Raw genomic sequence first — 72,089 nt, 5'->3', positions numbered from 1 at the left:
AGTCTGCGCGGAGCCCTCCATGGGTGAAGATGGATTATTTTTTTGTGCGCTCGGGTTTTTTCTTTTTCGTCGGGTTTTTTTTTTTGCGCTCGGGTTTTTTATTTTATTTTTAGTTCGACGGCTATGATGGTTTTTTATTTGGCCTTTTTTGGGGCTGAAAAATGAAGATTTTAGAAAAAATAAGACGTCGAATGGTAAGTTTAATTTTACTTTACAGGTTAGCAATTTTATTCCCCCCTCACTATTTTTTAGGGTGAGGGGGGTAGGTAGGGGCATTTTTTATTTGGGTGGGGGGTGGGTGACTAGGGGCTTGGGCACCCCTAGTCACCTTGATGGGGGGGGGGGGGAATTTACTTAGTGCCCCCACCCGCCGCCCAGGGGTGGGGGCGGGGGGAGGACAGTAGGTCCCCCCCCATTATCGTTATGGCCCCCACCCGCCGCCCAGGGGTGGGGGCCGGGGGGGGGGAGGACAGTAGATCCCCCCCCCTTATTACTATTATGGCCCCCACCCGCCGCCCAGGGGTGGGGGCCGGGGGGGAGGACAGTAGGTCCCCCCCCTTGTTACTGTTATGGCCCCCACCCGCCGCCCAGGGGTGGGGGCCGGGGGGGGGAGGACAGTAGGTTCCGTCCCCCCCCCTTATTACTATTATGGCCCCCACCCGCCGCCCAGGGGTGGGGGCCGGGGGGCAGTAGGTCCCCCCCCTATTACTATTATGGCCCCCACCCGCCGCCCAGGGGTGGGGGCCGGGGGGTGGAGGACAGTAGGTCCCCCCCCCCTTATTACTATTATGGCCCCCACCCGCCGCCCAGGGGTGGGGGCCGGGGGGTGGAGGACAGTAGGTCCCCCCCCCTTATTACTATTATGGCCCCCACCCGCCGCCCAGGGGTGGGGGCCTGAGGGGAGGACAGTAGGTCCCCCCCCCCCTTATTACTATTATGGCCCCCACCCGCCGCCCAGGGGTGGGGGCCTGAGGGGAGGACAGTAGGTCCCCTCTCATTCCCATTATGGCCCCCACCCGCCGTCCAGGGGTGGGGGCCGGCGGGGGAGGACAGTAGGTCCCCCGTCCCCCCCTTATTACCCTTTTTTTTTTTTTCTTTTTTACAGTGAGCAGCCACAGGCTGCTCACTGTTTAGTGGACATGCCCCTACTCGCGATATAGCGAGTAGGGGCATTGGGGAGATTTGAATCTCCCTTGTGCTATTATGGGGGTCATATTGACCCCCATAGAGTGAGGGGAGGACCTGGGGGGCTAATGAAGTGGTGGGGAGCACTGCTCCCTGCCGCTTCTGTCTTTACATAATGCAAGGAGGGAGCTGCACGCCGGTAGCTCCCTCCTTGTAATAAACCGAACAAACAAACGAACACTGATACACAGTGTTAGTTTGTTCGTCTGATTTTTTCTATTCATTCATTCGTCTGTCTGATGAATGAATGAATAGGTGAAATTCCCGTTCGCATGTCCAGATGTTTCACTGGGCATGTGCGGGAATCTCACAGTCTGTGTAGTGTGGGTAGATGACGTGTCCCACAGGGACTTCACCTACCCACACAAAGATGGCGGCGCCCTGAATATAGATCGGGGCAGAAAATAAAGAATAAAAAATAGGTAATGTGGGGGGCATAGGGGCATTTGGGGATGACTAGGGGGTCGATTGGATGTAGTTGAGGCGGGAGGGGGGTTAAAAAAAAAACGGAATTCGGCATGACAGTGCCGCTTTAAATTTCATCTGCCATTTGAGTGCCCAGTCCTCCAGTCTATCTAAATCCATCTGCAGCAAAGTAATATCTTGCTCACATTGTATTATTTTACAAAGTTTTGTGTCATCTGCAAACACTGAAACATGACTTTCAATGCTGTCTTCAAGATCATTTATAAACATGTTAAATAAAAGGGGTCCCAGAACAGACCCCTGAGGGACACCACTTGCCACCTCTGTCCAGCTTGAATATTTACCATTAACGACAACTCTTTGTACTCTGTTTTTAAGCCAATGTTCTACCCAAGAACAAGCATTTTCATCTAGACCGATTTCCTTGAGTTTGAACACGATTTCCTTGAGTTTACAACACTCAGTGACACAATAAAGGCTACAGATAATAAACAAAAGTATTTACCACAATTCACAAGCCTAATCGGGCAGAAACACGGCTCAAACAAACAAACAAACAAACCACCCAACGTGGTGTAAAAAGTGACTGTCTGATTGTAATTGTGTGTGTGTGTGTGTGTGTGTGTGACTGTCTGCCTGTAACTGGGAAGGGAGAATGAATATTTGTTTTTAAATCATTATTAATTTAATAAATCTCCTATAAAACCAGTACACCCCTATACACACTGACATACATGGATACAGATGTATGACGGGGGAGGATGAGAAGGGGGGGTGCTATGAAGACTTTTCTCACAGGGCACCTAATAGCCTAAGGCTGGCCCTGTCCAGACGCACCCTCCATCTTTCCAGCCTTGTGTCTAAAAGCTTTTTCTGGGAAGCTCCAGCCCAATTTGAGTAGAATGCTCTCCCCAGCCGCTTCAACCTCCTATAATCTCCGATCCAATACCAGCACTTTATTTAGTATACCGCATTATTAAAAGAAAGTAGCTCAATCCTCATTTTTATACAGAGTACCACAGTTCTGGAACAACCTCCTGGACTCAAATCGTCCGCCACACTAAAATCCTTTAAGAGATCCCTGCCAACATATCTCGGTACAGAATGCACCTGTAATCATGGTTAATTATATTTCTTATTTATCCCGTGTTAAATGTACATATATGTGTATTTTAATATTGTATTGTATTTTTAATATTATACAGTACCCTGTTGTAACAATGCAATGTTTGTGAACCCAAGACATACTTAAAAACGAGAGAAATCTCAATGTATCCTTCCTGGTAAAATATTTGATAAATAAATAAATAATGTTCTTACTTCCATATTGCTGGCAAAGCATAAGGGGAGATGAAGTTCACCACATCCAGAGTGTGGAAGGTTGCCTTCCCTTCCTGTTCTAAAGTTTCCTTATAACACAGTCCAATTACTAGACATGTGCAATTCGTTTAGTTCCGAATGTAAATTCGGCCGAATTTCCGGCAATTCGGACATTCGGATACTTCAGAATAGCTGAATTGCCGAAGTTACGAATTTCCGAAGTGTCAAAGCACAGAATTGCCGAAATATGAACAAAAAGAAAAGAAGCATTTGATTGGACCATTTCACCGGCTCAGGGCGCCTGATCTGGCTAGGTAAGTGAGTGGGGAGGGAAAAGTTTTATTTTGTTTTTTAGATTGGAGGTAGAGCAATGATTCCCCTTGCATATGTGCAGCCTGCAAGTAAGAAGCTTATTACATCTGTGTCCAGCAGGCCGTGCAACAGACATCATTTTTGCACAAAATTCTAATTAGGCAACCTGGAACATAGTGCGGGGCTGCCCAAGTCAAGTGTGCTGGGGGCATAACTAACCCCCGAAAGAAATGTGCAGATTTCTCTGTTAGTACAGCGTTTCAAGCAGAAACCAAATCACTGAATTGGTCATGATGCTTGGAGTAACTCTTTAAGTGAAGGAGTTGTGAGGTTTATTGTGAGTAAGGTATTGAGCCAGAAGGTCTGTCCAAGAATATGCAGCAGTACGAGGGGGTTTCAAAGTTTTTTTCAGCAAATGTCAGAATAACGATGCCAAGGTGTATAGCCAGGAATCGCTCAAGGAATTTAACAAACAGGTTACTTATGAGAAACATAACAAATAAACCGTGCTTTCCTAGGCGCTCAAATTTGTAATTTGGTGAAGAACCTGGTTCCGCTAAGCAGCTCGACACACGTGAAGGTACCTCCAACCTTAACACAATAACATGCAGAATAGTGGGGTAATGAAAGTAGAAAAGGTCACAACAAACAAGACCCAGTGGAGCGCTAATGTAATGTGTATAAACTCACCCTTTTAAAAAGGGATATGAAATTCAAGGGAATCTGGAGAGAGAATATAATGGAGACAATAGTGTAGTATGTATGGACTTGAGGTACATAAAGAGAGGAATCTATATGTAACACACTCACATGGTACAGAGCCTGAAAACGATAGGCTCAAATCACAAGCGCAGGGGTGTTTTAAAGCAAACACCAAGCCTCTTCAATGGTTTAGTAGCAATCCTCAAAGAAAGGGAGAGATAAGGGGACAATGGACCAAAGTCCTAGTGTGTTATCCTCAACCCAGAGTGGTATCAAAACAAGTATAAATGCTTGCTCACCTTTTTGAGAGCCAATTCAAACTGGGCTCTCAGTGTGATAGGTAGTGTGCCTTTAAGAGGGCACTGCTCTTCTTTGTAGCAGGAAAGTAGATGCAGGTCGTAGGCTCAAATATATAAAAGAAACTTTTTATTTTAAACACTTACATAAAATATAAATAAAAAGGTTCCCATAAAATTATGGTGTAAAAATGAGTCCTCTTCCGAGACGCGTTTCGCCTTATGCAAAGGCTTTTTCAATCGGTATCCTGCTAGTGTCTTCCTGCTGTTTAAATATCCAGAGAGTCCTTCCTATTGGTTCTTACCGACTTCCGGATGACCAAATATGGTAAGGGGTGTTCCGATCAGCTGTTCGTGAGTTCTCGTAATTCCGGAAGTGACGTATCGCCCTTGCCGCGACGTCACTTCCGTTTCAACCGTAGCCGCCATTTTGGTTAGTGGCAAGCTTCAGGCTCATTCACATAGCATTAGTGTTGTGGAATACAACGTAAAAGGAAAGGGAAAAAGGGATCAGTATAACATCTTGATTACATGGGTGTATTAATAAGGCAATAAGCCCAATAAGAGTATGTTTAGAAGGAGATAGACTTCATATTCAGCAACTGCCTATGTTCGGCTGTGTAAATAGATAGTCATTTTGATCTTATATCTAGGTTCTTAAATATATAAGAAAATTTACAATGATACTGCTTTAAAGGGATACGGCAATCTCTATTAGGCTGTGTAAATAAATTGTCTTTTCAATCTTTAGACTGTTGATTACATAGGTGAATTTTCGATAACAATGCTGTCTTAAAGGGATATACACCTAATTGATGTTTAGTAGAATAGAAACGTCAATTACAGACGTGTGTCACCCATATAAAGTATCCTATTCTGATAAATATATACATACATTACTCAAATGTATATATAAATCTTAAGTGGTGTTATTGTCTTAAAGAGATACAGTGTCAATTCAATTATTAAAAAAAGGAAAAAAAAAAAGGGAAAAATTGTGTTGATAAATAAAATTACAACTTATATATTTCGTCATAGTGAGGACCATATGAAGACTGAGATGAAGAGGAAGAAAAAAGGAAAAAATATTTTATTAAAAATGACAAAGTTCAAAATCAAGATTAAGACCTCTAGGGTGTAGAGTGTCCAGTTCGAATATCCACTTCATCTCAGCCTTCCCCATTTTCCTCACCAAGTCATCACCTCTCCAATCTCTGACTACCTTTTGGATGCCCTTAAATTGTATCCCTTTTGGATCGCTATTATGCATATTTTTAAAATGAAGTGGTACGCTGTGTTTCATAAATCCATTTTTCACATTTCTGACGTGTTCCTGTATTCTCACCTGCAGAGGGCGTATTGTCCGCCCAATGTATAGGAGGCCACATGGGCACGTCAGCATGTAAATTACCCTTTTGGTGTGGCAGGTGATAATGTCCTTTATTTTATAGTTCTTATTAGGATCATTCGGATTTGCAAATTCCTTAATTGTTCTTTTAGGGTTATTGGTGTGCCTACAGGCCCCACAGACACCGCAACCATAGAACCCTTTAGATTCATTAAAGGGGTTTAACACTTCTTTAGCTCTGGTCGAATTATTATTGGAAAGACTATTTCTTAAATTAGATACTCCCCTATAGATGATTTTGGGTTTCTCCGGTAGGAGAGTGTTTAATAGCTCATCATTTTTAAGGATAGGCCAATGTTTATGGATTACTTTTTTAACTTGTTTGCTCTGTATGTTAAAATCGCAAATGAAGGCCAATTCACTGTTTGCAGAGGTGGTAGGTTTCACTTTATATTTCAAAAGGGATTCTCTTTCTCTAAGACTTATCTCATCATAAGCACTGTCAAGTAACTGTCTATCATATCCCTTATCTATGAAGTCCGACTTCATTTGTGATTTTAACATACAGAGCAAACAAGTTAAAAAAGTAATCCATAAACATTGGCCTATCCTTAAAAATGATGAGCTATTAAACACTCTCCTACCGGAGAAACCCAAAATCATCTATAGGGGAGTATCTAATTTAAGAAATAGTCTTTCCAATAATAATTCGACCAGAGCTAAAGAAGTGTTAAACCCCTTTAATGAATCTAAAGGGTTCTATGGTTGCGGTGTCTGTGGGGCCTGTAGGCACACCAATAACCCTAAAAGAACAATTAAGGAATTTGCAAATCCGAATGATCCTAATAAGAACTATAAAATAAAGGACATTATCACCTGCCACACCAAAAGGGTAATTTACATGCTGACGTGCCCATGTGGCCTCCTATACATTGGGCGGACAATACGCCCTCTGCAGGTGAGAATACAGGAACACGTCAGAAATGTGAAAAATGGATTTATGAAACACAGCGTACCACTTCATTTTAAAAATATGCATAATAGCGATCCAAAAGGGATACAATTTAAGGGCATCCAAAAGGTAGTCACAGATTGGAGAGGTGATGACTTGGTGAGGAAAATGGGGAAGGCTGAGATGAAGTGGATATTCGAACTGGACACTCTACACCCTAGAGGTCTTAATCTTGATTTTGAACTTTGTCATTTTTTATAAAATATTTTTTCCTTTTTTCTTCCTCTTCATCTCAGTCTTCATATGGTCCTCACTATGACGAAATATATAAGTTGTAATTTTATTTATCAACACAATTTTTCCCTTTTTTTTTTTCCTTTTTTTAATAATTGAATTGACACTGTATCTCTTTAAGACAATAACACCACTTAAGATTTATATATACATTTGAGTAATGTATGTATATATTTATCAGAATAGGATACTTTATATGGGTGACACACGTCTGTAATTGACGTTTCTATTCTACTAAACATCAATTAGGTGTATATCCCTTTAAGACAGCATTGTTATCGAAAATTCACCTATGTAATCAACAGTCTAAAGATTGAAAAGACAATTTATTTACACAGCCTAATAGAGATTGCCGTATCCCTTTAAAGCAGTATCATTGTAAATTTTCTTATATATTTAAGAACCTAGATATAAGATCAAAATGACTATCTATTTACACAGCCGAACATAGGCAGTTGCTGAATATGAAGTCTATCTCCTTCTAAACATACTCTTATTGGGCTTATTGCCTTATTAATACACCCATGTAATCAAGATGTTATACTGATCCCTTTTTCCCTTTCCTTTTACGTTGTATTCCACAACACTAATGCTATGTGAATGAGCCTGAAGCTTGCCACTAACCAAAATGGCGGCTACGGTTGAAACGGAAGTGACGTCGCGGCAAGGGCGATACGTCACTTCCGGAATTCCGAGAACTCACGAACAGCTGATCGGAACACCCCTTACCATATTTGGTCATCCGGAAGTCGGTAAGAACCAATAGGAAGGACTCTCTGGATATTTAAACAGCAGGAAGACACTAGCAGGATACCGATTGAAAAAGCCTTTGCATAAGGCGAAACGCGTCTCGGAAGAGGACTCATTTTTACACCATAATTTTATGGGAACCTTTTTATTTATATTTTATGTAAGTGTTTAAAATAAAAAGTTTCTTTTATATATTTGAGCCTACGACCTGCATCTACTTTCCTGCTACAAAGAAGAGCAGTGCCCTCTTAAAGGCACACTACCTATCACACTGAGAGCCCAGTTTGAATTGGCTCTCAAAAAGGTGAGCAAGCATTTATACTTGTTTTGATACCACTCTGGGTTGAGGATAACACACTAGGACTTTGGTCCATTGTCCCCTTATCTCTCCCTTTCTTTGAGGATTGCTACTAAACCATTGAAGAGGCTTGGTGTTTGCTTTAAAACACCCCTGCGCTTGTGATTTGAGCCTATCGTTTTCAGGCTCTGTACCATGTGAGTGTGTTACATATAGATTCCTCTCTTTATGTACCTCAAGTCCATACATACTACACTATTGTCTCCATTATATTCTCTCTCCAGATTCCCTTGAATTTCATATCCCTTTTTAAAAGGGTGAGTTTATACATTACATTAGCGCTCCACTGGGTCTTGTTTGTTGTGACCTTTTCTACTTTCATTACCCCACTATTCTACTTATGAGAAACATTGATCATTTGGAGACCTGGGTTTACATACGCAACAGCAGTGGATGCTGGAGATGATTAACCCTTTATGGAGACATTCTGACCATTTGAGCCAGTATTCCACTCCAGAGTTTAGTGGAAGCATAGCGCTACAGGTGAGAAATCCGGGCCGGGATTATCTTACAGTCTGTGTTTAACTCACTTGCAGCTGATTATTAGAGTTAACAATTGTAACACCCATCAGCTGTGACCTTTAAAGGAGAATTTAATTTTGCAACGAAAAGAGAACTGGAATTTGAATTTATACTGTCTGTAAGTGAGCTGTAGCCTGAATCTTTATTTTGGTGGTAAGCGGCCCAGCTGCCCAACCTTAGTCTGAAAGCTTATTGTTTAGTACTTGCGCGGTGCAGCAACGATTTTATTTTTGTTTCAATTGATCAATGTCTGGACGATACTGTGGCCCAACACGCAGAATTAAGTAAAACACGTATAAAACACAAATATAGGTATTACCGGGCCTTAGAATGGCCGGATTTAATGTAAAAAGAAGAGTCAGTAACAAGCTCAGGAACACAGACAGATCCAAAAACTAATAGACAAAGCCAAGAGTTCAAGGATACGAGAACTAGCGATAGTCAAGAACAAGCCAATATACCAAAAGAATAACTATAAGAACGAGCTCTCAGATAACCATAAAATACTTTTGATTGATTGATTGGAATAGGCCCTTTGACCCCAGGAACGTGCGCGCATATCTATGATGTGCTGATGCACACATGTATGCATCAATCATGACTTGGTCAGAGGCAGAGTTATATAGTTTTGCGGAACTGCAGCAACTGGTGTCCTTATGGTTGATGGAGTGGCCAGACACTGCCTGGATAAAGGTAAGTCCCTCTCCCTCCTTTCCATGTGACCGCACCGATTGGGTGCAGTCACACGGCAGTGCTGAAAGGGCGCCGTTACAATCCCAGGACATTCTATTAAAGGGAAATACTTTTTGCATTGTATACCGTATTATATATATATATATATATATATATATGATCACAAATAGCATAAGCCTGCATTAATGCTAATATACCCCATGTTTATAACACATCACATTAAAGCCAAACAAATAGCAAACATGCCAAAATTACATGATGTCAGAATAAACACACCTAGTTCTTGAAGGTTGGAATTTGTCAAAAGACGTGGAAGACTCGGCGCATGTAGAAAAAAAAATCAACTCTAATTGGACCACATTACAAATCTGCCAAAGAGTGGGCCCCTTACTGTACTGCACGACGCCTCTCTTTTTCAATGCCAGCACTGGGAGTATGTGATGCTATATCACATCCTCCCTGCACACATTACAAAGGCCACTCAATCGTTCACATGGAGTTGTCATTTTGCTACAGCCACACTCCCACTAGATCTCCGGGAAGCTACCCTCCTGTAGCAGAAAATTAGCTAAATAGAAGGAAGGCTAAAATCAGTATGGGTGGTATATATTTTGTGTGTACACCAGAGAATAGAATACCAATGCTGAAGAGGTGTTAGGCTCATGTTGCTGGGATGCTTTTCAAGCACTGGAACCCAGTATTGAGGCCAATGCGGATTAAGGGAAAGGTGGACGGACAGCTAGAGCTAAATACAGGGCAATTAGAGTGGAAAACTTGCTTTAGTCTACAAGACACCTGAGACGGGGGCTGAGGTTGACCTCAAGCAGGATGCTGGCTCTGAATACACAGCCAGTTATGCTTTGGATTGGTTTAAAACCAGCACCTGAATATTTTAGAATGGTCAAATCCAACCCATATTTCAATTGGATTAATAATCTGTGGGAAAACTTGAAAATTGATGTTCACCAGTGGTCCTCATCGCAACCTGACTGATTGAAACGGGCAAAACATGCAGGATCCAGATGTGCAAAACTAGAAGAGACTTGCCCCACATGTCGCACAGCACAACCAACTGCAGCCAAAAGTGGCTTAACCAAGTATTGAGTTTTACTTTTGCAACTATCGAATGCTGTGTTAATTTTTTTCTTCTTCTTTTTTGCTTCTTAATTTGAAAAAAGAAAAAATGCTTATGCTCCATTAGCTTATTATATACTTTCATAAGACACCTCTATGACAGTAAGGTCCTGAGCTCTGGAGCATATAAATGGCATGCTCATCCCAAACACTCAATCTAAGGATATTCGGACGGCTATAATGAAATTGTGTAAACACCTACTGTCAAAGGCGCAGCAAGGTCATGAGGCGCCTAGGGGCAAGTCCTTAATTTGTCACCAAACCAGTTCCATGCCATGACAGACTGCATGCACTTTGCCAAGGAGTTTTTTTTTTATTAACAATAATAATAATTAAAAAAAAACATTTCTAGGAACCCATCAGTTTAAAAACGGCTCTGCTACTGCAAACTTATCTTGCTTCATTCATTTTCTCTTCCTCTCTCTGAATCTGTTCTTCTTTTCTTTCTTTAAGATCTTTGTCTCTTAACATACATACAGACATTATGCATTTTTTGCTCCACTTGTCAAAACACCCCCTTTTCCCCACAATAGTCACCTGCCCATTGTGTATATACTTTTGTGATGCAGGACGAACCAAAACCATCACAATTCACCTTTTACAGGTGAATACAGGGTTATTCACTAAGGTGAGAATTGTCAGAAATTCTAAATTAATTTTAAATTTAAAGTTTCAATATCCGAAGAAGACAAGAGAGACAGGGCTGGGTATTGTGTGTGCTGATTGTAATGTTGCGTATGTGAGGGTAGGCGGCCTGTGGTGTGTGTGTAGGTAGGTTGCTTGTAATATTTTGTCTGTCTGGATGCGTGTACGTGGGAATGCTCCCGATGGTATTGCGTATTTGTGGGGTTGTTGGTTTTTATGTTGGATGTTTGTAGGAACACTACATGTGCAGTTGCGTATGTGGAGGTAAGCTGTCTGTAGTGTTGCGTGTGTGGGCATGCTGCTTGTGTTATTGTGTGTTTGGCAAGATGCTGTTTGTGGTGTTGCATGTCCGTGGGGATGCTGCTTGTGGTATTGTGTGGAAGGAGGCTTTTGTATTCTTTCTCTGCATGCTTCTTGTGAGGTTGTGTGTGTACGGGGACATTGCTTGTGATGTTTTGCGTGTCTGTTTATGATGTAGTGTGTTTGGATGGGCAGGGGTTGTAGTCTGTGTGTGTATAGGAGGTTGTAGTGTTTTTGTGGAGGAGAATAAGGACTGGTGTGTGGGTGTTTGTGAACTAGCTGGGGCTGTAGTGTATGTGTATGTTTGTGTGGGTATTAGGGCTGTAGTGTGAGTGAGGGCATAATAAGAGCTGTAGTAATGGAGAAATGGGCTGTACATGGCACCAGGGGCAGTAGCTGCAGTGAATGTAAAGGCAAAATAGGGATTATAGCATAGGAAAAGGGAGCGTTGGTGTAGGGGATGAGCAGCATTCTATTGGGTGATCCACGCACTTGGTTGGCGCAACCAGACACAGAGGAAAATTGTTGTCACTGACAGGCTACGAGTTAATAGGAGCAGCAGCAAGAGGTAACTTTCTTCTGAAGAAAAAGATAAGTTATCTTTAAATTGTTTTTTTTTTTCTTTCCATTTATGGGGGGCCCGGGCATTGAGAGGGTTAAAAGGAACACACTAATTATTAAAACAGAAAGTCAGTTTTTAATGTTGCCGTTTTCCTTTAAGGTTAAAATCAGGCAGGGTTATTCACCAATGTGCGAGTTGCTGCAAAGTAAAACTTTATATCAAATTTTAGGCCAATAAAGTCGAACTTAAAGCAGCTTTCTAGGATAAACGGAATTCCACTTTTGCTATTTTGACCCAAAAGTTGACATTCTTGTTTATGTACACTTTGGCCAGAGCAAACTAAAATCCAAATGACGAAATTTAGGCTAAAAATCACTGGCTTGAACAAAAATTATCCAACTGTACATTAATGTTTTATTACGGCCTAAATATTACGTATTGAATTTCGATTCGCTAACGTACGATGTCTAGTGAATAATTCGGCTTAAATCATTTTTTTTTATATTTTGCCACAAATTACAAGTAATTACTGACTATTCATAATAGGTGTTTAAAGAGTTAACGCACACTTTGAGTCTGATTATTATATGTGTTCTTGTGCGGCTTTTTAACCCATTAAAGGCTGCTAGCAGGGGGTTTCTCAGCTCGGCCACTGAATGCCAAGTTTGAATGAAATTTCTCCGCCCCACCATTTTGTCCATGAGCTCAAACAGGGACAACATGGCTACATATATATATATATAATTAAAATAAAATTACATATATTTGTCTATAAAAGCAGCTCTCCCTGTTCCTGAGGGGAGGCTTGGCCTGGCACTCCAGACAGCCATTGACTTATTACTGGGAGCCCCAAACTTTAGGCTTTTTTTGTTTTTTTTTTTAGAACTGCAGCTCATGTACAGAATGGCTGTAAGTAGCCGGAGCGAATTCTGGGAGTCGTAGTCCTGACGCCGTGTCAGGGCAACGGCCGAGACCGTCAAAGAGACTACACGCCCCGGCATGCTCTGCGGGTCATTTTAAGCCCTCCTGAGGGAAGCCGACCCTAGTTGAGTTAGCCCCGTTGCCGTTCAGCTCGAGCTCCGCCATTAAAGCCGGCCAAGTGCTAGGACCGGGAGGCATTTTTAGAGCCGATACTCGGTGCTGACAGAGTAATCGGACACATCTCCTCAAACTATCCAAGGGAAGCTCGAGGAGGAGGAGGGCAGAGGCGAGCGGCAGGGGTGGCCGGGAAATGTAGTCCGCCGCGCGCCCGTCCCTCATTGCGCGCCGCGCAGCGTGCTGGGAGGCCGAACTACAGCTCCCGCGATCCTCCGCGCGCCGCCAGCCGCTGAGAGGACGGGGGGGAGACTGGGGCGTAGTGGTAGGAGCTGCTGAAGAAGAAGGCGATTAAGATGGCGGCCAGAGCCGCGCAGGGGCTATCTCCCAGCACCAGGCTGCTCTGAGGGCAGAGCGCTCGCCCACCGCACACACTGTCCGCCCGAGGTGGATGTCCAGTAGCCGCTGCCCTCCGTCTTGCCCCAGTTACCCCGCACTCCACGCCCGGCCCGCCTCGCCCCTCTCCGGCCCTCGCTGCCCTCCCCGGCCCGGCACAATGGGGGTGCAGGGCTTCCAGGAGTTCCTGGAGAAGCGATGCCCGGGGGCCGTGGTGCCCGTCGACCTGTTGAAGTTGGCCCGGACCGTAGCCCGCCAGCAGCACCGAGCGGGCCTGTCACCCGGGGGCTACCCTCCGGCCCCACCGCCGCCTCCCCCACAGCCCCCCTCCCCGGCGGCCCCCCCTCCCTGCCGGGTGCTGGTGGACGCGGACTCGGCCTTGCAGCGGCTGTACGGGGGCTACCAGACGGACTGGGTGTGCGGGGGCCAGTGGAACGCCATGTTGGGCTACCTGGCGGCGCTGTCACAGGCATGTCTGTACCAGGGCGGCCTGGAACTGGTGGCCATGTTCAACGGTACCCTGGCCAAGGAGAGGCTGCCGGAGTGGGCCCGGCGGGCTCAGGGGGAGAGGCAGACGGCCCAGCTCATTGTCAGCCACGTCGGGAACAAGGGCACCCCGCCCCCCAGGGCCTGGTTCCTGCCTCCGGCCTGCCTGGCTCACTGCATCCGCCTGGCAATGATCCGGTTCCGTGTGAAGGTAACCAGGACTGTGCAGTGTGGCCCCCCAAACCATCACCACTTCCCTCTCTAGGCAGTTGCCATGCAAAACCTTGTGTGCCAGGGCTGGTTTAAACCATGGGCACTCCAGCTATGGCTGGGTGGCAGAGAGCATCATGGGAAACGTAGTCTGCCACAGCTGGTGTGCCACAGGTTGGCCATCACTTCTGGGTAACTTTCTGATAAAGAATAGACACTATAGAACGTTGAAGTAAATCCGATTATCCCCCCTCTGCCACACCCCCTTTTGTGCACATGCAGACCCCAATGTGTGCTTCTGTTGTATGCATGCCTTGCATGATCCTCATTAGGACTCAGTGATAGATTTAAAAAAAAAAAAAAAAAAAAAAAGGGCACATGGGTCACTGCAGGCAAGTTATGAGGTTAAAGCGGAATTATCTTATTTTTTCTAATCCAGATACCCAACACATTGTAACAATAGTGCAATAGATAACCTAAATGAGCATTCATTCAGTCATGGGGTTTTTATCTGTTGTATCCCTTGTTTTCTGTCTTTAGCAAAGCAACATTGAAAAATTGCTCTCCTGCTATTAAATGCATCGCCATTGACCCTGTTTCTTTCTCTGAAGTGGTGGCTGTAAGGGGGTGGAGGGTTGTTAGGCAAATCATCCTTGGTGTAATAAGGGAATGAGTTAGGCAAATTATCCTTGGTTTGTTGACCAATTCTGCTAGTCAAATAATTCACTAGGTTTCTTATGGAAGCAAATCTGTTTCAAATCAATCAGTTTGGAGAATGCATTTAATATATACAGAAAACATAGTAAGAAGAGGTCTTGAAAATGACACTTTGTATAAAGCAGTGTTTTAGCAGTTCTTAAGCACCATTTTGTTTTATGGTCCGATCTATCTTGGCGATTTGGTGGTAGACCAGTGACTGGCAGGTGTGATTATTTTTTTAAAAAGATATTTTATAGAGGGGAAAATCAACACAGGCCCTTGCAGCTCTCATAATCCTTCATAATTACCACACTAGTCTGCTTCTTCATGCTATATCTCTTGATACCTTAGCAACAGAGAGGTGTGCATGCTTTATGTACCATAGTTGAGTTGTAGCGTAGGCGTACCAAACAGAACATGAAGATTTCAAACTGTTGGTAGTAAAATAGCACTCCTCATGGTGCCTGTGTAGTCCTTTGGAAGTGAACTGTGCACTGCTGATTATGTTTGAGGTTATTACTCATAGTTTAGTGGGCCTGCTCTTGTTCAAAAGGCAAACCTGTTGTGACCAACGTGCAGTGTGTATCCAGTTGCACTATTGCCCTAATTTACAAAATAACTGCATAGTAGTAGTACGTTTCTACAAGATGACTTCTACGTTGCAGCACACATCTTCCTTTAGGCCACAATAAACTAACTCCTCATGAATATTTTACAAGAAGCTTATTGTATTACTGTAATGCTTCTTCCGATACAAATCATGCTGAATCTTTAGTAAATTGTTCCCCCAATTGTGATTTTTACAACTTAAGTTTTAGTTTGCTTAATGCATTCTTTATAAAGGGGGTAAACATTTATGTGTGTGTGTGTGTGTATATATATATATATATGTGTGTGTGTATATATATATTCACACACACACTCTTGCACTCGAGGACTTCAATTATATATAGCCTGGTGCAATGTTTAACAGATAATCCACAGTACATAAAATGGCACTCTTGGGACTTCATCTCTTGTGAAAAAGCCCCATAGTCCCTAGAGTGCTGTTTTATGTGGCGTGTGTGTATATATATATTCTACACATAGTCCTGCACGATAATAAAAAAACTTGCCAACGTTTTTCTGTAGAAGTGGAAATAAAAAGCTGTGCCAGGAAAGCCTTATGCTACTGTATTAGTTCGACTAGTCTGCAGGCCATATTTTCATACTGAAAGGTAAAAGTTGTAAATCACACTTTATCAGCTCTTAAGAAAATTCTGACATTTTAGTAAGCCATATCCTGCCAGTTGGTTGATGTGGGGGCGGGGAGTGCCAAAGTAGTATGACATGTCATCCTTAAAGGGTGACTCTAAGCACCATAACCACTTCATTTATTTGAAGTGGTCATAGTACCTAGAGTCTGTGCAGCATTTCACTTTGAACATTGTACAAACATAGTGACTGTACATGTTTAGCAAGCCCAAACAAAGTTCTGGGTGGGCTATTGTCAATTATATGAAAAATCAGCGCCTGGTGCCAACATCAACAGAATGCTGGTGCGAGGCAGCCAATGGTGGCATGGCTGTCCCTATCTTCTCATCAGTCGGTCCTTCAGCTAGGAAGTGTGACATCAGGCAAGGAGGATTGGGCTGCAGGGAAAACTTGCACAGCGCTATGGAATGTAGGTGTTTAATGTTTAAAAACAAAAATAAAAAAAATTATTTGGGGGGAAGATCACGTCAAAAAGTATTACTCTAACTAAAACAAGTGTTTTAAGCTGGAATAACCTTTTAATGAAAATTTAACGCCTGGACAAACTTGTCTCTGGAAACAAAATGGCAAATTCTGAATTAAAAGTTTTTAGAGTATCAGAATGTTAAAATCTACACACACAATTATATTGCCTAAAGATTTTTTCTTTAGCACATCTACAAATCTCATCCTATGTGACTTCTGGGGTTGGGCAGGACAACAGCCACCACGGGCGCCAAGCTTTATAAATTACATGTGCAGAGGCAGGGGGACACTTTAGGGTTAGAATACAGTTTTGTGTTCCTTTTAAGCTTTGGTAAAGCATGTACATTTGTGTTATTTTAATTCTGGAGTCAAAGATATCAGGGATTTTGGCCAGAGAGTACACAGATCCAAGATGCTAAAGTGTAAGTATTCTCCATCTCCCACCTCAGTGGACCCTGAATGGATGCACTGGAGTTCCTCATGGATATCCACTTGGGCTTTGCAGCCCGAGATATTGATGCTGGTACACCAGCAACATATGGTTACATTCTGTAGTTAGTATGCAACATTCATTCACTTTTGGCCTTAGAGTTGACAGAGCTAAAGAGACGTTCATACTCACCAGCTGGACAACAGCTCTTATTTATTCATTACTGGTATTTTTAAAGTGCCAACAGATTCCGCAGCGCTGTACAATTGATGGAGGGTGTAAAATATACACAGACAAATACAAAAGGTAGAGAGGGCCCTGTCCGTATGCTGAGATCTAGCGATTTTATACAAAGTGCTTAGCTAGATAGCCCGTGAGCTTACAATCTAAAGCATACCATGGGAATTTGAGACAAGAGGTAGCAGGGGCAATTTGGAAGTGATGGCTAAAAAAGTACAACAGAGTTGCAGCTATTAGTAAAATATAGAGGGAATGAATGACAAGGTAATTGAGTGAGAATTGTAAAGCTTTGGAAGAGGTTGTTTGAAGTCAAGGAGTAATAGGATTTGAGATTGCAAGTTTACAATTACAGGAATCCCACACTGCACTTCAGTTACATGTGGAAGTGCTAGATGAATGGATTCACTGCAAAATCTCAAAGTACGTAACATTGCAAAATCTGTTCATACCGTGGAACTCCCATGTTTTTCAGAAAGCTATTCATTAAACTGCTCTCCTCCAGATTAGGTAAATCTCTTACCTTAGAGCAGTGGCGGATCCAGAGCCTGTTCTCGGGAGGGGCACTTGTAGATTATTTAAAGAAATAATCCAGGCATAATAACCACTACAGCTCACTGTAGTAGTTATGGTGCCAGGATCCCATCCCAGAGTAAGTAGTCAAACCGTTTAAGAACAGTTTGACAACTTACCTGGGGTCTGCTGGGATATAGGGCATAGGAGCAGTGGTATGTTTTAGGGGTGAAGTGTGTGTGTAAGGGCAGCCGTGTGTGTGATTTGCATTGTATGTGTGTTTGGGGCACTGTGTGGGGGGGGGGGGCAGTGTGTGTCTGGAGGGGAAGGAGGGTGGGCAGGCTTTTTAATAATGTGTTTTTTTAATTTAAATTAAATAAATATATTTATGTCCCCCCTCTCTTCTTACCTTTTTATTGAGGAGGAGGGGGGACATTTCTCCATCCCTGAAGGTCCAGTGGGGAATCCCTAGTGGCCCTAGTGGCCTCCAGGGCTAGAGTTCACTCTCGCGAGATTTGGAGCATTGCTTCTCCCCCGGATCTGCCACTGCCTTAGAGGGAATCTACTCTTTTGCCAAATCTACTAAAGTATGGTTGATTCACAAACTATCGTAGTTATGTTGCTTACAGGAAAGCCATAATTGCAAGCAGAAAAGGTAAACGGCATTACATGTTTGAGAATCACTTCATCATGTTCCTTTTGTATGTGTGTATATCTGCAATTAATACAAACCTGTATTCCTAGCACTATATTGTTCGACAGCCAATAGAGACAGTCTTAGTTCTTCAATGTAATTATTGTAATTTCCCAGAAACTGCAATAATTAACATTGCAGGGTTATTGCACCCAGACCACTTTAATAACTAAAATGCTCTGGGTGATTATAGTGTCCCTTTATTTGGTGATATGATGGTATCACCATCATGCTTCAGGAATCCAAAATTACTTGTCAGAGATGATATCTTTATCGGATGCATGGGACAATCTTGAAGGCTCAGCCATCTTCTACAAACTTTACTCCTAAAGCTCCAGATCGATTGTGGAGTTTTCCCCACAGGACGAGGGACAACAATCCTAGCCACAATCACCAAACCTTTCCAGGCTGGGGAGGCCTACCTGAAGTGAATGTCACCTAGAAGCTTTGCTTTTTATTTTTTCATGTCAATAGATAATTCATCAGATATTTCTAAACACTCAACAGGTATTCTCTTCTCATTATACTCACATACTCATACCCTCATTCTACAACTCCCCATTTAAGAGGGTTATTTTTGGTTATTTGTTCATCTTTGCTTTTCTATACTAGGAATCCCCCACCAGAAATGTTTGAAGACATTTTTACCTTTCCTTAATGTCCAATACCATGCTTTGTGCCTGTTATGATGAAAATAGTCTGCTCATGCTCTACCTATTGTATTGTTTTTTTTAATTGTCAACCTAGATTGAATTTCAAAATGTTTCTGTAAAAACAATTAAATTTTCTGATTCACATAATAAAAAATTGGGTGTGTTGGGGGAATAAATTAGTGAGGGAAAATTGTTGCTCTGGTGCAAGTACGTTTTTATGTTTCCGATAATGTTGATCCTCTACATGAGAAATGGGCGTCAACTAATTAAAAGACCCTGGCATAGACTGGAGGGAATAAGCCATAGTCTATGTGAGGGACCCTAATGGAAAGTGTAAAAACTATCTTAACAGAAGCAGACAGAGAGAACAATTTGTTAGGTACAACTTGAGCATAACATGTATCTGTGGAATAGAGCAATATCAAAAGCAAGCAGGTGTCCAGGTAAACTAACTATTGTGTCTTATGGAGATCGGGAATCTGTAAAAGAGGCCCTCCAAACATCAAAACTCCCTTACCCTGTAAAAACCCAGTGGAAAAAAAATAATTTACCAGGAATCCAGAAGCTCAGGTGTCACCGCTGCTCTTGCAAATGCTTCTCAAAAAGGAGGGAAGGGATTTAGAAAAATGATAGTTACGGGTATATGAAGGTGGGTATAGCGGGGGTACATAAATGAAATGAGGGAGAGAGATATAAAATTCCACTCGCAGATATGAATCATTGAAGTGGTTTTGGTGCACTGCACAGAAATGCTTTCCTATGGGAGTAGTCCAAATGCGAGATTGGCACTTGCCGCATCAGTTCACCCTGCTGACAGATGTCAGCGGAGGTGCATCCTGACCCAGCACGAGGGACATCGGCGCTGGAATCAAGAAGGGTTTTTATCTCTTTTATGGCCAGGGAGGGAGGGCATTATAGGGCTAGGAAAACTTTGTTTTCCTAGCATTATAGTTTCCGTTTTACGTCTGCTACCAGTGTACTGTGTGCGCTGTCGACAGATGTAATGTTTGAACAGCAGGGAGATCATATTTAGATTAGAGTATTTTTACCAGATCATTACACACAATTCTCAAGAAATGCAGTAATTTAACAGTTCCAGTAGACCATTTAATGAGAGCTGAGGCATATGAATAGGCATTTTGAGGAACAATTCCAGCTTTATAATTGCTACTGCCCAATGCAGTGGTTATGGTTTCAGGAACGTCCTTGTACTGTCCCATTGTAAGGTGTCAAACTGTTTGTCATTATCTTAGTTTTTTAGTATCTTTTATTTGACAATTTACCTGAGTTCAGCTGAATACTCACAGACCTTTAGTGCTGCTTTGCTCTATAGAGCAATCTAGCCTTTCCTGCTAGAGAACATTGCCTGTGCTGTGGGCTCCCAGCTGGAGCAAGGTGAGTTGTCAAATCCTACTAAAACACTAACATATTACCGTAAGGAGGTGCCGGGGGTACATAGATGTTATGATGCTTGGAGTGTTCTTCTAAGAAGACGTAGGTTGTTTGTATAAATATTAAAGCAGTATAAACTTTTACTTTGTTCTCCAGTACCTGAATGGACACTAAGAACCGTAATCATTACAGCTGATTGTTGTGGTTATCGTGCTAGCAGGTACGGGAGGCTTCTTTTACTTTTCCCAGTTCTATGAGATACTATTTGAACAGCTTGACACCAAAGGAAGGGCCATGCATGGGAAATGTAACTTCCACATTAACAAAGGGAAAGGGTCGGGTCACAGATGCCTGGTGAACCCTTAGTTTGTGTCAAGCTCTCTGACACGTTCACATAGAAGTAATGGACAATGAAAGTAGTCGGCTAACACCATAACCACTACAACAGGAAGTAGAATTTGTGATGCTTAGTTAATCTTTAGAGGTCTGCAAAACACTTATTTTTATGTAATGTTTTGGGAGGTCCTTGCCTAATTCCCTTGTGCTTTTGATATCTGGATCAATAATGGACCTAGATAGCAATCCAAATAAATGTCAGCAATCAGCAAGAGTGTCTCTTGGTGATTTATAATGCCATCAAACGTGAACAAGGCAATGCTTCGACACAAAATGTGTCATTCTCAAGCTGTGAGACAGTATTGCTGAGGATTATTTGGATTCATTTGTGTACAGGTACATTTTGAAATTACAAAAAGGAAATCAGAACATACTGTTTTAGAAAACATTAGTTTATGAGTTGGACAAATTTCTCTTCAGGATTGATGAGTTTGTTCATGTTGAGAGACAACCTGCATATTTTGTCCAATTTTCATCCTCCTATGTCTGACAAAACCTGAAATGGAGTAATTTAACAGTTTTAAAAGGATGCCTCACGCTCCATCATAGCTTATGCTCTGTGCATAGGTTATGGTGCCTGGAGGTCACATGACACCCCACACACAGTTGCTTTTAACTGCAGCAATTTGCAAAAGATGCTGCAGCCATAAGCCAACAGCCTCTCCATTTATTTTTCCCTGCGTGCCAAACTATCACTAGTAGAGTATACGCAATACACAAATCCCATCTCCTCTGACAAACTCACTTTGATCTGGTGCTGGAGTGTAGGTAGCATATGGGCCATATTGTCTATAGTTCCATTCTTTAAAGTCACATTTGATCTTTATTCTGCAAGAAGGCCATAGGGTAGGTTAACCTTTTTTAGGTCTGTTTTCAAGCTCCTGTGTTTGGTGACATCGAGATGGTTATTGACAATTAGGCAGGGTTAAATCCTATTGATCCCATAAAGATATGTTGACATCACCTCTTTGACCTGGCTATAGTGTTTGAAGTGTTTATTAAAATAATTCTATGTTCACTTAAAAAAATAAATAAAAATGCCTACAAGCAATCTAATTGCCCTATCATGGGGCTTTTGTGCCTAACTCGGATACTCAGGCACACGTTTTTTGTCTTTCATACTTTGGAACTTTTACAGTCTTGTTTGGGAAACCGAGATTTCTTCATTAAAGGGAATCTGTCATTTTCCAGGAGATTTAATATTAAGTTTACTTATCCCTCCTTATAGTTTTACCCATTGTAAAACACTGCAGAATTTGACGGCGCTATATAAATATCATAATAATAATAATAATATTTATTAAATATGTTTGTGACGTGTGGGTAAAATAGAAAAATACCTGTAAAAATCCATTGTTACCTGGGCACCTCCATCTTAGCTCCCTGCTAATCATTATTATAAGCTCTGTCCTCTGCACATGTCGATTAGCATACAGAGAGCATACACATATTTTATTAGTAGTGTACTTTCAAAAAAAGTCCCCATTAAGAGGGTTGACACGACAGTATGTATAGTGCATGGCTGCATTTGATCTGCACTCTATATGGGATGCTGATATAGTTGTGTTTGTGAATGCATGGTTATAAAAGACTTTGGTCACTTAATAAATCTAATATTTGTCTTTTTCAGGTGTTTCAGAGTTTGGAAGACCATCACCTGGAGGTGGTTTCCTTTTTCCGTGAGAATGGGTTCCACGGTCTTATTGCTCATGACTCTGAGTATGCTCTGTGCAACATTCCATCTTACTACAGCTCCCATGCACTCAAACTCAGCTGGAATGGGAAGAATCTTACCACCAATCAGTTTCTCATGCAGGAGGTAGCCAAGCAGCTGGGACTGAAGATGAGCAATTTCCCCATATTTGCCGCCCTTTTGGGTAAGAATTCCTTGTTGGCTGATGAATGGAATGTCAGCAGTATTCACAGTAAAACCTATAAGGAACTTTGCCATATAGTCAGAGAAATTTAAAGCGGCACTGTCATGGCCGAATCCCATTTTTTTTTTAACTCCCCTCCCGACTCCACTACATCTAACTGACCCCTTAGCCACCCCCAAATGCCCCTAAGCCCCCCATATTATATTATTATTTTTTATTCTTTATTTTCTGCCCCGATCTATATTCAGGGCGCCGCCATCTTTGTGTCGGTAGATGAAGTCTTTGTGGGACACGTCATCTGCCCACACTAGATAGCCTGTGAGATTCCAGCACATGCCCAGTGAAACACTTGGGCATGCGAACAGGAATTTCATCTATTCATTCATTCATCAGACCGACGAATGATGAATGGATATTTCAGACGAACAAACCAACACTGAGGATCAGTGTTCGTTTGTTCGTTCAGTTTATTACAAGGAGGGAGCTACTGGCTTGCAGCTCCCTCCTTGTAATATGTACAGATAGAAGCGGCAGGGAGCTGTGCCCCCCAGCCAATTCCTAAGCTCTCCATGTCCTCCCTCACTCTATAGGGGTCAATATGACCCCCATAATAGCATAAGGGAGATGAAAATCTCCCGAATGCTCCTACGCGCTATACTGCGAGTAGGGGCATGTCTACTAAAAAAACAAACAAACTACAATCGGCCCCCACCCGCCTTAATAACAATAAGGGGGGAGACAACCTACTGTCCTCCCCCTCCCGGCCCCCACCCCTGAGCGGTGGGTGGGGGCCCTATAAAACAATAAGGGGGGGGCCTACTGTCCTACCCCAGCCCCCACCACTGCGCGGTGGGTGGGGGCCATAAACCACAATGGGGGGACCTATTGTCCACCCCCGGCGGCGGGTAGGGGCCCTAAATAATTATAAGGGGGACGACGACCCCTGAGCGGTGGGTGGGGGCCCTAAAAAAAACAAGCTGGGGGGGTGGGACCTACTGTCCTCCCGCCTGGCCTCCACTCCTGAGTGGTGGGTTGGGGCCCTATATAAGAATGGTGGGGGGGACCTACTGGCCTCCACTCCTGAGTGGTGGGTTGGGGCCCTATATAAGAATGGTGGGGGGGACCTACTGTCCTCCCCCCTGGCCCCCACCCCTGAACGGTGGGTGGGGGCCCTAAAAAAAACAATAGGGGGGGGGGACCCTACTGTCCTCCCCCCCGGCCCCCACCCCTGAGCGGTGGGTGGGGGCCCTAAAAAAAAAACCAATAAGGGGGGGACCCTACTGTCCTCCCCCCCAGCCCCCACCCCTGAGCGGTGGGTGGGGGCCCTATATAAGAATGGTGGGGGGACCTATTGTCCTCCTCCCCTGGCCCCCACCCCTGAGCGGTGGGGGCCCTAAATGAAAATTCACCCCCCCAATCAAGGTGACTAGGGGTCCCAAGCCCCTAGTGACCCCCCCCACTATCCCCCCACTAAAACTATCCCCTACCTACCCCCCTCACCCTAAAAATAGTGAGGGGGGGAATAAAATAACTAACCTGTAAAGAAAAATTAAACTTACCATTTGACGTCTTCTTGTTTCTAAAATCTTCATTTTTCAGCCTAAAAAAAGCCAAATAAAAAACCATCATACCTGTCGAACTTAAAATAAAATAAAAAACCTGAGCGCAAAAAAAAAATCCAGACGAAAAAGAAAAAACCCGATGCTAAAAAAAAATCCATCTTCACCCGGCGAGGACTCCGTGCAGACTGAGCTCTGCAGGGGGGGGGGGGAGGCTTATAAAGCCTTGACCCAACCCTGCAATTAGGCTAAGAACACTCTGATTGGTTGGTTTAAGCCAATCAGAGTGCTCTTTGTCATTTTACACAGCGTGGGAAAATTCCAAAGACATGACACAGAGCACTGTGATAGGATGGATTTCAAACCACCCAATCAGAGTGCTCTGTGTCATTTTACACAGCGTGGGAAAGTTCTTTGGGCCGGGAGGAGGACAATAGGTCTCCACCCCAATTGTTATTTAGGGGGACGGTTAGGTTTTGGGTTTTTTTTAACAGTGTTTACTAGACATGCCCCTACTCGCGGTATAGCGAGTAAAGGCAGATAATTTACTAATACTAAGTAATCTTTACTTAGTATTAGTACATTTGGCTGAAAGACCAATTTAAGTCTTTCAGCCTTTTAAAATATAACTCCCTGATACTGTGGGAATTAGGGAGTTATCTACTAAGTGGCTGCAAGATGCAGCCGCGGCACAAATTGAATTGGAGTTTCAGTCATTCGAATGAAATTCCGATACAAAGTGCCGAATTGAGTTCTAAAAGAAACGAACATACTGTTTCAGTTAGAACGCAATTCTGCAGTTTCGTCTAAAATGACAGGTAGCATTGCGAGATCACAGAGGAAAGGTAAGAATTATGGGAAAATTGCACTGACGAGCGGAAATGAAGCACACTTTGCTCCTCTGCTGGTCAAAGCTGGTCAAGCGGAGGAAACCTCCATAAGGCAAAGAGTCCCTGCTTTGTCTTATGATTTTAAAGAAAACTAAAGAAGACAGGAAGAAAAGAAGAACAGATCCTGAGAGAGGGGGAGAAGAGGAAGAGATTGAGGAAAGGTAAGTTCGGCATGACTGTGCCGCTTTGATGGGACAGTTTGTGCACCATAACAACTTTATCTAAATGATTTTTTATGGTGCCAGGAAGCCCCTGGGTGCACTTTCATCATCAGGGATTAAACCGTTCTTGGAACGGTTTAACCCAAAAGTGAGCCTCCTCAGGTCCCTCCAGGCAGCATACAGCACCTGAATCTGTTTCAGGAAGCGCTGAGTGCCGTTAGGCAGGGATCAGCTGACGCTCTCAGCCAATCAGTAACTCCCCATTCATAAGACTGGCTTGAAAAGGAAGGTACCTTTATTTATTTATTTATTTTTTGTCAGAGAACGATTTAACTCCTTAAGGTAAGAGAGCACCCACGGGGGCCTCCTGAAACCATAACAACTTCATTTAGGGGAAGTAGTTTTGGTGCCCAGAGTGCCCCTTTAATAAAATAGTACTGCATGTAAGTTTTATAGTTAACACGGACAGTTGTCGCATTGTACACATGTTAAGATAAGGTAATTTTAAACAACCAGATATATGCATTAAGCATAAGATGTGTGAAAACACAGTGGGATCATGATTGGGAACTCTGTCACTGATTGACATGTGTGTAGGCCATAGCTCTGTTCTTACATAAAAGGGTCTTTTATCCAACCCACTCCCTGGCCGGCATCTCCCAAAATTATTAATCCTCTCACCATTTTTGTTACTGTGATCTCACCTGCCCTATTCTGCTCTGCAATATTTCCAGCATACAACATATAAATCATCTCCTGATGCGTGGTTGCTTAACAGAGGAATGTTTTGTTTAGAAATTTGTGACCTTTTCATTAAGAAAGATTATTAATCTGTTCACACATTTGTAACTTTTCCTCTACTAAATTTTTTTTTTATTTATTTCATTCACCCCCACCCTCTCCCTTTTTCTAAAGGCATATTCATATGAGCAGTGGGCATGGGACATTTCAAATAAAAGATTTTTTCAAAACTATAGTAGAACTAACTAAATTGTGTGTATTATATTCTGTAAATATGTGTGTTAAGGTCTCAATTTGTTCTTCTGGTGGTTTAATATGCACGTCACACGATAGTAAGCCTTAATACAGTTCTCCATGGCGAGCTGTAAATAATAGGTTTCTGTAATATCATTAGTTATCCAGCCAAGGCCCGTCCAAATCCAATCCTCTTGCGTGATCACTAAAGCAGGGCTTTCAAGGTAATAATGTCTTCACTCATATGGTCCATGATGCATCAAGTTAATTATGTGCTAATGAGATCCTTTAATTCAGATATATTTCCATTCTGCAATTTCCGTTACTGACTTACATTCACAGCCTTTACAATTAAGGTGTTGATTTTAAATTACTCATAAAGTAAAATTTAATGACCAGAGAACCTCTTAGCTTTCTCTTTCATTAGAGAGGAGGATTAAATATAATTTTTATAAAGACAAAATGAGGTCCGCCAAGTAGAGTTCACAAAAGTGAATGTTTGCAAAGGTGAGAGCTAGCATGTATTAATAATGAAGTACCGTACTACTGTACTCCTATGTCACCCTATCAAAAGGGACAGGCACGTTTCTGTTTGCACATGAGAGACTCCATAAGAGATTGGTAGGAGCCATTACTTTATAAAGACAGAATCTCTGCTTTTGTATCGGCTGTTTAGAGAGCCGCATTGATGTCTTCTGTTGAAAATTGTCCCATACTCCTAGTTATTGTATCCAGAAACAACAGTCCTTCATAGGCTCTATATTAGTTGTATGCTCCTACTAGACTTCATATAGAAAGTTTATATTGTAAGGGGGTTATTCAATAAACACCAAATTGAAATAAATCGCAAAGTTCAGTCAATCTGCTATAGATGCAGCTCGTCTGTAATTGCCTGTATTTTCCCATTCAACGTAATTCTCTACAGTTTGGAGTAGGGATCGACCAATATTGATTTTTTTAAAGCCAATACCAATAATCTGTGAACTTTTAGGCCGATCGCCGATAACTTACCGATACCGATATTCTGTACATTTACCATTAAAAAAAAAAAAAAACTATTTCTACACAAATCTACTCTTAACTGAACATGTTTATTATTTATTTATTTTTTTGAAAATCTGTTTTTTATTAAGGTAAATGCACAAAATATACATGCCGGTCAGAATTTTTTAATGTTTTCAAGAATATATGTGTGTGTAGTGGATGCAGTGTATGTTTGTGTAGTGTGTGTATAGTAAATGCAGTGTGTTTGTGTAGTGTGTATATAATGAATGCAGATTGTGTGTTTGTGTAGTGTGTGTATAGTGAATGCAGTGAGTGTTTGGATACTGTGTATATAATGAATGCAGTGTGTGTTTGTGTACTGTGTATATAATGGATGCAGAGTGTGTGTTTGTGTATAATGGATGCAGAGTGTGTGTTTGTGTATAATGGATGCAGAGTGTGTGTTTGTGTAGTGTGTGTATAGTGAATGCAGTGAGTGTTTGGATACTGTGTATATAATGAATGCAGTGTGTGTTTGTGTACTGTGTATATAATGGATGCAGAGTGTGTGTTTGTGTATAATGGATGCAGAGTGTGTGTTTGTGTAGTGTGTGTATAGTGAATGCAGTGAGTGTTTGTGTAGTGTGTGTATAGTGAATGCAGTGAGTGTTTGTGTAGTGTGTGTATAGTGAATGCAGTGAGTGTTTGTGTAGTGTATATAATGAATGCAGTGAGTGTTTGTGTAGTGTATATAATGAATGTAGTGTGTGTGTATAGTGAATGCAGTGTGCGTTTGTGTAGTGTGTGTATAGTGAACGCAGTGAGTGTTTGTGTAGTGTGTATATAATGAATGCAGAGTGTGTGTTTGTGTAGTGTGTATATAATGAATGCAGAGTGTGTTTGTGTAGTGTGTGTATAGTGAATGCAGTGTGTGTTTGTGTAGTGTGTGTATATTGAATGCAGTGAGTGTTTGTGTAGTGTGTATATAATGAATGCAGAGTGTGTTTGTGTAGTGTGTGTATATTGAATGCAGTGAGTGTTTGTGTAGCGTATATAAAATGAATGCATTGTGTTTGTGTAGTGTGTATATAATGAGTGTAGTGTGTATATAATGAATGCAGTGTGTGTTTGTGTACTGTGTATATAATGGATGCAGAGTGTGTGTTTGTGTACTATGTATATAATGGATGCAGAGTGTATGTTTGTGTAATGTGTGTATAGTGAATGCATTGAGTGTTTGTGTAGTGTATATAATGAATGCGGTGTGCGTTTAGTGAATGCAGTGAGTGTTTGTGTAGTGTGTATATAATGAATGCAGAGTGTGTGTGTTTGTGTAGTGTGTGTATAGTGAATGCAGTGTGTTTGTGTAGTGTGTATATAATGAATGCAGAGTGTGTGTTTGTGTAGTGTGTGTATAGTGAATGCAGTGTGTGTTTGTGTAGTGTGTATATAATGAATGCAGTGTGTGTTTGTGTAGTGTGTGTGTGTATAATGAATGCAGAGTGTGTGTTCGTGTAGTGTGTGTATAGTGAATGCAGTGAGTGTGTAGTGTATATATAGTGAATGCAGTTTGTGTAGTGTGTGTATAGTGAATGCATTGTGTTTGTGTAGTGTGTGTATAGTGAATGCAGTGTGTTTGTGTAGTGGATGCAGTGTTTGTGTAATGTGTATTTGTGTAGTGTGTGTATATAATGAATGCATTGTGTTTGTGTGTTTGTGCAGTGAGTGTTTGTGTAGGTGTGTAATGTGTGTAAATGTGGGGGAGGGCATTTTTTTTTTAGTACCCCCTCCCTACTTCTTACCTGGCCAGGGAGGGGGTTTTGGCATTCCCAGGGGGGCCCACACTCCCTCCGGTTCCCCTGTCTAACCCTCGCGCCCTGTGTGCCATGGAAACCCGTGGCAACGCTCTGACGGCCGCGGGACTCCCGAGAGTTAGACAGGGGAGCTGAAGGGAGGTGCTGGGAAGGTAAGTAAGAGTGTGCTGGGCCCCCCCGGACCCTGATGGCGGCCCTGGTCTGCAATATCGGTATCTTTATTGGCCAATATCGATATTGCTGAAAATACAGAATATCGACCCATAATCGGTCGATCCCTAGTTTGGAGTTTAATAAAATCTCAATTTTGTATTGTTCAAGTGACTTTTTTTTTTTGGCCTTCTTTAGGCAATCACATTCTCCCCGATGAAGACCTAGCTGCATTTCACTGGAGTTTACTGGGACCGGATCATCCTCTTGCTTCTTTAAAGGTAAATATTATTCTATGCTTGGATTATTTCACAGCTGTTATTGGCGCATTAAGCGTGTTTGTATAATATATGTGATCCATGGAAGCTTGGGTTGTGTATAGAAATAGTAGACATTGATGTTTTAGTGATAATGTGCTAGCACTTTCCACAAAGCATTGCAGTGAGAGTTTACCACCTAATCTTACTTCAACTTGATCTGTGATCTCTGCCTGCTTTTGATGTGTGCATGATAGTTTCTCCTAAAAAAAAATACTGTAATTGGTTTTATTGCTATAGCAGTGTGTGAGGTATACACACTTTATTACCATTGGCTGCAAAGCCAGTGTTTCAGTTGTTATGGCAACTTCTTAGTTTTTAGATTTTTTATTTTTTTTGAGTATTCTACATACCAGCTCAGATGCCATCCATTATGGAGTTTGTTTAATTATTTAAACAAGCCCAGTGACATTTTCTAAGAAAATCACACTTTAGCATTGTGTGTAGTGAACAGTGCTAAGGTACACAGCATGGAACATGCAGTCGAAGATTTCCAATGCATTTACTTCAAAATGATATTAAAGTGATCCGCTCGTCCAGAGGAGTGTAAGCTGCCTCTGGCTTCCATTGCTTGTTCATGCTGGTCTCATTCCTTTATTTATGTATTGTTATACAAGTAAATGGGTAGCCTCCAGTTAATGGCTTCTGTGGATGTTACTGGACAAGAAAGAGCTCAGTGGTGTTGCTGCAAAAGAGGGAGATTCATAAACAAAAGTTTTTGTAGTGGTCTTTTTTTTTTTGTTCAGTTAGAAGAATGATAAGAACACCCAAATACTTTATTAGCATCTGAAATAGTGTTAAAATGAAGAAAACAAACAGTTTGTTGTAGCATATCTGAACTTTGACTAGAGAGCTTGGCCACTGTGTCTGTGGTGGTGTATGAGCTAATGGTTAATATACTGTGGGTTTCCTTACTATACATTCTTTCTCAGGTTCGAGCTCACCAACTTGTTCTGCCACCTTGTGACGTTGTAATAAAAGCTGTTTCAGAATATGTGGGGTCCATCAAAGATGCCTCTAATCTGGATGCAGTTGGCAAAGAAATCTTCAGGCACTCTCAGGTAATCTGTGGTTTTCCTTTTTTTTTTTTCCTTCTTCAAATTAACCTTGGATATATTGCATCTAATGGATAAATTACAGTTCTTTCCATGGAATCCGATTTGTACTAAATTCTATCTTGTTTCTAGAGCATTTTTTTTATATTTTCCAGACATAGTTTATGCCTTATATTGTTGGTCAGGAAGTTGTAACTGGAATATGTTAAAGGACCACTATAGGCACTCAGACCACTTCAGCTAAATGAAGTGGTCTGGGTGCCAGGTCCCCAAATGAAGTGGTCTGGGTGCCAAGCATTGAGTAATGCTTTCCTACGGACGGTTTGAATGCATGCGCATGCGCATTCGGAGCTGACGTTGGAGGGGGAGGAGAGGTCACCAGCACTGAGTGAGCCCAGCGCTGGATTAAGGTAATTGGCTGAAGGGGTTTTAACCACTTCAGCCCGGCGGGAACGGGCCCTGAGGGAGGGGGGACCTAATAACCCTATTGTGCCAGGAAAACGAGTTCGTTTTCCTGGGACTATAGTGCTACTTTAATAATATATATACACATTTTAGAATCATTCATATATAAAGAGGTATGGTAAAGAGATTGAAGAAGTCTTGCATTTAAAGGGACACTCAAGCACTGAGACCACTTCCATCAGATGAATTGGTTATAATGCTTAGAGTTCCTTGGTGCCATTCCCCCATTTTTGAAACGGTTGAACACTGAATGAGGGCCGCGTCCATCCACCCACTGAAGGCAGAGATTAAAGCGCCGAGTACCCATTTAGCATTAAACCATTAAAACAAGGAACGGAGAGGTGGTGCTATGGGATTCCAGACACTACAACCACTTCAATAATATGAAGCGGTCACAGTGGCCAGATTGTCTAAGCACTGGATGTCTGTTAGATAAAATTGGGCAGACAAAGAAAACTGTTGAGTGCCAGTCCTGAAATTGACATCTAGCAAGGTTATTCACTAAAGGGGAAATCCAAGGTGAAATTAAAGTGATTTTCATATTTAAAGTAATGATAACCAAATCAACTGGAAACATTCTCCAAGTTAACTATTCTTCCTGCTTGGCTAATTTGGCCTTAAAGTTGAAATTAATTTCAATTCTCACTGTAGATCTAGAACGATAGATATGGTTATAATTGTAAATGCTTGCAAGGTGGTTTGTAGGTTATCTCAAAGAAGTGAAACTTTCTCCTCTCATGTGGTCATAAGCATGCAGAGGGCTAACACTAGAAGAGAAAGGAAAAGAAAATTAACTAACTAGCATTTGTTTCCCATGTTGAAATTGTGTTTCCTCTGTGTAGAGATGTGGCTGAAGCCATGTTGTTATTCTGAAATCACTTTTTTGCTCTTTAGTCCAGAACAGAAGATAAGATTGAACGTTTCAAGAAAGCAGTGGAATATTATTCTGTAGCGACCAAGCAGCGTCCACCCCAACTCAACCCATCCCCTTTTGTTGGTGAGTGTCAGGGATTCAAACATCCTGCAAGCCTGACCATGTTTTTCAGCTGTTTCTGTTATATGTCATTGCCCAACTGTTTCCCTGATTATGTTCTCCCGTGGATTTTGGAGTATGCATTGACCTCAGTTGTCTTTCACAGTTGCCGGCTATGGGCCCAGTCAGTTTGGTGTACCACCCCTTCACCATGGTCAGATGGGAGGAATGCCTCTTGGGAAACCCATGGTGAGTCTTTGTTCTTTCATAGGTGGTGTGTATTGTTTAAAGTTACTCTGCACAGTATTGCATTGAAATTATGGTTACCAAGTGCACCACCTGTAAATGCTTTCTTTAAATATTAATAATACATCTGTGTACCAGGTTTTTTTCAGGATCAGGGCTTTATACAGAGGTTGCATATTGAAATATTGGGACCTGAACACTGGTTAGCACAACATCTAGAAGGGCCCTTTGCTCAGTTACAGATGAAGTTAGTGCAGGACTGATGAAAAGAGATCACATAAACCATACATTACCTTATTCTTGAAGGACAGACTATCAGAATTATTCACTAAAGTGAGAATTCAAAGTGAATTTAAAATTTAAGGCCAAAATAGCCGAATTGAAAAATTCCAGAGTGTTTCCAGTTCAGCTCCTTTGAATTCTCAGTTTAGGGAATAACCCTGTAAGACTGACAAACCTGAGCTGTGATAATGGTTATGCCCACTAGGAGGCTCCATCGTAATTATTTTGTTTTGTACTTCTTCTAGTGGTGATTTAGGATATAACACCAGTCCTGTTACTAAGTCTTTGTGGTAAGAGAATTTGTTTGACTGAAATTTCATTCATCACCTCAGGGCTTAATTTTTACTCCTGATGGATTACAGTGTAATAACAGCAAATATTGCCAATGTGATTTTCTTACATTTACGAGTAATTAAGTGATCTTCAGATATGGATAATGCTTAACACATCGTTTATTATTGTATTGTATCAGCTAAATGACAATCAGAAAAATTCTAAAACCTTTAGAAGGTCTAGCACACCTAACTAGGTTTGCCATGTTTCTCTGGATACACATTACATATTCATACTGGTGGCGGTATGCACAGTGTGCTATGCTGTTCTAAGTGAAAGCCACAAGGTGCAGGAGGGAAATCGATTATTTACGAAGGTTCTGCAAAAGAACCTCGGGTATCAGCATTTGTGGTCTGCATATGTCAGGGCAGCACTTTTCATGTGCTAGCCATCAACAGGTAAAAGTCATATGTGTCCAGGAAACATGGTGGATCTGGCAACCCTCCTAACGATCTTTGAGGTATGAAGTATTGAATTGGCGTCTCCATATTGATGCCTTGTTAATTTGCCTGGAATTCTTCTTTAAATAGGTTCTTTATTTTATTTTTGCATGAATGATTGTCACATTATGGTTTGCCCACAGTGAGATTATTATACTGAAATGTTTCAAACAAATCACAGGTAGTTTGTTTAGAACATGTGAATATCAATGCATAATTTGAGTTCTCTTTCTGGTGTTAAAATAATTCAGGCATAGTCCGTTTGTGTAAAACTTAGGGAAGTTGCTAGGTTACCGATTCACCAGAGCTGTAAACCAAAGGACGACATGATGACTCCTCTCTCCAGACAGCAGTCCTGTGTCCCTCACCCCAAATCCTGACTTTTTTTTTCCCCATTTAATTCCCCTTACTCCTTTTGTGTCTATTTATCCACCTATCTTCCCGAACTAACTTTGTGTTTCTGGCCGTCAGTTTTTCCTCACCCTTATGTATATCCCATCTCCCTCAACCCCTTTCTGTGTGTCTTGTCTTCCTCTTAACCTCACTTGTATCCTGCTCCCTGAAGGGATCTGCGGTTAAAAAGCTAAAATTTTGGAGGGTCTAGTCTCTAAAGGCACTACCTAAGAACACCTATAAGTATGTTTTGTCTTGTGGAATTTGATCTACATCACAAGCAAATTTAGCCAAAAAGAACTTTTAAGTGTCCCTAGATGACTTAACGTCATACCTACTCTAAATAGATATGTGTATTGCAGTTGACACAGAGAAAGGAATTTTACTGCAAGGTGGTATATTGCCTATTTGGATAAGTGTTTTTATTTTGTTTTCTTTATTTAGTTTGGACACCAAATGCAAGCAAAGCTACAGTATCAACATCCCTTTCCTCCAGGGCCAAATTCTGGCTTCTTGTTTTCTACTCATCCGTTGGGTGACCTGCAACACTTTCATGACGAAAACTTAATAAAAGGAGGAGCCTTCTCAGGGTGGTCCTTGCCCTACGATTCATCTGCTTCCAAATTTCAAAATCATCTTACTTTGAAACCCTCCCCTTCATCTGGCCATGAATCTTCACCATCTTCTTCCTCTGACGAAGATCAGAATGGTGCCACATCAAAGTAAGCTGCAGATGTGATCTGTGTAGTTAAAAACTTAGATGCTTGTGGTTTGTAGAAAGGTCAGCTTACAATTTCTGTTTTATTAAAATATTGCTTTTTTCCCATCTTTACTACCCAGATAGTTTATAAAATTTACAAGACACTTTTTATTTTTATTTTTCCTGCACCGCCAAAACTGTGATGTTATCCACACCTGCAGATACTTTTTATGGTGTTAGGATTGGGATGCTTATCTTCTGTATGTGTTGAAAGGAAATTCGTCCTATATCACATCCAGAAATTGGTATACTGTTTCATTGTCCAGGGTAGCAGCAAATTGTAAATGATAACCTGGTTATTTCACTGTCTTTCCCGAGTCATGTCACAGAAAATCGTCCGCATAAACCTAGCTGGGAGGAATCCTCTGGGGAGAAACATACCCAATCCTGGGGCCAGCAGTCCGGATCTGGAGATTCTAACCAAAACATGGGACACACAGAAAACCAGATTCCTTCTTTACTGTCCATGGCAACTCGCAACCACATGGATATTACCACACCACCTCTCCCTCCAGTGGCCCCCGAGGTCCTTCGAGTGGCAGAGCACAGACATCGTCGGGGTCTTATGTACCCATATATTTATCATGTCCTTACAAAGGTGCGTACTGTCTTCCACAGGAGATCTTAAAAAGCAACTTCAGTAAGGAGTGAGGCTGTTGATTTACTTGCTATTTTATTTCTCCTTTTTAATATTCTATGTTGGTGCAATATAATTGATGATAATACTATTAAACTTAACAATTATCGATGGAAAACACAGATTATGTAGTCATTTTTCCTCTGATCTCTATTGATGTTTCTGAAATGGCAAAACTTAAAAAATTGTATGGTGCACCACAGACACAATTTAAACACTGCATTTTAAGAACACTAATGAATTCTTCCAACCCTTCCTACTACATTGAATAATAGATCAAACACAAATTAGGACTCCCTGCTTGAAGGTTTCTGTATATGTTTCCCTTACCAATATAGTATACTCCTATTGCTCCTACAGGGTGAGATTAAATTGCCAGTCTGCATAGAAGACGAATGCAATGCCGATCTCCCTCCTGCAGCAATCCTTTTTCGACCAGCACGTCAGTATGTGTACGGAGTCCTCTTCAGTCTTGCAGAGACTCAAAGAAGACTAGAACGGCTTGCCATGCGGAGGCGTCTCCCTGTTGATGGTGAGGACACCCTAACTGAATTTTATAATCATAAAATTCATTGACTTAGTCATGTTTTATGTGCTGTCTGTAGGGTTTATCTGCAGTATTGCTTTAAATGTTTAAAAAAAAAGAAAGGAATATATCAGTACACATAAAAGCAAGAATTTATTATTCTGTATTTAGTCACACAATAGCCTTTAAGACCTCTCATATGAATAAAATACATATCTATATTATAGTCCCATTTGCATCAACCCCACTCATGCAATTGTTTTAATTCCAGCATTTTCCAATGTCCAGTTTTGGATTAATTCTTGCATTAGGACTGCAGCATGCCTAATCTGTCATTGCTACAAAGCTCTCATAACACGTCATGACATTGCTTTTTAACATTTGACTAATAATGTTCACCCTCCTGACTACTAATGTTTTCTTCCCCTTGCAATGTTTTTTCTCTCCCTGAAATACCAATAACCTAGGTGTATTGTTATTTCTATAGCTGTATAGTGATTCAATATTTTCCAGTACTAGAGAATTTAACATAGATATATCTCAGCATGCAATGAAGTTTGCCAAATAACTGTATCTATCTTATATGATCTGCCTGTGGACAAGGTAGACTTTAAAACCAATATTCACTGTAAAGTATCCACACTACTGACTAAATTACTCGGTCATTTTTTATTTTTTTATTTTAACACATTGACAGTCATTCTCTTAAAATTTTCTTAAAGGACCACTATAGTGTCAGGAAAACCAACTCGTTTTCCTGACACTATATAGTCCTTAGGGCCCCCCTTCAGCAACTTACCTTTATCCAGCGCCGGGCTCCCTCGGCGCTGGTGACCTCTCCTCACTGTCCGAGGTCAGCTCCCGAGTGGAGCCAAATGCAAATGCGCGGCCATAGACGCGCGCGCATTGAAATCACCCGTAGGAAAGCATTTCTCAATGCTTTCCTATGAACGTTTTGCGTGCTCAATGCAATTTTCGCATTGAGCGTCGGGGAAGCGCCTCTAGCGGCTGTCAGGAAGACAGCCACTAGAGGCTGGATTAACCCTGCAATGTTTATCTGAAACTGCTATGTTTACAACTGCAGGGTTAAAACCTGGGGACCTAGCACCCAGACCACTTCATTGAGCTGAAGTGGTCTGGGTGCCTGTAGTGGTCCTTAAATTATGTTTGGCATTGAATACTTTCTGTACTGTCTCTAGCTTGCTCTCAATAAATCCTGTGTTGTGTTAAGCTGCATTATGCAGAGCGTAATCTTCCTAATGGTATTTTTGTCCGGTACAAGCTGTGGGCCATGCACTGTTAAAGCTGCCTTAGTTATCTTTCTGTTGGTTTTGAATTTCATGTTTTACTTTTTTCACATCCAGTTCTTCAAAGAATACATAAGTGGAAATGTTCTGTCAGAATAAACTGGTACTTTGGCGGTGTTTTTCTCTCTATGATACTTTTACTTTTTTGGTAGTTAATGCCATAATTTGGATGGAGCTTCTCTTTCCTAAAAATAACCTAAATAAAGGGACACACATAGCTTCTATATTTCAGTGACTGCAAACTTACAAAACATTTGGCTATCATTATTACATCTTAACATAACTGATATTTTTCAATTATTACCTAAGATTATGTAACTGCTTACTCATACGACCAAGGTAAAGCTGAAAACAAATCTGTATTCTTAACACTATAGTGTCCCTGTCTCCAATTTAATAGGTCCCCCCCCACCTCATAGCATGAAACGGGTTAAAAAAAAACTTTTTACAGTTACATCTTCTCAGTGTCGGGGTTTCCTCGGTGCTGGCTAGTTCTTCTTCTCACGCAACGTGCAGTGCATGCATTCCGCATGGGGAATTTGAAAACGTTAAACATCCTTATACAAAGCGCAACGATGTCCAATATTTCACAGAGTAAAACTGTGGAAACACTTCAAGCGTCTGTTTGGAAGACAGCCTCTAGAGGTGGACTTTACCCTGCAATGTAAACAGCTCTGAAACTGCAATTTTATACATTGCAGGGTTAAAGGGATTCTCTAGTGCCAGGAAAACAAACAGTGCCCCACATCCCACATTGCTGAAGGCGTTAAAATCACTTCAGTCACTTACCTGAATCCAGCGCTGATGTCTCTCGGTGCTGGGTCAGGTTTTACCCGACGACGTCAGCATACTGGGTGCCTACAGTGTCCCTGTAAGGGGACAGGCATTGTTCACTGAGATTAAGTGGTCTGGGTGCCTATAGTTTCCCTTTAAAATATGTGTCTTAATATTATCCTCCAGTTGTTGCTGTGTGATCGCTTAATTTATTAATGATGCTTGAACTATTAGTGGAAAAACTTTGCCTACATTGCTGTCTTAACCTGTCCTCAAGCTGCCATAAAGCCAAGTTACTTTAGTAACAACCTTTAAAAAAAAAAAAAAAAAACCTGCCCTAAATACTCTGGTTAGTTATTAAATCTGATTTAGGATGTGTTAGATTAGAAAGGGATCGATGACCACAGGATACTTATCCTGATATATAAATAATATATAATACACCTTAATAAAAGCATATAAGGCATGCTCCTCGTCATAGTGACTAGTCCTCCATAGTTAATCAGCTGTCAGTTCGGTGCGTGAATGTCCTTCTTTAATGCCGCCCTGTTAGTTACCTTTTCTTTTGTTGCAGGTGATTGCTTAGATAGGGCTGTCACAGGAGATGGGACTCCTTGTACATGTTCCCTTATTTGTATTTTGTTTCATCTATCACCCTGCATTCAAATAGAATCACTACCAAATAATTGTTTCCTTGTGTTCAGCTATCCGTTCCCTTCTGTTCGGTTACCGAACAGACTATGTGTGGTCCCCCTTGCTTAACCCCTCGTAATCACCGACCACCCCTGGCTGTTAACAAACAACCAAACAATCACCTCAAGTGCTTCCCTGGGTGGCCGCCTTTTGCATATACGAACACACGTGCTATCAGGACTGGCGGCCATCTTGTCTCCCGAACGCAGGCAGCGGTTCATGGTTGTTGACGGCATGGATCTCTGAGTTGGCTACGCAAGTTTGTGAACCCCGCTGAAACTTGTACCCCCGTCCGTTCGACTTCCTGACCAGCTAGGACAACGGCGTTCAGGAGTAAGAAACTACTGAACAAGGGAAGCATTAATTTCTTAAAAGCCAGGGGCTGCTTCCTTCGGTGTATGCACAGGGACCCCCAAAAGTCGACCGTCCAGCCTGACCAATTTGGTCAGGTCAAAACTTTGTGCGAACCCAACTCTCGTTCTACAGAACCGATATGAGCGCTTTTTGGATGTGTTGTGCGCTGAGATCGGGGCTATTCTGGAATACAATTTTTGTGGGGTTCCTGTACTGTTTTGTATTTTTGTGATATGTACACATTGTATGTAAGTTTTCCTATTTGAGAGATAATTGAGTTTTCTTAATTAGAGCTCAATTATCTCTCAAGCACAATGGCTTGTGGGAAGGAAACCCCTGTGATTTTGTCTTCGAAACCCCATGCTAGGGACAATGTATAAAAAGCAGAATGTGGCCTATTAAAGTCAGATTGCTTCTTCTACCCAATACGACTGGTTGCGTCCATTATATTGGGGAAATGTTACACAACGATAATATTACCATATTCAGCACATCTGGAATTAGCACTAGTGGAGGATTGAAGGAATAACAGCAATATACTAGCGACTAGGGCATAGCTAGTCAGGTGTATTTAGGTAATGATATATACTCCTTTAACGTTAATCCGTATTTTCTTTTTTTTCTTTCTCAGTGCCACCAGTGATTATTAAAGAATGGTCAGCATACAAGGGGAAGTCTCCTCAGACTCCAGAGCTGGTGTCGGCTTTGACATTCAGAGAGTGGACTTGCCCAAACCTGAAGAAGTTGTGGCTCGGCAAAGCTGTAGAAGACAAGAATCGTAGGATGAGAGCATTCCTGGCCTGCATGAAGTCAGACACTCCCAGCATGCTCAATCCTGCAAATGTTCCCACTCACCTCCTCCTGATGTGCTGTGTGCTGCGGTGAGGAACAGTTTATTCTACTCTGCATGTGAGCAGCATTTAGGCTCCACTGAATGGGGAAGAGTCAATGCTCATGTTTCTTTTGTTGCAGGTACATGATGCAGTGGCCTGGAGGAAGGATATTACTCAGGCATGAGCTGGACGCTTTCTTGGCACAAGCTGTATCTGCACAGCTGTATGAACCAGATCAGCTACAGGAGCTCAAGGTAAGAACACAATATTAATGCAAATCTATGTGTATTTCACATGAAGGAGTTTACCAATCAGTATCAGTTCATTAAAAAAAATGAATAGCCATTGAAAATGGGAATATGAAACTGCAGAATGCTTCAGCAAGAGCATATTGTTTTATTATTATTTTTTTTCCCCCATTGGGCAGATTGAGAAGTTAGATGCCCGAGGTGTACAGCTTGCAGCTCTTTTCATGAGTGGGGTGGACACTGCACTTTTTGCCAACGATGCCTGCGGCCAGCCAGTTCCTTGGGAGCACTGTTGCCCCTGGATCTACTTTGATGGAAAGTTATTTCAGAGCAAGCTGATCAAAGCGGGACGGGAAAAAGCTCCTTTGATTGAACTGTGTGATGGCCAGGTAAGGATTCACAAATGAAATAAAAGTTTAGAAGGGAAAAGATGAGGGGGAAGTAAAGGCATGTATACGGATGGATAGAGAACCTGAATAAGGGAAGGAACATCGGAAACAGCATTGTTCAATATGAGTATCCTCGAAAAAGATTTTTACAAGTCTCTTGTGTTCATGTTCCAACAGATTATATTCACTGTGTTGATTAGCCGTATCAATTACCACAGATGTGTCGTTTTCTATAAGTTTGCTGATGTGTCTTCAGTAAATGCACAATTATTGTTTGTTCCCTTTGGGTCCTCCGTATAATCTGTGTATAGAGTGGTTGGGAAATTACATGTGTTCAAATCCCAATTGTTTACCATTTTGTTTTAACCCAGGGAGAGCAGGCAGCCAAAGTGGAGAAGATGAGACAGAGCATTCTTGAGGGGATCAATCTAAATCGTCAGCCACCTCCTCCTCTTTTGCCTCCTCCACCATTCATGCCCCCTATGATGCCACCATTTTACCCAGTGTCACTGTATCCAAGAGCCATGGGTTCAATGCCCCCACCGCCACCCGGTAGGAACAGAGGGTTTTCAGGTGTGTGTTGTGCTTTTTTTTTTTTTTTTTCTTTTTCTTTTTTTTTCTTTTCTCTTTTTCTGTACTACGTTTGCACATCACTCTGCTTTCCGCCACTGATTGTGTTTTTGATTTGCCACAGGAGTCCATCCCATTCCTCCACAGGGAGGCAAGCTAGAAATAGCTGGCATGGTGGTAGGCCAGTGGGCTGGTAGTAAACCTTCCCGTGGTCGAGGAGCCTTTGGCATGCAGGTTGTGTCTGTTGGTGGCCCAGGAAAAGGGTAAGTGAGAAATCATTTTAGAAAAATCTTTTATGAGTATAAAGTTGTCACAGGAGGTTTCTACTGTTAAAAAAAATAGTACTTCGAATATTGACAATTTTTAATAATCATATTTAATGTGAAGTATAATATTATATTCTTTGTCATTATTTTAGATTCTGGTGTATGTATTTGCAGATCTATAATTGAGGGTAAATTAAATATGATGATAAAACTTAGATGTCACTCTAATCTTTTTTTTTTTTTTTTTCTTTTTCTTTTTTTCTTTAAGTCGTGGAAGAGACCCTTCAAACAAAGTAACAAAAAATAACAAGAAGGTGAACAAGCAGGTATGGAGAGAAGATTTCAATATCTATAGAGAATTGTGCTACTAACAAACCATTTCAATCTATTAGGGATAAAAGGTGTTTTTTTCAGATTAATAGCCCAAGTAGCTGAAACGAAAATAAATGGCTCTGGGCACCATAAAAAATGTAATCAAAATCAAGTTGTTATGGTACCATGAGGTCCCTTGCGCTTCCTTACCCACAGAGGTTCAGCCATTTACAATAGGTTTAACGCCAAGGTTGGCTCTCCTGCCCACTTCTCACTGTCTTAATCGACATTTGGTTTCTGAAATTCAACTACTGGAAGCACTGATGTCCCGCTCACTGGTGTGCCGCTGGTCGGCTTAGAGCGGGCAGCTGATGCTGTGAGCAAGTCAGTAGCTCCCCAGTCATTTAAAATAAAAAAAAAGTATGTATTTACTTACAAAAAAATTATTTTTATCCAGTTGCGCTGCAGGTCAAGCGTGAAATTTCTTTTGGTTGACCATGTTTCCTTTTAAATTTCTTGGTGTAGCAGTTTAGGCTTTTTGGTAAAGAAGGCAGAATATGGCTTTATTATCCACAATCTCAATTAACTGATCCTTGTATTTCTTCTTACTTCCAGGGCTCAACAGACAGTCGTAGTCCTTCCCATGTAAACGGGACCAGTGGAAGCAACGCCCCAGAGGAAGAACAGAGTCCTCAAACCATAGCATGTGCCTTATCCAGAGATTGCAGTGACCCTTGTAACAACAACAGCTCCCCTCACTTCACCGGTATAACCAGTGAAAGCAGCGACACCTGCCGTGATGAGAAGCTAGGGCCTACAGCCCTTCAAAAGGAAGAATGAGCAGCACAGGGACAGAATAGGCAAGCGTTGGAGGAGAAGGAGGAGTGTGATGGAGTGACAGATGGAAAAACTGTGACCATTTTAGCTTGTGAAGATGTTGATAATCCAAGGACTTCTTACTTTATGAGGTACTGTGGATTATCAGGCCCCTTACCTCTCCAGTACCAGAGCGATCTGTAATCCCTGGTATTCCCTGCAATGCAGGAAGACCTGGCACTGGAAAGGATAACTTAAGACAAACCCACATTTGACACAAGCTACTCGTGCCGCACTTTCAGTACCTACCACTGATGGCCCTGCGGAAAGGAGCACAGTATGTCTTGGACATATTAAATGGCTGCTAATTTCTCCAAGTTTGGGAAGCATAAGCTAGAATTAATTTTCCGATAGTGGCCATGATGTGACTTGATATGCAACAGACTCAGATTTGTATCTTCAAACTGGGTTTTATGGCATCTCTTACACTTTCATTGTGAAACTGTGCATTGCTCTGTTACGTAGTAAGCATGATGTTGTGATCGTCACCCTATTCTATTCAAAATGGAGACAGCTGTCAGTATTAATCAAACAGGCACTTGTCAATCAAATTGTAGCTGGGATTTGTAAATCTTGATTTAAAATCCTATAGGAAAGTGCCGTGTCTTCTTTGCACTCCCCCTTCTCCAGCCTCTAATTACGGGGGGAAAATTACGCTTCTGCCTAAAAATGTGATCCTGTAGATAATATGGAACTTTTTTTCTGAATTTTATTAATATTATTTTTTATATGTATATAGATATATATAAATATGGCCTTTGTACAAAGGGGAATTTCAGGAAAGAGACTGTCATGGGCAGATTTTTCCTGCCTTCATATAAGGTCAAGCCTGTGTTATGCTGGGTCATTTCATCTGTGATGCAGGTCAGAGTTTGAGGGTCAAAGGTTAATTTGTTGAAGGAAGCAACCATCCTCTCTTGATGAAAAGAAAAAAAAAGCGTCTATTGAGCATTAAATACTAATTTAGCAATGCCTAATGATTCTACAGTTTGTAGAATGATGGTGAATAGCACCTGAATAAAAATAATCAGGCAGATTTGTCACTATCTATTGACTGGTAGAGTTCATTGAACACTGCCAAAAGAACCTTTAGAAATTTGGTGATGTGTATTTAATATTCAGTGTCATTTCGGTATGAATGCTAAAAGGAGTTAGAAGGTTGTGATCATATACAGCACCTTTTACCCTTAAACTGTCGGAGATATCAATGTATTGCTATGCAATTCTTTGTTGAGAGCTCTGACAGAGAAAGGGCTTGTCCTTATCTTTGACCTGTGTGCGTGTGTGCATGGGCAGGGGGTTAGCAATGACACACTGCTTGTTGACAAAGGGGTTAATCTCCTTTTGTTTTGGTGAAGGTGTAATGTGAATGAATGTATGTGATGCATAATGTGTTTATCTCTTGGCAAATGCCACAGATGAACACTTGCAAAAATACGTATCCAGAGCTTGTCTGCTTAGACATGCTGTGTATATTGTGAATATACATACGTTTGTGCACAGACTTTATGTACAGAGAGAGGCAGAGAGAGATCTATTTATGTAACCTATAAATATATATTTAGGCAAAGCCACATCTGCATCCTGAGCAGGACCAGTATTCCTCGGGAACGCTGCCGCTGCTTTGGGGGGGGGTTTGTGGTCATTCAGAACTGTTTACTCCAGACGTGTAATTCTTTTAAGAACAGGAGAGAGCAGATTTAGCTCTTGTGTCCAGCGCTTCAATCGGAAACCTCGCTTGACGCTCACCTCTCCAAAATGAACTAAAACTGCATTATTATTTTTTTTCTACATTGGCATAAAATGCACCCATGGATTTTACTCTGAAGGGTTTACAGTGTGTTGCTTTGCATCTTCCAATGTAAATGTAGGAAGCAATCCATTTTTTTTTTCTTCACACTTGCTAAACAATCGCACTGAAGCTATCTCTGATGAGATCTGTTTTTTTAAAAAAACAAAAAACACATCTTGGGACACAAATACTGCCAGGAAACCTGCCTTCAGCTGATCCTAGGGATTCTTTGATCGGAGATCATTTTATTTGACATACATTTACTTTTCCTACATGGCATCTGAACTTTTTTGTGCAGCACTCTGGAATACTATGAAATGTTGTGGAAGTTCAGATAAGCAGCTATATAGACCAATGTAATTGTTTGCAGCAACTGTCTTTGCTCCGAAATAGGCAAGGGGCAACCAATTATTTTTTTTGTTTTTTTCTTAAAGTGAATTGCGATAACATGTTTGTCACAATTTAATCAATTACTGCATGGCGCTTTCATACCTCTTTCTTAGGCATTCTTGCGCTTTTTTTCCGCCTAGTATTTCTGTTAGCTTCCAAGATTGTAAACAGGCTCCCCAAAGTTTTTGGTTTATTCGCATGAGCTTTTTGATGCTTGCATATATCCCCTCTGGACTAAACCAACAGCAACTTAAGTCTTAAAAGGAGTAGGTTCATGCCAACGTTAATACGTCACACAATTGATCACAAGAACCAAGTCTCTGAGCAGTTCCTATAAAATAGATACCAACATGACATAATCTTTTTTTGTTTGGTTTAGATCAATACCCTAATCGGTTTGTGAACAAATCCTGTTGGGTGTTTAAAGATGACAGTACAGGACTATTGATGACCTAAATAGCACTTTTCATTATTCGAGAACCCTTTGGGTATAATAAATTAAGCACTTACCTGACACGAGACCTGCTGTGAGATTTAACACAGCCATTGCAAGGCTTTCCATATTAAGAGGTGCTGTAGATATCCTTCTATTTCCTGTTTTATATGCAGTTTGCTCACAGGAAGTCTTCTGACAATCTAGTTTCAAAACAAAAGCATATTGTGTCAGGTTTCTACCCCTTATTTCGGGGGCATATATAGTGCCTCCTTTCTGTTCAAGCTAAGCTTTTGAGACTTAACCTGTCTATTAAGGGGTCATGCAAGTTTTTATTTTTCTGATCCTCAGGTTATTAGTTACGATTGAGGTCCTTTCTATGTTCTGTGGTGTCTGATGGCAACATGTAATTGGCATCTGTTTGTATCATAGTACATCAAATATGTGAATTCCCCCCCTCTACCAGAGCTTAAAGGCATGTTCCTTTAACCTTTTAACCATCTGTGCAGCCTACTAGTATTGTAGACACTTAATGCTCTCGCAGAGGTAAACGATGTGGGCCATGTGAGACGCAGTAATATTATTATAAAAAAAGACGAAAAAAGTATCTGCTTCAGAGTACCAATAACATTTCAGTAGCTTAGTGCAGAATACAAATGAGAAAATATGCAATTTTGGCTGTCAGATTAATTTATTTGGTCATAATAAAAAAAAAATAACATGCTGCCAGTTATTGCTTTTATTCAAGCCTTTTATTTTAGTTTTTAGTTTTCCCTGGGGTTAACTATTTATCATCTTCCTTCCATTCAGTATGTCCTCAGCAGTGCTCTGCAGGTGTCTCCAGTTTGGAGCTGACTCCATGTGCTTTTTTGCAGTGTCATGGCTTTAAAAACAGCCCCTTTACATTGCGTTTTTCTTGCTTTTTTTTTTTCTTCCCTATTTAAAAGAAGGGAGGTCTAAAATACAACAGCCATCTGAATCAGTGTTAAGAGATATTGTTCAACAACATAATCCGGTTCTGGCATCATTGTGTTCCCAGTTTGTGTTTCATGGACTGTCTTGGGAGCCAAGTGCAAGCCTTTCTCTACTGATGTTGGCGTCAAATAATGCCGTGCTGCTGGGACCTCTTCCTTTAAGCATCGATATCAGACTTCTCCTGGGAACAGTCATCCCAGGAAACGGGACATATATCCCTCTGCTTATTCAGTAACTCAACTTTGCCACGGAATGGACTTGAGTTCTACCAAGTTGGAGAATTCTTTGTCGTGGCTTCTGACTGTGCGTATTTCCCACAGTCACTGTGGCTTTTAAGGGCACAGCAATATTGTTAATGATGGGGGAACCTATCCTGATATTTCACAGGGGAATACAACAAAACAGTTCCCATACAAGTTGTCAACTTGTTATACTTTTTTTTAGTATAATCTTTTTTTTTTTTTCAAGCCATTACAACTTTACACTTATATTTTAATTATATTTTGTAACTGGATTTCACAATTAAGACTAATTTTAATCACACAAAAAACATCCACTTAATTATCCACCATTAATTGCTGTCTTGATTTTTGGATATATGAAAAAAAATACACCTTTTTATATGTAAAAGTATCTTTTGCTTTATGTTTGATACACATTATATACCTGGTGAGACTGTATACCATCAACTCATTTTTTTCTCACCAAGACAAGTTAAACTGTTCACTAACTATATGTTCTAGTTTTCAATTAAGGTTACAGCTAATCTCATTTGTAACGTGTTTGTAACAGAGTGAACGATACCTTTTGGCAGTCTCGCTGCTGCTGCTGCTGCGGAGTACATTTCTCATGATCCTCAGCCAGCAAAGAATTATGTGACACTTTGCCAACAATGGTTGGATTGACAAAGGGTACCCATCACTGTTATAACTGGTTAAAGCTGCATTTCACGTTTTCAAAAATATATATATTTTCCGATTCTCTGAAAGTAAACATGCTACCTTTACATTATTTCATTAATATTTTAAAAACTACAAATTAGCAAAAGAAATATTGAATCAGGCAAAACTAAAAAGATCTAATACAGTTTATCTTTGTTTGAAGTAACAAAATAATCTCCACTCCCTCTGTATTTTTATGTGATAGATAGGCCTGCACAACATACTTAAACCTTCTTAGAAAACAAATTGTGAGTTTGTTACACATGTGAGGTAATTTATATCATGATTTCCCATTAAAAGCTATTTCTATTCTTCCCTCCCCCTTATGATATATTTCCATACTCAGCAGCATGTTTATTTAAAAAATAAAAATTATCGTGAATGTGAAATGTTGCTTTAATTCAGCAGGGTAACCAGTATTCTGTAAATTGATCCACTGGTCATCCTTATTGCATTCCCAAGTGTTTTCATGAAACACATCACATAGAAGGGAAATAAAAATGTTTTAACTTCTGTTCGTTTTGTAAAATTACACAGCTAGTTTTTACTTTGGTGTTAAGGGGATGGGGTGGGGGGAAGGGAGCAAGGTATATCTTTTGATGTAACACTGTTCTTTATAGTCAATCTGAGCGATATGTATGTGCATCAAGTTCCCAAGATCCCTTGTTATCTAAATAGAGCCAGGATTGGTGGGACTCATAACCCTAGAAGTCGGGAGCTTTGGGAACGTAAGTTGTTTATTGGCATATTCCGTGTATTGTACTTAATTTGGCACTGGAAAACAAGGTGCATTTTCTACATCAACACTTTGACACAGTAGCAATATACTGATGAATTGCCAAGTTCAGCATTTTTCATTTTCACAAACTAGACCATGATCAAGTTTTTTGGTGCTCTCCATGACTTTTATCATAAGCATGTGGCCTGCGTATCACAATTTAATATTCCATTTCCAGACACTGTGGCTGTAAGAGAGGCACATACTCCTGATGGCCCATGACTCTGGTTTATGTGAAGTGGTAAAGTTCATGGTGGTTGCCCACTTTTGATCAAGTAGATTACATTTTTGATAGTCGGACATCAAGATGTTCAGTTCTGGGAACCTTGATGTCTCTCATAACAGAGCAAACCATTTAACTTGCTCTAAAACACATCTTTCCAGTTTGGCTTCTTTTGCTTACATGTTATATAGAGAATTTTTTTTTTTTTTTTTGGGTTATATTTCAGGATGCACCACATCCTTTGCAAGCAATCTAACACATACTGATGAATTACCATGTCTTTTAAGATTTTAATTATCTAAGAAACAAACGAAATCAACTAACACACCTGTTTTTGTTATCTTGTTCAGATTTGAACTAGAGATATGAGTTAAAAAATGAAAAAAAATAAAAACCTATATATAAAAAAAAAATCCTTGCACCTAAATCCTTAGGGCATAAACCTGACCTTTTATGTATCTGCTGCACATGTACTTGTGATATTATGCTTCCTTTTTCCTGGTTTTAGTGGTAAACTAATTGCTATTTTTCAAGAAGAAATGAGAAATATTTGAAAGAAAATTATGCTGATTTTCAAAGTTTAACTATATATATATTGTAAGCCCGCTCCCTGTTGAACCTGATTAATATTAACTTCTGCTTTCTCTTTCAATACGTTCAATACGTTTTTATTTAAAACTCTTTTTTTTTTTTTAATATCTAGTTGAACCTATCATTGCAATGATATTTGTTAGTAATTCATGTTTAACAAATACTGTCTGTGTTATTTACAATGAAAAAAAAAAAATCCCCCAAACCATGGCTTCTGGATTATATTTTCTCCCCTGTTAATAAATGCCCTTTATGCTAGTCACCTGTTTTAGTGGATGGGTAATGTGTAACCTTTTCCCACGTCCCAAATCTTCCCGTCCTGTAATTCCTATCTCCCAGCATCTCCATAGTTTATCAATGTAAGTTAGAGCGGCAAATCTCTGGGAATGTCTGTTTTTGCTGAGAAGGTGACCTTATGATGCAGAATGTTTAGGAATGCTTAATGGAGGAGCTTGGTTTCCAGTTAGAAAGACTTACAGTGCTTAATAAAGTCTATTCTTTTAGTAAAAAATGTTTTTAAAAGTGTGGTGGTTTCTTTTTTTTTTTCTTTCTTGTGTTTAATTGCAACATGGTCAATACGAACTAAAAGAGGAATTTCATTTTTCAGTTACTATAATTTACTTTCAAAATGAAAACCGATCTAAAATTCTTGCACAATCAAGAAGATAGATAACATATATAATAAAATAGGGCCTAACTTTGTCTTTATACTTTTGAAAATGTCAAAATCTGGAATATTGATGAGTTTCTGGCTTCCTTGCTTTGCCATGCTCCACCAGGCATGACGCAGGTGCTTGGGGAAAAAGGCATATAAGTGTATACCATGGGCTAAACATGCATATGTGAGATACTTCTGTTGGCAGGCTGGTGCCATTACTTGAAGAAATATAGTGGAGGAAGGAATGTCCGTCCTCTTCTCCCTAGTGTTCCAATCCAGTAGATACCACGAAAAGTCTTTACAGTGAAGATATATAGTCTTTAGTGTGCACTGGGAGTCAGGAGATGGAGTCTGTGAGTAATGGTTGCACTGTGGGTGCCTGGCACGGCTGCCATCATGCATCCATACATACTTGGTGCCTGCCTCTACAATAGTCTGGTCGATGTGGGCAGCTCATTTGCCCGGATTCCAGTAAAGCAGCATGTGCAGTCCATTTCATCAGGGTGTGCACTAGGAAAATTTTCCCCTATGTTTTAATGTAATGTGAATATTTGTTAAAATGTTGAATGAATGTAGGGTGGCTGTAAGTGTTGTAATTATGTGTTATGGCTTTCTGTGCGTGATGTACAAAGCTGGCCGTCTGTAATGTCTTTATAGCTGTGAGTAATGTGTGTGGGTAGCTGTGAGTGATATGTTTGGACCACTGTGAATGTTGTGCGTGGCACTGTGTGATATGTGGGATGTAGCAAAATTACCATCTAGTACCGTGATAGCGAACCTATGACACACATGTCAAAGGTGACACTCCGAGACATTTCGGGTGACGCATTGTTTATGGACGGTCATCGCCTAAGAACAGTGAACACGCGCTGCACTTACTTTGTACGCGCTCTGGTTGCTTCTTGCTTGCGTCCTAGCGTGTCACGGCAACGCTAGGGTGAACCCCGGGTCATAGCGCAGCACGGTCTCCTCCAACACTTCTTCCGTGAATGAGCCCAGAACACTGATCCTAAGCCTGCTGAGTCTATTGGAGAACTGTAAGTAAGTTTAGCAATCCTCAACACCTTCATTTCTGCACAAGTTTAATGGGACAAAGACAGAGCTCTTCTTTACTCCCCAGACTCCTGTTTCCTAAAGGCACACTTCATTCTACTGACCGTAAACCAACCCTGCATCAGCAAATTATGCATTTTCTCATTAAAAGATAAAAGCTTCCCTGATGTGAAAAAAAATATTACTATTTAACACATTTTATGTCAAAAGGCAGTGCAGAGAATGTCTTTCAATCTCTTCACAACCAAGAAGACTTCGTAATTGTAATATATATGAAACCATGTTTATAGAGACACTGCAAACCAATAGAAATAATGTACACTTCGTACTAGCAGAATTATTAGTAAAGGTTTGTCTTGAAAAAAATTTATAAGTATACCCCATACCATTTCCTGTCAATCAATCAATCAATCAATCAGTTGTATGCTGACAGCTGACTAACAGAAGAGACCAGGAGAACCCTGCCGTAGGCAGTTTGCATTTTGCTGCAAACCTGTCTCATGCTTGCTGGGGTAACATAGGACATATAGAGCTAGAAATATCACAAAATTATGGATATTTCTAGATGTGACATGGCCCTCGAGTTAAAGGGACACTATAGTCACCTGAACAACTTTAGCTTAATGAAGCAGTTTTGGTGTATAGAACATGCCCCTGCAGCCTCACTGCTCAATCCTCTGCCATTTAGTAGTTAAATTCCTTTGTTTATGAACCCTAGTCACACCTCCCTGCATGTGACTTGCACAGCCTTCCATATACACTTCCTGTAAAGAGAGCCCTATTTAGGCTTTCTTTATTGCAAGTTCTGTTTAATAAGATTTTCTTAACCCCTACTATGTTAATAGCTTGCTAGACCCTGCAAGAGCCTCCTGTATGTGATTAAAGTTCAATTTAGAGATTGAGATACAATTATTTAAGGTAAATTCCATCAGATTGAAAGTGAAACCAGTTTTTTTTTTCATGCAGGCTGCTGTCAATCATAGCCAGGGGAGGTGTGGCTAGGGCTGCATAAACAGAAACAAAGTGATTTAACTCCTAAATGACAGTGAATTGAGCAGTGAAATTGCAGGGGAATGATCTATACACTAAAACTGCTTTATTTAGCTAAAGTAATTTAGGTGACTATAGTGTTCCTTTAAGCTAGGTTTTGGTTTTTCTTTTACGAATTTTGACAAACCAAGCTCAAAAGGTTCGCCATCACTGATCTAGTACAAGATGGGAAGGGAGATTCAAGTTAGTTCCCCCTCAGCCCAATATAGCTGGGGGGAGGTAAGGTGCTGTAGTGAGGGTTCAAAGGCAACAATCAGGGATAGCGGCTGTGGTGATGGGACAGGGACAGTAATACAGTACAACTGAGCAGAGAAAGTGGCCTGGAAGTACAAACCACGTTTTCCCTCCCTACACGGTATCCAGAGCAGCTTGCGATCGCTTGGCTTGGGGAGAGGGTGCGGACACAGGGAGACCTTCTGATCTCAAACAAATGCAAGCTGTGGGTGTAAAATAAGGCGCTTAGTGAATTTAAAAAAAAAAAAGAGGATAAAATGTGTTTAAAGCAGCTGTATAACTCCGTGGATATCCCAAAAAATCCACAAGGAAATGAACAGAAAACTAGACCTTCTGATATCCCTGCCAACTCACAAGCAGCTGGCGCCCTAAGCCACCGCTTAAGTGGCCTAATGAAAGCCCCCGGCCCTGTAAACTGGATGGGTAATGTGTAACTTTCTCCCACGTCCCAAATCTTCCCGTCCTGTAATTCCTATCTCCCAGCATCTCCATAGTTTATCAATGTAAGTTAGAGCAGCAAATCTCTGGGAATGTCTGTTTTTTGCTGAGAAGGTGACCTTATGATGCAGAATGTAAACTGCATATCCCAAAAACCCAGTAGGATGAACCCTTTGACATTTGGACACTTGGGGTGGTTCGATCCACATAATCACAATACACAAATCAAATTGACCAGAAAATTGGATACAAGTCAAGGCAAACTGCACCATTAGTCCATACAGGGTTATAAATGTTTCGACAGCAGCTATATTGCCTAAATGTCTAAATTAATTTTTTCGAAATTTTTGAGAGTATTGAATAACCACGTCTCCCAACATCGTGGGGTATGAGTGGGTGAGCCAGTGACGCGAAGTCCAAAATGGGTACCATCCAGATGGGTGGCTAAGTTGCCCAGAGAAAGGGGGACACTCAGACTTACTGACATCCTCTTTGGCCTCAGCACAGCGCAAGCGTGTCCAATGAACCCCCAAATCCAGTAACAGCAGGGATACATTCAGGACTGGATTCTGGAAGGTTGGTGGGGGGCAAAGAATTACCTGGATTGCTCATTTGACAACTATACTTAAACCAAATTTAGACATTATTATTATTATCATTATTATATCCAAGTGGTAATATGAACTCACACAGGTAAGTGGACCTGATTATGGACAGGTAGTGGGTGAGTAGGTGGATTTCTATGCACAGCCTCTTGCAAAGCTGGCTTTAAATGATTTATTTTTGCTTTCAGATAATATATTTCATATTATTAGAAGTAAGTACATAATGTGAGGGGGAAAACATTTAAAATAAAGCAAGAGTAGCTACAGAATAGTGTTTGGAAGGTGGAAAGGGGAGCCTGCCTCTACCAAGATGGCGCATTTAACGACCCGAATGTTGTTTCAACTAACTTTATTGATCTGTGTTTGTCGCTTACTGGTGACGACTAAGAAGCGAGGCGGAGCTATTGGAGGTAATGGCGTCGCGAAGGCCTATGCCTCTTCTATTATTGAAGCCGCGGTGTCCGCGGGCTCAGCCCGCCTCTGCCCACCCCCGGGCCGGCCTGTGATCGCCCTGCCGCCCGCCTGTCCTCGGTGACCTCTCCGAACTCGCTGCCGGCCGGAGGGCGCCCGAATCCGGACTCCAGGCTCAGGCCTCGGCCTCAGGTAAAGCGCGGGTCCGGGCCTGTCACAGGGAGAGGGGGGCCCCCCTCACACTCCTAACATTAAACTCTCCCACTGAGCCTGCAGCCCCGGGACCCTCACAGAACCCACCGCCGGGAGTGCATTTACTAAACTGCGAATTCAAACCCCAGGGGTAACATTCAGACCAAAGTAGCCGAATTGGAAAAACTCTCCGAGTCAGGCTTACTATGAGATCAGCTACTCTGCCCTTAAATGTAAAATCCACTCTGAATTCCCACCTTAGTAAGTAACCCTGATAGCAGCAGCAGCAGCAGTTTGGTTATTTCAGAATGTTGTCATTAGGAGTTAAGCTCGATACAATTCAGAGTTTAGCGAATAATTCAGAGTTTAGCGAATACATATCTTGGTTATTACTGTTAGTGTGTGTGTATATATATATATATATTTATTTTAAAAAATGAAAGAGAGTAGGACCTGCCAAAGATAGGGTACATTGACGTCGTGGCAGGCTTATGCAATGTATCATCATAAAATGTAACTAAACCCCCATTGTTTTTTTTGCCTAGATTAGGTGTTTTTAATAAAACTAGCAAAATCTGTCAGCACCAAAGTAGCTGTTTAGTAGATAAGGGAGTGCGCTGGATTTTCATTTTTACTGTACTTATTGGCCCCCAGCAGCACCCCATTTAAGCATGTTCATGTGAGTGCAGCCAGCCCCTTGTTTTCCCATATATATTAGTTTATTTACAATACCGATAATTAGGTTGTAAATAACCGTCCCAGTTCTCTTTATTTCAAAGCTGTAAACTAAAACCTATTCTATACTCTCTGCTGTTCTTTATTGCATGTTTACGTTAAACTAGTTGCTTCATCATTTTATTAGTACCCCACACCATTTTTTTGTAAATACTTCTTTGCCATTTGGTTTATGGTGGGTAATCACAGGATATGTGAGTAACCCATGGTGGTTTCTAATGTTAGCTAATCAAATGAGAAATGAGCCATTAATGACCCTAGTGATAACATATAACTCATTACGTATCCAACAAAATGCAGCCTTTGTTGTGTTTTATTTGTTGTTGTTTTTTTAATACAGTTTTTACCCTCTTATACGGTAATTGAATTCTCTTCCACGTTACAAAACTTTAAACCCAAAAGACTGAGTTGGAGAATGCTGTAACAATGTAATCTATACATTTTGATTGGTGTTGTATTTGGTAACTCTTGTTTCTATCTCCACAGATCATATATACAAGACAACAGTATTTACTGGGCTGAACGGGCATCATCAATGGATCTCTTTGTTATTTAAGAAGGACACTCCTGCTTGGATTACTATATCTATGGTGTTCTTGTTTGTAGCTGGTCTTTAAGAAGCTGAGGATTTTTCACATAGACATTCTCTGTGCCGTATCGGTTTTACATGCTATAAGATGGCATCGGTGCCTGTGTACTGCTTGTGCCGCCTGCCTTATGATGTGACCCGTTTTATGATTGAATGTGATGTCTGTCAGGACTGGTTTCATGGCAGGTAAGTCTGCTAGCTGGGTAACCGCATTCAGGTATTGCTGTTATGTGTGGACCTTACATGTATTTTCTGCGTCTTGTAAAAGGGGCAGAAAAACACTGCATTTCTAGTCAATAGTTGTTTTTAAAGCTATGAAATACTAGCTCTGAAATCTGCAGAAAATAAATAAAATCCTTTATAGTGGTTTAACTTTATGTCTTCGTCCAGTAGGAAGAAAGCAATAAGATAACCTAATATAATATTTTACCTAGCTGTGCGTGTGTGTGCCTTTGTCGCACGCACACTGACAGAGGCACACACACATGCACAGCTAGGTAAAATCTCCAATCTCTTGATATATACAATCAGAGATCCAAGATATTGGTTGCTAGATTGATATTTCATTTGACAGAGGAGATAGTGTTATCACATAGATCTACAGGGATGATTAACCCAAAAAATAATAATATTCTGGAGAAGTCTGCTTGCTTCATTTGTTTGCAAATCCTGATATTTCCAGAGCAACATAGACACATGCCTTGGACTGTACTCTAATCTGTAGAAAGCTTACGGGAGAGATGGACTTCACAGAAAGTTACGTACACAAAAATGCAGCGTTTACATTGAAAAGGTTACAGGGACAGGCTATAGGCACCAGAACAACTACATTAAACTGTAGTGGTTCTGCTGACTATAGTGTCCCTTTAAAAAAACAACTGGCTCCTAACTTTTTTAGTTGACTCCTAGATTCCAAACAAATTTGTCAAGCCCTGATGTAGCCACAATAAATGGTTTGTACATCCTTGTTTTATTTAACATTTACATCATGCTGTATGATTATGCACTCTTAATTTATTGTATGAGTTAATCCATTCTCTTATTTCATCATTTGCTGACAGCTGTGTTGGGGTGGAGGAGGAAAAAGCTTCAGAGATTGACCTGTATCATTGTCCTAACTGTGAGATCACTCATGGGCCGTCTGTTAGTAAGTAAATACTTTGCAAATATATGAGAAATTAGTCTTATGTCACCTGGAGCTATTTGGAAGATACACTTTGTCTTCTTTACAATTGTGAATGGCCACTCTGAGCACTGACTGCTGCAGTGTACTATTGTGGCTTTGGTGGAAGGCTATATGGCTGCCTTCAGAGTTGTCTACCTTCAGGCAACCATAATAAACTTTAATTTGGCTAGCCCAATAGATATAGCCTATCGTTTTTGTACAGGTGATATGTCCACGTTTTCTCAGTGTAATGCATAGGCACCCAGACCACTTCAGCTTATTGAAGTGGTCTAGGTGCAGTCTCCCAGGTGCCTTAATACTGCAAAGGTATTTATTGCAGTTTTTAAGAAACTGCAATAATTACCTTTGTGGGTTAAGTCCACCTCTTGTGTCTGTCTATTGGTAGGCACTAGAGGGAGTTATAGTGTCAGGAAAACAACTTTGTTAACTGTCGAGTAACCAACCTATGGAATTTAATTCTAATAACATTATTAATTAAAAACTGCATGTAGAATACTCCCTTAACTATAAAATGCTCTTTAGTTAAAAAAAAAAATATTGAGGGTAAATGTATCCAATTGCATTGCTAATGGACCAGGGTTTTTAAAAATAATTTGGTGTGCTCCAATGGGGCCTATTTTTATTTATATACATTTTGGTTTTATTTGTGTCCTCATTTGTCTTTTTTTTTTTTTTTCTTTTTTTTTTCTGTTCAGTGAAACGCCGGCGTGGCGTGAAACAACAGGATGCTGCTTTGAGCAAAGACTTAGGAAAGCCAGTGCAGACGGGAAGTGCGTGTTTCATCAAGGAGTTAAGGAGTAGGAATTTCCCCAGGTAACCAGAGCTCCTGTTCGTTATTTGGGCTGTCTAGCCTAGCATATTAACCATACCTGTTTTAACAAACACTATCAGCAGCCCTTTATGTAAAAGAAAAGATCACAGGTATAATTGGTGCTTCAATACCAATATCTAGCTCATCTAACTTTATCTCCTTATACACACCTCATCCCAAGATTCTGAAAGAAAAAAAATTTATATGACCTAATACACGGAGACAAGTTTTCATGTGCCGATAAACATTATGTAATTTGCTTCCTACATCTTCATAAATCCCTGCATCTTAAAGAAATGTCAGGAAGAGTCAGAAGAAAAACAATAAAAAAAAAAACAGACTTGTATGAGATCCAGGCTGGTTCTGATTGTCAGCCACCATTTTCACAGCCAATTACAATTATTTAAATTAAACAAGATTTGTTTAGTGCTAACAAAACATGTATGTCATGTGGGTGAACAGAGCCCTGCCCAAACAAACGTATGTTCTTTCTAAACTTATCTTAAAGTCCTCTTATATAAATTGCAAATAAATAAGAAATACAAAAATATATATTAAAAAGGTAAAAAGTAGAATCCCATCTCTAAGTGCCTTTTTATTATTTCTTTTTTTATTTACTTAAAAAGTGGCAAAATGTACATAATCAGGAGCATTGTAATTTACTTGTTGCCACTTTTTAAGTAAACAAGTGGATATTATTTTTTATTTAAGTATTTTTTATCTTTATTTTATTTATTATCATCCTTCCTCCTTTCCTGTTTTGAACTAATGGAGGGGTTGACCAATGATATTTTTTTGTTTTTATTTTTTTAATATTTTATAATTGTGTCTGTGTACGTAGTAGGTTTGTTTGGATTCTTTCCTATTGGGGGAGCTGCTGCTACTACGTTAACATTTTCTGTTACTCATTTTTATTTCGCATTTATTTATTTGTAGAGCTGCTTACTAAGCACCATTTTAATATTGTGTGGTAGAAAGTTAAAGGTGTTTTTTGTTTTTATTTTTTAAAAGATATCTGGACTTCATGTTCTTTTATCATATTCGTATTCTTGAAAATGAATTTTGACTGAAATACTTAAATGTCCAGTGCAGATGAGGTGATCCTGAAGCCACAGGGAGCTCAGCTTACCGTGGAGTACCTGGAAGAGAACAGCTTTAGCGTCCCAATTCTTGTCCTGAAGAAGGATGGGTTAGGGATGACCCTTCCTCCCCCGTCTTTCACTGTGAACGATGTGGAGTATTATGTGGGTATGTTAAGACCTTTTTAAAAAAAACAAAAAACAATGTTTTATTATTATATATAATTCCCTTATTTTTTTGATTTTTCTCAGCTTTTTTTGTTTGTCCCTAAAGATATAAATTTATTTTCTCTTCCCCGTTACAGGTCCAGAGAAGGAGATTGATGTAATTGATGTAACGAGACAAGCAGATCTGAAGATGAAATTGAAGGATTTTGTAAAATATTACAACAGTCCCAAGAGAGAGAAGGTGTTGAATGTAATCAGTTTGGAATTTTCTGAGACCAGGTCTGTGTTTATGTTGGATTACCATTATTCCCAACACCCAGAAAAATTGAAAGTATTAAACTTTTATTAAAGATAGGTCTAAACTTGTTTGCAGATATTTCGTTTTACAATGCAGATCCAAATGTTTATTTTTGCGGTGTTACATAGAACATAGTTACAGAGAAAACTCAATAGTTAGAACAACCTTTCCACCCCTCATACTCCATTATTTTTGGAATAGCAGCAGGAGTGCATGTTTGGGTAGTGTGTGCTATTTAAATTTTTATGGTTGTGGAGTACTTAAACCTAGAATTTAGGACAAACCTTTTTTGTGGACTTCACAGCTTTATAAATGTTGTTCTATAATTTCTAAATACTAAGGTGATTCCCACAAGCCATAGGTTTCAGTGTATTTTATTTTTAACTAGATTTCTGCTTTGGCAGGTTATCTAACTTGGTGGAGACTCCAAAGATTGTGCGGAAGCTTTCCTGGGTTGAGAACCTTTGGCCAGAAGAAAGCGTGTTTGAGAGGCCTAACGTCCAGAAATACTGCTTGATGGGAGTGAAAGACAGCTATACTGATTTCCACATTGATTTTGGAGGGACGTCTGTCTGGTACCATGTTCTAAAGGTAAATATTTTGAAGCAACAGTATTCAAATGTCTTCATCTCATTAATGTATTGACTCCTTATTTTATTGGAGCTACACAGTATTATCTTGAGTATAAAAATTACTTCAATACAAAGCACTGTAGCGAGAAGTCCCTTTGAAATCCCAGTAATCTTGAATTGTAGAAGAAATGATTTCATTGAGCCCTAATATTCTGTAACCCACTTTATTTTTCCTTTTACTCAGGGAGAGAAAATATTTTACCTGATCCATCCCACCAAAAGCAATTTGGCTCTGTTTGAATGTTGGAGCAGCTCCTCCAACCAAAATGAGATGTTTTTTGGAGATCAAGTGGATAAGTGCTACAGATGTCCTGTTAAGCAAGGCCAGACGCTCTTCATCCCTACAGGTGAATCATCTTGGACAGGATAATTAGGTGGTGCTGTGGTCCTTGTTCTCCGAGTTCCTCCATTTGGTTTTTTATTGTTTCCTCAGACCATGTCTTTCTGTTCCACAGGGTGGATTCACGCCGTGCTCACTCCAGTCGACTGTCTTGCATTTGGTGGGAATTTCCTGCACAGTCTGAACATATCCATGCAGCTAAAGTGAGTAGTGATGTGTGAAAGAGGAGAGGAAAAAAACTCTTCTAACTTCCTCTTTCTTCAGTATGTCTCTTTATTCCATCCATAGTTTTTCTGATCTTTAAGCACTTGTAAAACATTTGTGATTTTAAACATTTTCGTACCCTTACTTTTTCTGTTTCTTTCCTTCTTTCTCTAGAGCGTATGAGATTGAGAAGAAGTTAAGCACTGCTGATCTATTTAAGTTTCCAAACTTTGAGTCAATCTGTTGGTATGTGGGGAAGCACTTACTAGACACTTTCCGTGGTGAGTCACATGGGCACAACTTGGTCTTGATGTACATAGCACTGTCATTGGTCTGCTATTCTTATGTGACTGTGGTCTGTATTTCAGTGGTAGGAACATGATGATAACATTGTCTTGCTACTAGTTCTCCTTTTGAAAGCTCTAATAACATATAAATATAACCTATTGCAGAATTCACAGAATTTTATGCAAATTATTGAGTGCTTTGCTTTCACCCCCTATTATGTGTATACAGGACTGCGAGAAAACAGGAGACACCCAGCATCTTATCTACTTCATGGAGCCAAAGCCCTTAACACTGCGTTCAGAATCTGGACAAAGAAGGAGGTGTGCTTTCTCTCTGTCATACTTGGAAGATGATTAGCCTGTAGAAGTGCATGTTGGAATTTGCTGCAGAATTCACATTGTTTAACATTTTTCTGCATTGCTTACAGGCTATCCTATCCGTTTTAAAACAGAACTATCCTATCGTGGGAGGGAGTTTCTACTCACTGTACCATCCTTAAAATGTGTACTGGCTTTAGTAGGGTGGGAAGTCCAATTTTGATTGGCTAATGCCTTTCCAGAATTTCAGAGCAAAATACTCTTACACAGAAATTTTATTTGAGCTAGCAATTCCCTCTTACACATACACACATTCATTCTCAGACTCACAACCCACTGAATTTGCTTAGAGGTATCAACATATTTTAAATAGCGTCCTGCTGTCTGTGAAGGAGCCCAAGTCAAAATCTAGTGTCCATTTAAATATAGAAATGTTCCCCAGTTGTGTGTGTTTGTGGGTTTTGTTTTTTTTTGCCATATGATTTTTTTTTGTAATGTTATATCAGATGTTCTTGTTCCACTTTCCAGTCCTCCTCCATTTGATATATTTATCTATTCTAGGCCTTAATGGATCATGAAGAGGAAATTCCGGAGACCATTGTTACATCTCAGCTCATCAGAGATCTAGACCGTGAGATCCGACTGATGGAGGTAATAAAATTTAATGCGGTATCCTACCCAGGTTTGCTCTTGTTTTTAATACGATGCATTTTGTGTATTATCTCTTGGTAATTTCCAGTCTTTGTTTGTCATACTTTCTGTGCCCATAATGATAGTGTATGCATAATTTTAAACTTCTTATCTGTTAAAGGAACACTACACACCCCTAAATCAGCTTAGCTTGTTGTGTGAAGAGTGTGTCCATCCCCCCATTTTACAATAAGTGCAGATTTCAATAGAAATTGTCACTTTTATAAATTAGGCTTGTTACTCCCCCTGGCTGTCAATCAGACAACCGATCCTGTTACTATCTGGTTGTTTTGCTCAGTGGAACTAAACTCAAGAGGCAAACAATCGCTCAGAGCACCTGCCTTGCAAAGACTTCTCGTGGAGCTGCATTGGGAAGTCTGTGATTGGACAGACTTTCTGTGTCGGGAAAACCTGTTTTGAAGATAAATTGCCAATAAAGTAAAGAAATGCATAATTAAACACAAAAATGTTTTCAATGGGGTATATCCGCTAAATAGTGTTTAGTGGGAGGGGAGAGGAGTGACAGTGGAATGTTCTTTTAAGTATCATTTTGAGGGGTGGGAAACTGCTGTGCGCTAAATATACAGAATCTATGAGACCCTGTATGTCAACCCGCAGGACATCTTTCATCAGAACCTAGAGAAGACAGGCAACCTCTTGGGTCTTACAAGAAGTCCTTTGCCTGGCATCAACTCTCCCTCCAAAACCACCCTTCCATTAAAGAACTCCAAAAAGAGGGCTTCTAAACCAAAGGAGCCCCTTAAGAAAGGCGGCAGGAAGGGAAAAGAAATGCAAGAAACTAACAGTAACCCTGAATCACCTGGGACTCCCACAAATCAAAACCAGAAGAAAACCGTGACACCCAAGAAAGAAAAGGTAGATTTCTGTAGAACAAACGGGAGGACAATTTATGTCTTGCATATATCCATCTATTTATCTTTCTTCGCTATTCTTTTCAAACTTCTCCTGGCAGCAGCCCCTGAATGATAAAAATATAAATTTGCTGGTGAAACCGGGGTTGTCAATCCTGTCAGGGCTCAAAATTTCCATTCTCCACTAGTCATTGACGAGCGAAAATGTAGAAATCCACTCTTGGAGGGTATTCTAAGGCTTGCAGTGGTGAATAACGTTTAAGGCCTGACTTGTTGCATAGGGCTGCACATGCCCTGATCCTGTTATATGCTTTTCTTTCTGTTAGTCTTTGTTTCTTGTGTGTGTGTACACACACATGTTCTTTCTCTATTTCTGTTCCACAGCTTTTTTTTTTCCTGGCAGTTGGAGTGCCAGAAATTGGTTGTCACTTGGTATTCCAGTTACTTTGGAATAGTGCGGAAATTAACAGGAATTTTCCAGGACATTATAAATATTTGTCCAGAATAGACACAATGTAACTATTCTCCAACACAATCCTATAACAAGCTCTGCTATTTTTGGCCCGAAACTCTCAATTCTTGTAGGGACTGGATTTAACAGAGGCATTAATATTAGCCCATCTGTCTCTAAATACTGCAACTAATTAAGATGAGCTATGTGAAAAATGTTATTACATCACAGCTGTAGTAGTAATTACAAAACAAAAGTCAGCAAGTTCTGCCTGCCCATTGTTTTATTAACCAATATATTGGTAATTTCCCAGTTTGCCACACCATTTGCATAAATACAAATGCATGGTAAAAATATCAAACAATACTTTTTTTTTTTTCTTTTTCTATAGAGATAATAAATCTCCATGATCCATTTTATCTTCCTTACCAGAAATCACACCATATTACAGCTGCTCACCTTTTTTTTTCCACGGTGTTCTGGAAATTCGGATAGTGTGGTTAATTCTCAATTTCTACATATCACTGCTTGCTTGCCCCACTCACCCCTGCAGGATTTGTGTTCATGGTGGTCTGAACTTAAAATCCAGACATGTTGTGCATAGCATCTTGATTACGTCTGATCTATATCTGTCTTGTTTGTTGGGGCTTTATTCCCCTCTTGCTTCTCTGTACATTTTTTATATAGTTGATAGTTTCACTTTTTTTGCCCCTTATGTTAGGTGGATGACTCCCTGGATTTTATGGATGAGGATCCACAGGGCTGCCTCTTGGATGCTGAAATAGCAGAGAATAAGCTGAGGCTGGTACTGTCCAATGGAAACAACATCGGGTAATGAGTTTGTAAATTTTCTGTGCTAGTACACGAGATTGGAGCCCTCCAAAGTAAACCTTATTCCCTCGGTTGACAGGCCTGATATAATTGCATTAAACGTATTTGCTGTTCTTAAGTGATTTGTGCTCTCAAATCTCATACTAGATAGTCTCTTACTGTCTTGCAAGGCAGCGAGAGTGTGTCTCTTAACGCTCCTAGTGACAATCAGCAGAAAATGCAATCATTAAAGCAGCTTATCAGGAATACATTGTTCTTCTTGTATCTTTCTGTGTTTAAAAAAAAAAAAGAGAGAGAGAAATACAAGAACTAAAACCTTAGTTTAACCAAAGCATTTTGATCTACCACTAGTACGTTTATTTCTGCTATGGTTGTTTGTTTTTGTTGTAAGTTTTGTTTAGATGTTTTAGTTTCTCTACAGAACCAATATTCTGTTTTTGTGTTTGGGGTATATTTGTGTGGCTCATTACATTATACAGAATATTGTAAGCGTGTATTGGATTTCTGACTTCCACTGACTTGTACTCCATCATTCTCTTTTAGTGGGAAAAAGGTCCGTGTTGGAGCAGGCAGCAGGCGACTATTTGCCGCAAATAAACAACCCAAAAAGGAACAACTCGAAGCAGACCTGTCCCCGGGAGAACCTTTCGTAATGGATTCTGAGGATGACTTGCAGATTGATGAAACGCCACGGAAGGAGAAAAAGCCTGTACTTCCAAAGAGAAAACTCAGCAGTACGTACTCACCAGCATGATTCTGTGAACGTGATTCCTGCCTATAGTCCTCCATCATGGAATGCTGTAATCCCTTTCATGTGGCAAAAAGGCTAGAGAAATATGTATACCTTATTTATCCAAAAGTAGGTGGAACATCTCACTAAAAGAATCTTGGAGTTGTTTCACAAACCACTGGAGAGCTACTGGTGGGTGACCCCTGGGTTATGTGTAAACTATTTTAGACTTTATGACAAAACATTAGAAAGGTGAAGCTGTATAGCACTCCATAGAGTGAGACTTATTTCCTTGTGATGAACTGCTTGAAATAAAGTTGGAGAGCATAATATTTAGGAAATGCTACCTTTTCAACAAAATGTATCCCACATTAAAAAGTGCCAATCCTATCAACTGATGATTATTCACTTTTTAAGTTTAGGTGATCTTACTGAGTTTTCCTTGTTTAGAATTCCCTAGAAAGCTACCTCGTGCAAAGCCCTGCTCCGATCCAAATCGCGTCCGAGAACCTGGGGAGCTGGAGTTTGATGTTGAGGTAGGTTAATGTCCGAGTCTATCAGGAGTCTTTTTCGGCTGTGATGTAAAAATTCACATTTCTGAATTATCCAATCTTTATTAGGAAGATTACACAACAGACGAAGACGTAGAGACAGCTGATGGAGACCTGGGCGCTAGCAGTGGAGGGATATTAGACCTGCTGAAAGCGAGTCGCCAGGTTGGAGGGCCAGACTACTCGGAGCTTGAGTAAGGAAAATGGAGCATTTACCAATATTTAACATTTGGGGCTGTTGCCTTTTTGCAGTATATTTTGCAGCTAGACATTTTGTTAAATAAGTACATTATTGTCACTTTTAAATAGGCCTATTGTTTTAGTTACAGACACCGTAATCGACTGTTCTTTGAATATATTGAATAATTGTATCCTAACAGTCCACTAAGTGAATTCTGGGTGGCATTAATTTTAAATTTGATGTAATACCATAAGTCAAGTTACAACATTATATGATATAAATGTCAAAATTTACATTTTTTTATTTTCTCTATCAATTTTCCCACCTTTTTAAAGGGATTTTTTTTTGTGAATGTTTAATTCTTTAGTACACTCTTTACAAATCTATATTGCTTGCAATTCTTCCCTAATATTCTCCATATTTTTCTGTATAGCGAAGCACCTGCATCTCCCAGCACACAAGAGGCTATCCAGGGAATGCTGTGCATGGCCAACCTCCAGGCTTCCTCTTCTTGCACTCCTTCCAACCTTCAGGCATGGTGGGCAGCTGGTCAGGACAATAGTGCTGGGTTAGGGCTACCACAAGGAGGCAGTAAAGTTGCTGGAAGCAACAGCAAGAGTGGTAGCAATGGTACAGGTAACAGCAAAGTAATTCAGCGACCTGGTAAAAGACCTGTAAAGCGGCCGGTACATCGCAGTATGGACAGTGAGGACGAAGACAGTACCGATGAGCAGGAGACTTTGGGGGCCTGCTTTAAGGATTCTGAATATAGTAAGTATTGACGTGGGTGCTAGATCCGGTATTCTTTACTATGTACTCAAATTCATTGATATCACTACAGTGTTTTAAAAACTAGTTTCGAATAGTTAATTTTTTTTTTTTTTGTATCAGTGTTGTTTCTCGCTGCCTCTTCTACACTGACATTGAGCATCCTTTTCTCTCTTCAGTTTATCCATCGCTGGAGTCTGATGATGACGACCCGGCGCTGAGGTCACGTCCCAAGAAGAAGAAACAAACTGACGATGCCCCATGGAATCCAAAAGGTACAGAAAAAAAAAATTAACCTCTGTGTTGGGACTAATATATCGTTTGGCTGAGTCACCTTGATTTGGAACAGTTATTAGTAAGTCCTCAATAGTTTTACCTCTAGCACGCTGAGAACTCTTTTAACCTCTGGAAAGGTTTTACATTCTTTTTGTATGTATTTTGTATTTATATGGTTCTGTAAATAAATGAGCAGCCAAGCTAACTTTGGAATATAGAATTAGTCCCCAAACCTAGTGTCATGTCAACATAATTTGGGTTTCTGTTAATAAAGGTTTGGAATAACTGGCTAGATAGTAATTTATCAACATTTAGCTAAAAAGTCTCCGCTAAATAGCTGTCTTTTCAAATCTTTTTACTTTTTGCCGTAGGAAGTTTACGGAGACAACCCTTATAATGACATGAAGTTAAACGATTTATTGTCCACGTTATTGCCTTTTCCAATACCTAATCTGAAACTCCTCAAAAATTACTAAGACGTCATATTAAAACTTTATATTTTACTTCCTTTCCTTACTAAACACTTTTGAATGTATCTTATTATTTTACTTTTTATTTTACTTCCTTTCCTTACTAAACACTTTTGAATGTATCTTATTTATTTGGTTTCATTCCAGCACGCGTGACTCCAACACTTCCTAAGCAAGCCCGTCCAGTACGAGAGGGAACACGTGTAGCCTCTGTTGAAACTGGGTTAGCTGTAGCTGCTGCAAGACTCTCCCAGCAGGTGCTTATCAACTTTGCTTATCAGCCAGATCACACTTGTGGCTCTCTGTCTTGCGTTTCTAGGGCATGGAGTGTAAGAAATGCCATAAGACTTATTGGTATTTGTTTTTATAGGAACAGCAGAAATCTCTTAAGAAGAAAGTGACTTGTAAGAAGAAATCACCAAGCGAGCAAGATCTTCCTCTTCTTCCAGTTGAGCCAGACCCTCCACCAACGCCACAACCTGAAACCCACACTGAGGTTTTCTCTGGCAGTTTGGCTGACCATGAATACACAGCAGGACCCAATATTTTTGGTATGGCTCAGATCAACAGGGGAACTACGCCTATGGCACCTGGTGTCTTCTTATCTCATCGGCGGCTATCTGCATCCTCTCCAGGAAGCCAAGGAGTTCAGGGTAAGAAATGCATGGTCTGACCTGTACATTCTGCTACTCGAGGTGTAGTTCAAAATGCATCAGAATTCTGTGTTTTGGCTCCACCTTTGTATTGGCATTTGATTACTTTCTTAAAAGTCATTTTTTTTTCCACTGCATATTTGTTTTATTAATGGAATGCATGTGAATACCATGGCATGTAAGTCCACTTAAAGGGACGCTTTAAACAACAACAAAAATTTTTCCCTGCAGCCTGACCGGTGTAAACCTTGCCATTTCTAGAGAAATGTCAATGCCTAATTTTGTAAAAGAACTTGCCTCTAGTGGATGTCCGGATGACAGCTGCTAGAGGATTTTCATCTCTAGGACCATGAAGGTTATTTTGTTTGGTGTCGTCACACCCAGCATGATGACGCTAAATGCTTACTATTCTCGTAGAGAAGCATTGGGATAATACTATTCTATAAAAAGCATCCAGTTTGGGGGGGATGTTGCATTTGCTGCCCATGCACCATTGGTACCCTATTCTCTTCTATAAGAGGCTTTAGATTGGCCCAGAGAGTATCAGAATGATGATCTCACAGAAGACGGAGAAGCTTCTGTAAAAATAAATCCTGAATATTCTAACACTTAATATGTTTATAATGTCAGTGTTCCTCTAAGCAGCATAGCTTGCTTTTCATTTCATGTTTCACAAGTTTTGATTTTAAACTTGATTCAGTCCAGTCCTATATTTGAGGTAAGAGAGCCTTCATGGTTATTTTGTAATGGTGTTGTGAATGTACTTGTACGAAGGCAAAATAACAAAATAATTTACTTCTCAATTCCAGGAAAACGGCCCAAGAAAGGCTTGGCTACTGCTAAGCAAAGGCTGGGGAAGATCCTGAAAATCCACCGGAATGGGAAACTGCTCCTGCTGTGACCTCCTCCATCCCATTTGCTTCAAACCCTTACCTCTTCCTTCCCAGCCTCGTTGAAATTATCCAGCACCGGGTTAAACTAGCTCAGAACAGATTCTTACCTGCAATGAACACTGTTATTTTTATACTTTCAAACACAAAAATCAAGTCTTTTACACCGCCACCTATGAAAAACAAACCAAAAAGACTATGTTCTTCTGGGGCATCTTCAAGAGACATTTGTTGGATGGTTCACCAAACAAAAACTAATTTCTCAATAGCCTGGTGTGTGCCCTGGGTAATAGACTGTGGCTGTTTTTTTTTTTTCTGCGTTGCCCTCTGCATTACTCACATGTTGTATACAATGGAGTGGACCCTTAGTGGCAGATTTAGGTATTTACAAAACCTAGAGAGCGGAAGCCTTAGCAAAAATGTAATTTGGTTCAGTAACGTTTTATAGCCAGATTTTCCAGGATTGGTTAGTAAATTTGTGCAGTCTAAAGCCACCTTATCCCTGCCCCCACCCCACTACTCTAAAATTGTTCCCAAAAGGGTAAATTTACTCTGTTGAACTACACCAACGTAAGGTGATCTACATGAGACATAAGCTGTGTTATCCACGCTTGTACCAGTGAACTTATAATGACAACTATAGTGTGCGTGCCACCAAGCAAGCTACTTTTATTCCCTGTGATTTTTGGCTTGTTCCTGCCCATAGCTTCCTGATTGGAGCAAGATCAGATAGCTTTGCAAATGGAGTCATGCAACCTTATCTGCAAGGACCTATCTGTACAATGTACATTAGCAACAGACCGGTCCAATTGTGCGCTCTCTCGTCCCAATAATTGCACTTGGAATGGAAAATCCTTTATCTGAAGACTGTAAGGCCACCGTTAGTGCATATGAAGTATCCCAAGAAGGACAAGTGAAGGGTCGATACAGCAGTATCAGACTGAACCATAAGCCTGCAGAAACGTCTCACTGCCTGTAGTGCAAAATTTTGTGGACAGCCCACTCCTGTGCAAGGTTGACTGAACACAATGCTGTCACGTTGTGATGTTAAAAGTGGTTTGACCTGCATTGTTGCAAATCTTTTTAAAGGTGTCCCATGTTTTTATCTTGCTGTCCAATCCTTGATTTCTTTGAATTGTGGGTACATTTCTCAAGTGGGGTGTAGCAGTAACTAGTCTTCTGGGTGGAAGGAAGGTGATGGACTGGCATCGATATAAGCGGGGATGCAAAAAAACTTGTCTAAATTTATAATAGTGTAATCTTAAAGCAGCAGTACTTGGTAGTTGTTATAAAGGGTTAACATTACTCTCCACATTGTTATATTATGATATTCATAAGAATTTTCCCACCCTTTTTACTATAGCCATCTGTTGTGATGCAGTACACAACAACTTAAAGGGGCACTGAAGGCAATCCGACCACTTCTTCTCAATGAAGTGGTCTGGGTGCAGTGTCCATCTCTTTCTAAGCCTGTAGTGTAAAACATGTCAATGCTTACATTGCAGCGCTAACATTTTTCTAATTGCGGTTGGGAAGACAGCCCTTTGTGGCACTTCCTCTGCTACAGTCAAACTCTTTAATGGATCAAATCCTGTATTTTGTGCTCTTGTGGAAGAATACTGATCAAACCTGAAAGGAATAGCTTGAGATTAACATTCTCTGAAGGAGTTGTTCAAAGGTTAAATGAGGATGGAAGATCCTTCACTTCACTTGATTGCACAGAAACCCCAAATAACCTGATTTAAAGTTACACTACGGGCACCATAGCAACTGAATCTGATTTAAGATGTTATGGTGTCCGGAGGTCCTTGCAGTGGTTTACCTTTAGGGGTTAAACCATTAACAAACGGTTTAACCCCAAAGTGTTGATTCCAACTCTGCCCCTCTCCTTCTGTTTTTGTCTGAGGCTTGAATTAAATGGCTTTGGATAGAGGCACCAGAGTCTTCCTCGCATTATAACAACTTCATTCTGATGGAGGGTCCCTATAACTTAATTTAGAGAGGTATCTGACACACCTTAAAAGAGGATGAAAAGCAAACACGTAGTCTTTAAAACTCCATTAAAAATCAGAGTAATAGCAACACCATTGCTAATTTATTTTGTCACAGTAGACCCAGATTTTAGAGAGAGGTCCACTTTTTGACAGTTTTTTTTTTTTTTTTTCTCCTAAACCACAGTTCCACTAGAGAAGTACAGATAAGTGCTGCAGTGTTTTTACTTATTTTTTGTGTATTGGGACATATTGTCCAAGTTACATACTCTTAAAACACATTTTCTTTATACATGGTCATTATTGTGTCTTTAAGAGGCGAAGCCACCCAGTCACATTGGCGTTAATCGGAGAGGCTTGTAAATAATTACTGACCTGCAAAAATTTATTTTGTTCTTATTTTATTGTAAATAGACATGAGTGATTTTTTTACTCTGCTCTAACCCTTTGCAGATCACGTTCCTAACGGTAACATTTTATTTATTTATTTATTTTAAACATTTTCCCTGCCGCTTCCAATTGGGCATATGATTTTTAATTCATACAAGGCAGCAATTTCTGTTTTGCCCATTTCCCTAGTACTCTGTTAACGATAAAATCTTGGTGACCTACAGTAATAAAACAGTCTTGTCAGGTTTTTTTGTTGTTGTTTTTTCCCCCTTTGTTATATAAAAGTAGAGGTTTGAATAGAAACCAGCACTTTTCTGATTGTAAATCTGTAACTTTCTAGTTGTTTAAGTCAGTGGAGGTGCTCTGTTTTAGAACTTATTGAGAAGTGTGTGATTGGACAGGCACAGAAAGTCTGGGCTGAGTAACAAGGGGAGGGCTTGCAGTTACTAGAACTACAGCTATTGCAAGCCAAGATTTCATATACCCCACAAAGCAGACAAAACAAAATGACATGCAAATTGTCTTAGTGGGGATCTACTTTTTTTAAAAAAATTTTTTTTTTTGGAGTGTTCTATTAAATGTGATGAAACTTGTCAGTTTTGTATTTCATTACAGATGGTCCTGCATTTTGTAGAAAGCAGCTACTATGAGTTATGGATTGACATCAAGAAAACACTTGATACTTTAAGCATGAGTAGTTCTAAAATAACCTAATCTATATTCAATAGCGCTTGGTTATTCAAAAGAAAGCCCATAAAGTAATTTTCCATAATTTGCCTGTACTAGTAATTCTTATTAAAGCTATTTAGCAGGAACAATAGATTAAACATGTTCCTTATTTTCAAGGATGTCCTAGGACATAGATGTCCTTATCATTCTTCGTATCTTTGTATAATTTACGGGGTGCTTTCACTTTAAATCTCCATCCGTTCTTTTGTAAAAGATAATATAAAGTTTAATTCAAGCATTGATAGTCATCCTTCTTAACACATAGCATGAGGACGTCCAGTGTCAGGCGACCAAAAGTCACCTAGCGACTCAGATGTCCCTCTAGTGGCTGTCTGGTAGACGGCCATTAGAGGTGGAGTTAACCCTCATACGTAATTATTGCAGTTTAAATTAAAACTGCAGTAATTACCTTTGCAGTGTTACGGGACCTGGGACTATGCACCCAGACCACTTCAATGAGCTGAAGTGGTCCTGGGTGCCTACAGTGTCCCTTTAATAAGGGAATTGGACATTTGGAGGTAAAACCAGCCACAGTGGAAGAAATTCTCCAAATACACTCGTACGCTATTTTTGTCTGTCTCTTGCAGTTTACCTGTCAATTATCTACGTTTTGCACTTACTCCACTAGATTTCTACAGTCCCTTATGAAAATTGTCCACCGAGTTCAATTTTAAGCTCATATACTCAATGTTTGTGTTCTGGAATTTTGCACTTGTCCACTTGCGTTTGTCTGTCTGTATAGATATAGATATATATATAGATCAAAAATGTCTTACTGTAAAGTACTGCTGCTTTAAGATAATTAATCCAACTGCCAGCTTGTCGTAACAAGAAAGGGAAAATGCATTATTTTTATTTTGTATAACCAGCTACCCTAGTCATTCCACTGTTTTGGCTCAGGAAGACATCAGAAAATGAACATCTAGGGTTTACACTAGCCATGGGAAGGTTACATTTTGTATTATTAATTGTAAGTTTTGGGAGGTCTTGGGGGGCTTTTTGGACACACAAAATAAGATTTTTTTTTTTATTTTTAAATAATTTTTATTTTATTTTTGTTTGCTGAAGCAGCTTTGCAGATGTGTGGGTTCTTCTAACTGCATTTGCAGCTGCGGCTATGTTTGAGAGCTCTTAAAGCTACTTTTTTTTTATTTGTCCTGGTTTCTGTTTACTTATATTATTTATATATATTTTTAGAAAGCCTTGTTCTTTTATTAGATATAAAAGTATGCAGCTGCCTCCTTGTGCTTTTGTCGTGTGTCTGCCATCATCAATTACTGAAATTGTAGAAAAGATAAAAAAAACAAACAAAAAAAAAACACGCAACTCAGAACTACAGCGCTATGGAATTTGCTGGCGCTATGTAACTAATAAAATAATAACCAGAAGGGAAGCTCGCCTAACCAAGGCCTCGATTTAACCCCTTAACGCCGTTACGGCGTTCTATGCCGTCGCGGCTTTAAAGGGCTTTAAAGCCGTTGCGGCGGCATAGAACGCCGTAACGGCTTGCAGCCCCAGGAGCAGAGGTGTACTCACCTCCGCCGCGATCCTCTTCTGGGGGGCTGTCTGAGAGCCCAGGCAGCCCCCCTCCGGCAAATGAGGCCCCCGGGGGCCATGTGATCGCTCTCAAAGAGCGATCACATGGCCCCCTATAGCTGGCTATGGATCTGCCAGCAGGGGGACTGTTTAAAATATTAGACAGTCCCCCTGCTGGTAGGTAGTGTAAAAAAATAAATATTAAAATGTTATAAAATAAATTAAATGCCTTTTTATATATATATAATATGTATATATATTATATATATAATATATATACATATTATATATATGTAACGTCATACGTAATGTATTTTAATATTAATATTAGTATATATATTAATATTAAAATACACTTAGAATGACGTTACATATATATAATATGTATATATATTATATATATAATAGATCTACATATATATATTATATATATATACGCATAATTACAATAATAAATAAATAAAATAATTAAATAAATAAATAAAATATTGAAACAAAATATAAAATAAATTATATATTCATATGTAATTTCATTCTAACTGTATTTTGTT

The 72,089-nt window shown here is 40.3% G+C and overlaps 2 protein-coding genes across 3 annotated transcripts; both read left to right on the top strand.

Moving 5' to 3' along the window:
• The first annotated feature begins 13,137 nt into the window (after positions 1–13,137).
• On the top strand, positions 13,138–47,018 carry FAM120C (family with sequence similarity 120 member C). Its single transcript, XM_063432654.1, has 16 exons — positions 13,138–13,927; positions 22,290–22,536; positions 29,268–29,350; positions 30,319–30,447; positions 31,801–31,903; positions 32,046–32,128; positions 34,018–34,295; positions 34,652–34,931; positions 35,331–35,502; positions 39,256–39,505; positions 39,597–39,711; positions 39,885–40,094; positions 40,466–40,667; positions 40,789–40,927; positions 41,199–41,256; positions 41,858–47,018. The coding sequence occupies exons 1-16, from the start codon at positions 13,286–13,288 to the stop codon at positions 42,080–42,082; spliced, it is 3,216 nt and encodes a 1,071-aa protein (XP_063288724.1). The 5' UTR covers positions 13,138–13,285; the 3' UTR covers positions 42,083–47,018.
• Positions 47,019–52,668: 5,650 nt separating this feature from the next.
• PHF8 (PHD finger protein 8) lies at positions 52,669–67,997 on the top strand. 2 transcript variants are annotated; one of them, XM_063432652.1, is made up of 22 exons: positions 52,669–52,882; positions 54,104–54,392; positions 55,268–55,353; positions 56,088–56,205; positions 57,291–57,451; positions 57,588–57,729; positions 58,153–58,339; positions 58,565–58,727; positions 58,836–58,923; positions 59,099–59,205; positions 59,441–59,532; positions 60,091–60,180; positions 60,838–61,095; positions 62,264–62,373; positions 62,917–63,107; positions 63,554–63,639; positions 63,724–63,848; positions 64,269–64,606; positions 64,783–64,878; positions 65,497–65,606; positions 65,720–66,002; positions 66,812–67,997. In XM_063432652.1, exons 2-22 carry the CDS (start codon positions 54,295–54,297, stop codon positions 66,901–66,903), a joined length of 3,021 nt encoding a protein of 1,006 aa, XP_063288722.1. In that variant the 5' UTR covers positions 52,669–52,882; positions 54,104–54,294; the 3' UTR covers positions 66,904–67,997. The 2 variants fall into 2 exon arrangements, with proteins under 2 accessions (XP_063288722.1, XP_063288723.1); XM_063432653.1 differs by lacking the exon at positions 60,838–61,095.
• Positions 67,998–72,089: the final 4,092 nt, after the last annotated feature.

This window comes from Pelobates fuscus, chromosome 9 (assembly GCF_036172605.1).
Source record: "Pelobates fuscus isolate aPelFus1 chromosome 9, aPelFus1.pri, whole genome shotgun sequence".
Lineage (NCBI taxonomy): Eukaryota > Metazoa > Chordata > Amphibia > Anura > Pelobatidae > Pelobates > Pelobates fuscus.
Note: the sequence above shows the minus strand (reverse complement) of the source record. Positions and strands in the feature narration are given on the sequence as shown.

Coding starts and splice junctions, on each gene's coding strand:
- FAM120C (XM_063432654.1), top strand. CDS start 13,286: ATGTCCAGTAGCCGCTGCCCTCCGTCTTGCCCCAGTTACCCCGCACTC. Junction 34,932..35,330: donor TTTATCATGTCCTTACAAAG/GTGCGTACTGTC, acceptor TTGCTCCTACAG/GGTGAGATTAAATTGCCAGT. Junction 39,506..39,596: donor CTGATGTGCTGTGTGCTGCG/GTGAGGAACAGT, acceptor CTTTTGTTGCAG/GTACATGATGCAGTGGCCTG.
- PHF8 (XM_063432652.1), top strand. CDS start 54,295: ATGGCATCGGTGCCTGTGTACTGCTTGTGCCGCCTGCCTTATGATGTG. Junction 55,354..56,087: donor CACTCATGGGCCGTCTGTTA/GTAAGTAAATAC, acceptor TTTTCTGTTCAG/TGAAACGCCGGCGTGGCGTG. Junction 62,374..62,916: donor TCCAATGGAAACAACATCGG/GTAATGAGTTTG, acceptor ATTCTCTTTTAG/TGGGAAAAAGGTCCGTGTTG.